At 36.5% G+C, this 71,745-nt stretch overlaps 5 protein-coding genes and 1 pseudogene across 7 annotated transcripts; 5 read left to right on the top strand and 1 right to left on the bottom strand.

The window, feature by feature from the left end:
* Window positions 1–30,799: 30,799 nt before the first annotated feature.
* LOC113347719 (probable protein phosphatase 2C 6) lies at window positions 30,800–34,606 on the top strand. Of its 2 annotated transcripts, none has more exons than XM_026591389.1 (5): window positions 30,800–31,040; window positions 31,484–32,434; window positions 32,765–33,100; window positions 33,370–33,475; window positions 34,047–34,606. In XM_026591389.1, exons 2-5 carry the CDS (start codon window positions 31,577–31,579, stop codon window positions 34,388–34,390), a joined length of 1,644 nt encoding a protein of 547 aa, XP_026447174.1. In that variant the 5' UTR covers window positions 30,800–31,040; window positions 31,484–31,576; the 3' UTR covers window positions 34,391–34,606. The 2 variants fall into 2 exon arrangements, with proteins under 2 accessions (XP_026447174.1, XP_026447175.1); XM_026591390.1 differs by lacking the exon at window positions 30,800–31,040 and having other exon boundaries at window positions 31,772–31,942; window positions 32,041–32,434.
* A 2,009-nt stretch (window positions 34,607–36,615) lies between these two features.
* On the top strand, window positions 36,616–40,841 carry LOC113347718. 2 transcript variants are annotated; one of them, XM_026591387.1, is made up of 6 exons: window positions 36,616–37,024; window positions 37,172–37,539; window positions 37,650–37,708; window positions 37,920–39,590; window positions 39,727–39,880; window positions 39,985–40,841. In XM_026591387.1, exons 2-6 carry the CDS (start codon window positions 37,422–37,424, stop codon window positions 40,650–40,652), a joined length of 2,670 nt encoding a protein of 889 aa, XP_026447172.1. In that variant the 5' UTR covers window positions 36,616–37,024; window positions 37,172–37,421; the 3' UTR covers window positions 40,653–40,841. The 2 variants fall into 2 exon arrangements, with proteins under 2 accessions (XP_026447172.1, XP_026447173.1); XM_026591388.1 differs by having other exon boundaries at window positions 36,616–37,539.
* Window positions 40,842–41,089: 248 nt separating this feature from the next.
* Window positions 41,090–42,063, top strand: LOC113347717 (annotated as a pseudogene).
* Window positions 41,937–44,577, bottom strand: LOC113347716 (mitogen-activated protein kinase kinase 2-like). Its single transcript, XM_026591386.1, has 9 exons — window positions 44,414–44,577; window positions 44,231–44,315; window positions 43,929–44,066; window positions 43,529–43,753; window positions 43,218–43,400; window positions 42,899–43,122; window positions 42,662–42,707; window positions 42,284–42,384; window positions 41,937–42,192 (listed from the first exon to the last, which is right to left on the bottom strand). Coding segments are annotated over exons 1-9 (1,101 nt in total). The 5' UTR covers window positions 44,512–44,577; the 3' UTR covers window positions 41,937–42,191.
* A 21,402-nt stretch (window positions 44,578–65,979) lies between these two features.
* LOC113347715 (pre-mRNA cleavage factor Im 25 kDa subunit 1-like) lies at window positions 65,980–67,841 on the top strand. Its single transcript, XM_026591385.1, has 7 exons — window positions 65,980–66,250; window positions 66,342–66,387; window positions 66,511–66,604; window positions 66,808–66,881; window positions 67,026–67,112; window positions 67,197–67,307; window positions 67,407–67,841. Exons 1-7 carry the CDS (start codon window positions 66,105–66,107, stop codon window positions 67,476–67,478), a joined length of 630 nt encoding a protein of 209 aa, XP_026447170.1. The 5' UTR covers window positions 65,980–66,104; the 3' UTR covers window positions 67,479–67,841.
* Window positions 67,842–68,597: 756 nt separating this feature from the next.
* On the top strand, window positions 68,598–71,171 carry LOC113347714 (cinnamoyl-CoA reductase 2-like). The gene is made up of 6 exons (XM_026591384.1): window positions 68,598–68,870; window positions 69,060–69,229; window positions 69,320–69,505; window positions 70,310–70,472; window positions 70,606–70,783; window positions 70,940–71,171. Exons 1-6 carry the CDS (start codon window positions 68,738–68,740, stop codon window positions 71,094–71,096), a joined length of 987 nt encoding a protein of 328 aa, XP_026447169.1. The 5' UTR covers window positions 68,598–68,737; the 3' UTR covers window positions 71,097–71,171.
* Window positions 71,172–71,745: the final 574 nt, after the last annotated feature.

The following is a 71,745-nucleotide window of genomic DNA, read 5'->3' as shown; positions in this document are numbered from 1 at the left end:
CATATCTAGATCATTGTGAAGATTAACAAATACTCTAGGAGAGGATGGAGATGAAGAATCAGATGAGCTATCATTACTTGAATACTCAAGCTTAGTGAATTGGAAAAAAAAATTATTTTCCATGTTTTTCTTCTTCATCTTCTCTAATTTTACTCTCTCAATAATTCTACTTCTTAAGCTTAATCATTTCATTAATGATTTCACTAATAATTACCCAAAATTAATTAGGAGGGTAGTTTAGGTATTAATGACAAGTAATGGGTTTGTGAGAATATATTTGTTAATGTTTTAAATTAAGCTATATATATAAAGGTGGTGGTGGTTGGTGGTGGTGGTGGTGATAATCGGCGGTGGTGCGCGGTGGTGGTGAGAGGAGGTGGTGGTGGTAATCGGTGGTTGTTGGTGGTGATAATCGGAGGTGGTGGTGGTGGTAATCAACGGTGGTGGGCGGTGGTGGTGGGAGGAGGTGGTGGTTATATATATATATATATATATATATATATATATATATATATGTGGTTATTAGGTTGGTTTTAAATTAAATTAGGTTAAGGGTAGGTTAGCCATTTCAACGCTTTAGGACACCCCTTATAACTATAGGGAGGGTGACCTAATAAAACCATGGTCCCCTCCAAAAAACCATGGTCCCTAAAAAATCATTCTTCCTAAAAGTCTAGGGTAAGCCCATTAAAGTGGGCCGTGTTCGTGCAGCCACCAAACTAGAGTACAAAAGTCCAGACGTTTGTAATAGAACAACTTTTCATCAACGAAAGAGAAATGATATACCAACATTATATTAAATGATGATTCACGATGATTGCTTCAATTTCTAGCAAGAGTCGAGGTAAGGATGGACAAACTTTTTATTTCCAACATTGTCTTACAAGGGTATTAGATTGGGATTTATTAAGATATTTAACAATTCAAAAAGCTCCTAGATATTCAATTAGGATATGTAAGGAATCATTAAATATTTATGATATTCAATCAGGATTGTTTTAGATTCCACAAATATTAAGATTTCTTAGGATAGTTAAGGAACAAGATATATATGGATTCTTATGGATATTTGTAGGCAAAATATGTATGTTATTATCTCATATCAATCTTAACCCAAACCACAAGAGTTTCATGGATTCTTATGGACAATATTTTTTTTTATCACAACATGCTATGTTTTTCCACCACCACCATTACAAACCACCACCACCACCACACACCACCAACCAACACCAGACAACCACACCACACACACCAACCACCACCGCCGACCACCACCTCCACCCACCACCTCAACTTTTGGATATTTTTTTTAAGGGAATCATGATGACCTTGGTTTTTTTAAATAAACTTACTAATTGATAATATACTTCAGTTTTTTAAAATCTAACTACTCCTAAGGCAATCCATTATAATCCAGAATCATATATCTATAAGAATCTTAAAGATTTTTTAAGAAACATAATAAATCTAGCTACTAGATTCTGGTAAAACTAATATCTAATTTTATCTAGATAAATCATGATCCAATATATCCCTGTTAGTCTCACAACTCAAGACGTTCTGCTCTGAATACGCAATCATCCTGGAAATGATGGAACTGCATTCTTTTAACTTCGGAACATGTTCCGGAAGATCTTTATTTATTTTTTAATTTACTTTGATTATTAAGGAGAAAATTTATTAGCTTAGAGATAGGATTTCAGACCATCCAACAAGAACAGGCAAGAGGAAGAGACGAACAGAAATGAAAAGAAACAAGAAGAGTAAAGAAGAACCACATAACCTGCCATCAACAAAACAAAGAAAACAAATAAGTTTGGTCGGTTGAATTTATTTGTATGTAATCATCAAAAAAAATTAAAAAATTATGGTACTCTTATTCCATCGCTTAATTACAGAACCTATTTTTATGATGAGTAAGGATCCATGGATACTCTTAAATGGATAAGGTCAGACATGATTTGTGTTATTTTCTCCGCAAGACCCAAACGACAATGAATTTCAGTATAATATTTTGATGATATGTTATGTTGGAGAAAATGAGTTATTTAATAAATGGATTTTTGGTCTTGGTGTGGTTTGATCTCATGACCTAAGGGTCTAAGGATACTCACTCATTTTTGAGTGAATGAAATGGAACCTTTAGTCCCACATTGTGGAAAACTAAAGAGGTGCTCCACTATATAACCATGTGTTCATGGATATGTTGTAAAACAATGTGGGTGGAGCGGGTGGGGCGAACAATACAAGTTTCGACCCATGCCCATATACGTATACCATGCACCAAGTTCCTCTTCTACTCGTATTTATTTTTGGCGAATTTTTCTTTAGGAAATCAATTCCAAAAATATTTTCTTAAGAGTTTTATTTGTGGGAAATTCCTTTTACGAGTTTTATTTGTTTTTGAAGAAAACCAAAACCTAACTTGATTTGCAAGTATCTCATCCTATAAATATGACTCGAAATTCTGTTTTCAAAACACACAAGCAGCGACTATCTCTAGGTCTACTTTTCTTCTTCTCTTCTTGTTTTTTGTGCGGCGTTGTACTTCCATCCCTGTTGCTGAGTTCAAGAGTGGGTAACTTGCGTTGTGCTAACTCAAGTTATATCGGGCAGTCTTATCCTGGACACATCTTCGCACGTTGGGGTTTAGCATTACTTCAGAGTATACCCGCGAATTAATGTGTTAAGAACAGCTTGTTGAACCTGTGATTCTTCCCTCTTCAATTTGTTTGTGGTAGAGTTTTTTGATACGGTTCTTTATATTTATTGTTTGGTACATCTGACGTTTCTTCTATTGTTGCAAGATTCCAACAATCTTAACACATTAGTATTCCTTGTAACAATGGGAAAGAACGATGTTGAAAGTCCACAGAAGTTTAACGGAAAAGATTTCAATAGATGGCAATTCAAGATGCTATTTTATCTAAGCCATCATGAACTGTATTATGTACTTGTTCCACATGATGAATCGATGAATGCTGAAGGTTTAACTGAGGAGGCGATCGAGTATAACAAGAGGTGTAATTTTCTGGCGAAAAATAATATCATGAATGGTTTGGAAGATGCGATGTGTGATTTTTACAATGCTAAAGAAAATTTCAGTGCTTATGATTTGTGGACTGTGTTAGAAGCAAAGTATCAAGCGGAGACTGCAGGGAGCAAGAAATTTCTGGTGGCGAAGTTTATGGACTTCAAGATGACGAATGATAAGCCTGTCGTTGATCAATTCCTCGAATTTCAACAGATCATTAATGAGATTCTTGCTGAAGGTATGGCCATTGATGAGACGTTTCAAGTATGTGCGGTAATTGAGAAGTTACCATCTTCTTGGTCTGAGTACAAGAAAAAGGTAAGACATGAAACTGGCGATATCAACATGGTTGAATTGGGAAAGAAAATTCAAGTGGAAGAGATGTTGTGCACCAAGGACAAGAATGTGCCTTCTGCAAAGGACATGAGTTAAAAATCTCATATGACTGAACACAGATCTTCCAAAGCTGGAAAAGGTGGGAGTAAAAATCGTAACTCTAAGTGTGGTCCTCCCAAGAAAGGTATGTTTCGAAAACTAGAGTCTAGCATTACTAAAATTAAGGGTGCTTGTTATGCGTGTGGAGTTACTAGCCATATGGCAGTTCTCTGTAGACATCGTAAGGACAAGAAGGATAATGCTAACTTGGTTGAAAAGAACAAGGACGAGTTTTCTGCAGTAGTGTCTGAAGTTAATTTGGTGACCAATGTGATGGACTGGTGGGTAGACTCTGGAGCTACCAAGCATGTTTGTGGGAACATAGACCTGTTCACCTCCTACCAGAGGGTAGGAGAAGGCGAGAAAACCTATATGAGTAACTCATCTGCATCAGAGGTTGCAGGAAAAAGAAAGGTCGGCCTGAAGCTCACATCTGGTAAGACTCTCACATTGAATGAAGTTCTTCATGTTCCAAACATCTGCAAAAATCTTGTTTCTTGTTCTGTTTTAGATGATAATGGCTTTAAAGTTTAAATTGAGTTTGGAAAACTTATAGTAACTAAGGGCAATGATTATGTGGGTAAGGGTTGTAAGACTGAAGGTCTTTATAAACTTAATGTAACCTGTCCTGAAGTGAAATTGAATGATTCTTCTGCTTACATGTATGTGTCATAAAATGTTTGGCATGGTACACTTGGTCATGTAAATTACAAATCAATGCATAAACTGGCTACCGTAGGCTGCGTACCCAAATTCACTTTACATAAAAGTCATAAGTGTGAGATTTGCGTAGAATCTAAGCATGCTAAGAAATAATTCAGTAAGAATGTACAGAGAAACACTAAACCCTTAGAGTTAATCCATTCAGACCTAGTTGACATGAAGTCAGTTCAAACTATAGGTGGTAAGAAATGGTTTGTCACTTTTATAGATGATTGTATGAGGTACTGTCATGTTTATTTTCTTAGAGGGAAGGACGATGCCTTAGAAGCCTTTAAGATATATAAACGTGAAGTTGAAAACCAATTGAATGCTACCATTAAAACTTTTAGGTCTGACCGTGGTGGTGAATATGAAATTCCTATTAGAAATTTCTGCGAAGAACATGGCATAATACATGAAACTACACCCCCTTATTCACCTCAATCCAATGGTGTAGCTGAACGTAAGAACCGTACCCTTAAGGATATGATGAATGCCATGTTGATTAGTTCAAGATTACCTTTGAACTTGTGTGGGGAGGCTATCCTCTCAGCCAATTACATCCTGAACAGAGTACCCTTTAAAGGATCAGATAAAACTCCATATCAGTTATGGAAAGGTAGACAACCATATTATGCTTACTTCAAAGTGTGGAGGTGCCAAGGTGGCCATCCCTCCTCATAAGACAACTAAGATAGGACCCAAAACCGTTGATTGTGTTTTTATAGGGTATCCTTAGCATCCTAGTGCTCATAAGTTTATGGTTGTGAGTTCTGAAATTTCTGACATAGGGTTGAATACTATCATGGAGTCTAGGGGTGCTGAGTTCTTTGAGAATGTATGTCCTATGAAACGTGATTCTCGAAAGAGATGTTTAGATGATCCCGTAGAATTTCCGTCAACCAGTCAGTCATTACCTTTAGAGGAATATGAACCAGAAATAGAACCTAGAAGAGGTAAAAGGGTTAAAACTAAGAAAACCTATCATTGTTGCATTGCATACCTAGCCGAGTCTGATCCTCAGACTTATAAAGAATCCATGACTTGTCCTGAAGCTCCGTGGTGGAAAGAAGTTTCAATTAGTGAAATGGATTCCATTCGAGAAAACATTACTTTTGAACTTATAGATTTACCTCCAGGGTCTAAGACCATAGGTTGTAAATGTATTTTCAAGAGAAAACGTAATATAAATGGAACTATTGAAAAATACAAGGCTAGGTTGGTAGCGAAAGGCTATAAACAGATAGAAGGTATAGATTTCTTTGATACATGTTCACCAGTGAGTAGAATTAGCTCCATTAGGATGTTAATTGCTATGACTTCTGTCCATAACCTAGAGATACATCATATGGATGTAAAGACAGCGTTTTTGAATGGTGAATTAGATGAAGAAATCTATATGGAACAACCCGAAGGATTTGTAGTTAAAGGTTGTGAAAAGAAAGTTTGTAAACTGAAGAAATCTTTGTATGGATTGACACAAGCACCTAAACAGTGGCATGAGAAATTTGATCATGTGATGATTTCTAGTGGTTTTAGAATTAATGAATCTGATAAGTGTGTTTATACTAAACTTGTCAAGGATACCCGTGTGATTGTATGCTTGTATGTTGATGATATGCTTATACTAGGTACAAACATGGATATTATTAATACCACTAAGAAACTGTTGAATGAGAACTTTGACATGAAAGACTTAGGCCCCACTGATGTCATATTAGGGATGAAGATTAGAAAAACTTCTAATGGATATAGTCTGAGTCAGTCTCATTATGTTGAATCCATACTTAAGAAATATAATCAGTTTGATTGTAAACCTGTTTGCACTCCATATGATTCTTCTTGCAAACTCATGAAGAATAAGGGTGTAGGTGTTAACCAACTTGAATACTCGAGACTCATAGGAAGTCTGATGTATTTGATGAATTGTATGAGACCAGACATTGCTTTTGTTATGAGTAGGTTAAGCAGGTATACTTGTAATCCATGGTGGAAACATTGGGATGCACTTATTAGAGTGCTAAAGTACTTGAAGTACACAATGACCTTTTGTTTGAATTACGAAGGGTATCCGGCCGTCCTTGAGGGATTTTGCGATGAAAACTGGATAGCAGACTTAGAGGAGTCTAAGTCTACGAGTGGATATGTATCCACTCTAGCAGGTGCTTCTGTATCTTAGAAGAGTTCCAAACAGACATGTATAGCTCGCTCAACTATGGAGTCGTAGTTTATTGCTTTAGATAAAGCAGGAGAGGAGGTCGAATGGCTAATAAACGTTTTAGAAGATATTCCTCTCTGGCATAGGCCTGTGCCAGCTATATTTATACATTGTGACAGCAAATCTGCAATAGGTAGAGCTAAGAATAGCTTCTACAATGGAAAGTCTATTCATATGCGTAGAAGACATGATTCTTTGAAATTACTAATCTCAACAGGCGTTATTTCCATAGATTGGAAAAGGTTCAAGGAGAATATCGCGGACCCTTTGGCGAAAGGTTTGTCCAAGGAGATAGTTAGTAAAGCATCGAAGGGGATGGGGCTTAGGCTCAATTAATTAAACTTTCCATGAAGGATACTCAACCTTGCTGACTGGAGATCCCAAGATCAAGGTTTCGAATGAGACAACTAATTTGTGGTGGGTAAAGGTAAACACTATCAGAGAATTTCATTCTCTGTCCCTTCCCTATGGTGTTGATGTGATAGTGTGACTGCATGTGGAGGATGACTTTTAATTAAGTCTTAATGAGTTTTATAGTTTCAATTTAAGATTGAAGTGGGGTGTAGCAGTAAACACTCTTGATGGAACTCACCTATCTGAATGAGGAAGTGGGTCGCTTCCTATGAGAATGGAGCCGATTCTCTAGAGCATTCTGAGAAACAGGATATGTCCAGGGCCAAAATGGAAAAAACGGCACGAACTTAGCAACACTTGGAGGATATCATGCATGGATGTTATTAGAATTACACCAAACGCTAGCAGTTCAAGACATCACGTTCACTGTCTAGCTAGTAGTTCCGGTAAATTCTCACTAAGCAAGGTTCAAGACCTCATGGACACCTTTGCCTAAATGGTATTTTCCGTACACTGATTTTTCGTTATTTACCGAGATTTCATTCATGTGGGGGATTGTTGGAGAAAATGAGTTATTTAATAAATGGATTTTTGGTCTTGGTGTGGTTTGATCTCATGACCTAAGGGTCTAATGATACTCACTCATTTTTGAGTGAATGAAATGGAACCTTTAGTCCCACATTGTGTAAAACTAAAGAGGTGCTCCACTATATAACCATGTGTTCATGGATATGTTGTAAAACAATGTGGGTGGAGCGGGTGGGGCGAAAAATACATGTTTCGACCCATGCCCATATGCGTATACCATGCACCAAGTTCCTCTTCTACTCGTATTTATTTTTGGCGAATTTTTCTTTAGGAAATTAATTCCAAAAATATTTCTTAAGAGTTTTATTTGTGGGAAATTCTCTTTACGAGTTTTACTTGTTTTTGAAGAAAACCAAAACCTAACTTGATTTGCAAGTATCTCATCCTATAAATATGACTCGAAATTCTGTTTTCAAAACACACAAGCAGCGACTATCTATAGGTCTACTTTTCTTCTTCTTCTTCTTGTTTTTTGTGCGGCGTTTTACTTCCATCCCTGTTGATGAGTTCAAGAGTGGGTAACTTGCGTTGTGCTAACTCAAGTTATATCGGGAAGTCTTATCCTGGACACATCTTCGCACGCTGGGGTTTAGAATTACTTCAGAGTATACCCGCGAACTAATGTGTTAAGGACAGCTTGTTGAACCTGTGATTCTGCCCTCTTCAATTTGTTCGTTGATGAGTGCCAAATATTGTATATATTTATCCCTTTTTGTTGGCAATTTAACTCATCTTTTATGCATTAATTCTACATTTTACCCCATATTCTGTATTTTCATTGTTTTCAAGAATAAATATTTTTATTAATTAATTTTGCATTTTTAGGTAATAAATAAAGTTCGGATGAGTCGCGGAGCGAAAAGAGCAGAAAAGTAGTGAAAAGCCGGGAGAAATTACGCAAGGAAGCCGCGAAGAATGGTGCGCACAACCTCATTTTCTACACACAAAAGCGCCTCCGTTCTCAGCCGTCAGATCAGTTCCCAGAAGCATCCGATGGTCGCTCCTTCATAGAGCATCAAAATCTGAAGTCTCTGCCAAGCACCACAGCGCTGAAATTCCAAGCCTTCAGATTAGATGGTTGTTGAATCCAACGGTCGCTCCCTTGCTGTTCATCAACGTTTGATATCTCCGCGTTACACTACAACACCTAACTCCATCTGGCGTCGTTGATTTTGTTGTATTATATAATCCAGCGGTCGCTACAAACTTCACTTCATCTCACCGTCCGATTGATCTTTCATCTCCCTATCCCACGGCTCAGCGTCGCAGATCATCAAACTCGATACACTCGCCTCACACCCTAGCGACCGAGCACCTACACCTCAAACAAACGCACCCTTCCCTTTCTCCTTCGAACCATCTCCTCCATCACCCCCTCTGCAGAACCGCCATGCCCCGTACCACCACCATGTCCGTCTCCATCACCACCACCTCACCCCAAATCACTCCACTATTTTCTCCCCAAATCACTCTACCTATACCCATCATCACTATCACGTTTTACATCAACTAATCTCCTCAATTTCTCATCTCTGCCGACTGAAACCCTAGGTGAGAAATTGAAGATATAAGTTGATGTTAGAGCAGCAATTGGAGCGGGAGATGACTCAGGAAGAGAAATAGAAGGATGGGTCGACGAGATGGAGCGAGTATCTCATCAACAGTAGGTAAATCAATTTTTTTTACCAAAACCTAATTTTACTGACTTTGGGAAAATTGGGGGAAAACCTAATTATGTGTAATGGGTATAAATTGATGTTTTGGGAAGTATTAGGGAGACACTATTTACCTCTCTGGACTAGCCAGTAGAGAATTGGAGAAAAATTTTTATGAACTGAAAATTTCAGTGCTTGTATGTTTACAGTTGCAATTTGCTTATGTGTTGTAGTTATTTGATATGCTGAAATTTATGTTTAACTTATCTCATATGATGTATGTTTGTTGCCAAAACATGGTTAGCATGAGCTAATCAGTTTCAGGCCAAGGCTCAGTGAAGCCTTGTGCACTGTCAAGTGTGATTGAGCTAGGATAGTTCTCCCCTGCTGTGTGTATATTGTGCAAATGATAGATGTCAATGTTCATAGAGCCTGTGATTGGCTGTACTGTCAAAAGACAGCCAATGCTAGGGGTAGACTAGTGAGCAAGTTGGTGCTCTTTCATTTCTAGTTGTATGCTTAGGAATGAACATAACCTAGACCATGTCACTTGATTAGGATACAAGGTGGATCATATGCCTTGGCATACCCACCACTTCTCTTTCAGTCAATCTTAATTTCAGTCACTTTTATTTTCAAGTCCTGTGTGTTTGCATTTCAGCTATATTTTCTTGCTTTTTATTTTCCTGCATCTTGTAGTCACTGTGCACTGAAGTCAGTGCACAATCCTGCCTCTTGCCCTTGGCTGCCAAGCCTTGGTTGTTTGTTGCTTTTCTTAACTGCCTCTTTATTGCTTTACCCTGCATTTTTGGTTCTTTGCTTATCTTTCCCTGCTGTGGTTCTTAGCCTGTTTCTCTATTGCTTTACCTTGTGTTCTTGTTTGTATGCCTGAAACATTGTTTGCCTTTAGCTCACTGCCATAGTGCATTGCCACTCTTGTTAGCCTAGGAAAACTTCTCATATGCTCCTCTCCCTGTGGACAAACCCTTACTCACCCTTTTATTACAAATCTTGACCTTGTATACTTGCAAGTGTATTGTGTGCATCTTAGAATCATCACAACAAGTTTTTGGCGCCGCTGCCGGGGAGCTGGCTGCCATCTTTTTGAAGTTTTCAATGTGCTGCTGCAAGTGTTGCTGAAGCTGCTGCTGCTGCTGGTGTGGAGCTGCTGCTGCCAAGCTGCTGTTGCTGCTGTTGTTGTTGCTTCTGCCAACTTGCTGCCAACTGCTGCCAACTGAAGCTGCTGTGAAGCTGCTGCTACTGGTGCTGTTGCTGTGCAGCTGCTGCTGTTGCTGCTGCTGCCAAAGCCAAAGCCAAAGCCTGCTTTCTCTGCTGCTGGGCTTGTGCACCCTCTGAACTGGGCTTGAACCAACTGAGCTGGGCTCAGTAACCTCAATTTCTCTGGGCTTGCAACTTCTTCTCTGGGCTTTCAACTTCTTCTGCTGGGCTTGCAACTCACTGCTCCTGGGCTTCGCTGCTGCTGCTGGGCTTAGACGTGAGCTGCTTAGGACGATCATAAAGCCCAACTGGGCTGTGCAACTAAAAGGGGACTAAAAGCCTATTTTTGGGCTTCCCTCCAAAAAACAAGTAAGCCTAACCCATGAGTTAACCCACTTGGGCCTCATTTAAATTCAAATTTGGGCTTGTAATAATTAATTTAATTATTTATTTGGGATTGTAATAATTTTTATTTTTATTTTCTTTTTCTTTTTTTTTTATTTGGGACTGTAATTATTTTTTTTGTTTTTTTTGTTTTTCTTTATTTTTCTTTTATTTTTCTTTTTTCTTTTATGGGTTTGTTTTAATTATTATTATTGTTTTTATTTTCTTTTATGAGTTGTGCTAATTTATGCTAGGTTTAGTTCAAAAACTTTTCCAAAGCCCAATTTTAAACCAAAAACAAAATCCCTTATTAAAACCAAAACTCATTCAAAACCAAATCTTCGTAACCCTTGTGGGCCAAATTGTTTCCGATTGCTCTGTCTGACCAACATGTTAGTTAAGGTACCTACTAGGACATGATTGTGACCTACAGAGACCAGACAAACAGACTTGTTAGAATTAACCCAGACGAACCTATCGAAATTCTAAGTTCTGAGGGAGACAGTCCAGATCAACCAGAAACAATGGGAGAACCACGTACCCTCAAGGATTATATGTACCCAACTAGAGCCAGTCAACCTTCTTGTATTTTGCTGCCCGAGGCTAATGGCCATTATGAGCTGAAATCTAGCGCAATACAGATGCTTCCTATTTTTAGAGGTGTTGAGAATGAAAACCCGTACCACCACGTGAGAGAATTCGAGGAAATTTGTGGAACTCTGCGTTTCACTCAAATGACCGACGAAACCCTGAAGTTAAGGCTTTTTCCTTTCTCCCTGAAAGATAAGGCAAAGGCCTGGCTCTATGCTTTACAGCCTCAATCCATCATGACATGGGATGACCTCACAAAGGAGTTTTTCAAAAAGTTTTTCCCGAACCACAAGACTGCGACAATTCGTCAAAGTCTGAATAGCTTTGTGCAATTAGAAGGTGAGACCTTAGCTAGATACCTGGAGAGATTCAATGAATTATTACTCCAATGTCCCCATCATGGTTTTGAAAAATGGAGACTTGTGCAAATTTTGTATGAAGGTCTAGATGTGTCCACCCGAACAACGGTTGAGTCAATGTGTAATGGTCTATTCGTAGATAAAACTGCTGACGCGTCTTGGGACTTCTTGATTGAAGTAGCTGAAAAGACGCAACAGTGGGAATCCATCCGTGAAACCAGAAAGACTACATCCGAAGCAAAGGCTTTTAGGATTGAAGCGGATTTCGAGGGAAGAGCAAACATGGCATCAATAGTTAGGAGATTAGAAGAGTTAGAACTACATAAAAATTCAAAACCTTCCACCACTACTCTCCGAGAACATGTCGCTTCGTCTGTTTGTGCTGCTTGTAACGACCCCAACCATCAATTCCAAAATTGTCCCGATTTGCTTGCAGTCCAGGAGTCTAGGCTTGAACAGGCACATGCCATGTTTCAAAAACCAGAGCATAACCCTTATTCACAGACCTACAATCCAGGATGGAGAAACCACCCTAACTTTTCATGGTCAAAAGGACCCACTCAAGGAGGACCATCTCAACCCAATCAGAGCTATCAACCCAATCAGAGCTATCAAAACAATCAGGGATATCAGAACAATCAAGGTTATCAACACCCGAGAAACCCTCAACAACAATCAAACTCTCAACAATAATCATATCCTCAACACAATACCGACAAGAGATTGTCCACCTTAGAGGAAATGTTCCAGAGTTTGATGCAAAGTCAGAAAAATCTAGATCAAAAGATGGATCAAATATGTGAGAGAGAAAAGGGTAAACTTCCGAGCCAACCCCAACAAAATCCAAAGAGGATATTTCAAACAGGCACAACATCCTGCACTGAAACCTCACCTGATCAAATCCATGCCATTACCACCCTCCGAAGTGGTAAAGTCATCGAGAACAACGTAGGCGAACCTAATGAGTCTGATACAAATTCCACGTTGTCTCCACAACCCCAGAAAACCAAAGAATCTGAGCAAGTTGGAAAATCTGACAATTCTACTGCTGTGAATGTCCCTTTGCCAACTCATCTTCCTGTTGCTCCATTTCCTCAAAGATTGATCTATCAACAGAAAAGTACCCATTACAATGAGATGTTAGATCTGTTCAAGAGAGTCAACATCAACATTCCTTTTCTTGAAGCAATCAAGCAAATCCCTGCTTATGCCAAATTCCTCAAAGACTTGTGTACTCAAAAGCGCAAGCTCAATGTGCAAAAACGTGCTTTCTTAGCTGAGCAGGTAAGTTCCATCATTCTGAACAGAACTCCACCCAAGTTTAGGGATCCAGGATGTCCAACAATTTCTTGCACTATAGGAGAACACACGGTCAATAAAGCGTTATTAGACCTAGGTGCAAGTGTGAACCTACTGCCATATTCTGTTTATGAGCAGTTAGGTCATGGGGAGTTGAAACCAACATCTATCACTCTACAGCTGGCAGACCGATCTGTCAAGATTCCTCGTGGGGTGGTGGAAGATGTTTTGATCAAGGTTGACAAATTCTATTTTCCCGTAGACTTCATTGTCTTAGACACTCAACCTGTACAAAACCCAGACTGTCACATTCCTGTCATCTTAGGACGTCCTTTCTTGGCTACGTCCAACGCGATCATCAACTGTCGGAATGGAGTGTTGAAATTGTCTTTTGGTAACATGACGGTAGAATTGAATGTGTTCGATATTAGTCAACAACCTGTGAATCTTGATGATGATGATGTGCATGAAGTTAATATGATTGAAGGATTAATGCAAGATTCATTGACTAACATTCTATCCGTTGACCCCTTTCAAGCATGTATGGAGAACTTTAACCCTGATTTCTATGATGATGCATACTGTAGTGACGTCCTATCTCTGCTCGAATCTGTACCTCAAATGGACGTCACTGAAAGGAAATATGAAGTGGAACAACCCCTATTCTCTGATTCCAAGCTTATTCCATCCATTGTTGAGCCACCCAAGCTTGAATTGAAACCATTGCCTAGTACGTTGAAGTACGCATTCCTAGGTTCTTCTGATACTTTACCTGTCATTATTTCATCATGTTTAGACACGGAACAGGAAAGTAAGCTTTTAGAAGTACTTAAGGAACACAAAGAGGCCTTAGGATGGACCATCTCAGATCTCAAAGGAATTAGTCCCACCATTTGCATGCACCACATTAACCTTGAAGAGAATGCCAAACCATCGAGGGAAATGCAAAGGAGACTTAATCCTAACATGAGAGATGTAGTCAAAGGAGAGATCCTGAAACTACTTGATGCGGGTATCATATACCCAATTCCCGATAGCAAATGGGTTAGTCCCATTCAAGTTGTGCCTAAGAAGTCAGGCATTACTGTTGTTCAGAACGACAAGAATGAATTAGTCCCTACTCGTACAATCACAGGATGGCGAGTATGCATCGACTACAGGAAGTTGAACACAGTAACAAGGAAGGATAACTTCCCGCTCCCTTTCATTGACCAAATGCTAGAACGTGTGTCTGGACACAGTCACTACTGTTTTCTAGATGGCTTTTCCGGTTATAACCCCATTTTGATTGTGGAGATTTTTGATGTTTGGGGGATAGACTTCATGGGTCCATTTCCCATGTCTGACAGCAAGTTGTACATCCTAATCGCAGTTGATTACGTTTCTAAGTGGGTAGAAGCCATAGCAACCAGAACAAATGACCACAAGGTGGTACTTTCATTTCTAAAGGAGAACATATTTGCACGTTTTGGTACCCCTAGAGCTATCATCAGTGACGGCGGTTCACATTTTCGTAACAAGTACTTTGAGTCTTTAGTACGCAAGTATGGCATAACTCACAAGGTTGCTACTCCGTACCACCCTCAGACTAGTGGACAAGTGGAAGTGTCTAATAGGGAAATTAAGCACATTCTGGAGAAGACGGTCAACCCGTCCAGGAAAGATTGGTCATTGAGATTGAATGATGCTTTGGGCCTATAGAACAGCTTATAAGACACCAATTGGCATGTCCCCCTATCGTCTAGTGTATGGAAAGCCGTGCCATCTACCTGTGGAATTAGAACATCGTGCCTACTGGGCAATCAAAGAGCTGAACTTTTCTCTGGACGAAGCTGGAATTCAAAGGAAACTTCAACTCAACGAGTTGGAAGAGTTGAGAAATGAGGCTTATGACAGTGCCAAGCTGTACAAGCAGAAGATGAAGATATTTCATGATAAGCGTATTCTGCGCAAATCCTTCACTCCTGGTCAGAAAGTCTTGCTGTATGACTCCCGATTACATCTTTTTCCAGGAAAACTGCGTTCCAGATGGAAGGGTCCGTACCTAGTACGCACAGTTTTTCCTCATGGAGCTGTAGAGCTAAGGATGTCTCCAACAAGAACGTTTTCAAAGTCAACGGGCAGAGATTAAAGCCATTCCTTGAGCCATTTCCACCCGACATTGAAACAACCGACCTGGAGGACCCAGTCTATGTGGACTAAACTGGTCCACTCTTTCCCTAAATAACCAAACAGTTTTCCAAATGTTTCCCTAAAAACCAAAATTTTTCGTTTTCCCATCAAAACCAAATGTATCCCAACAAAACCAAATTTTTTCCAAAAAGTCCAATCCCATTAAAAACCAAAATTTTCTTGTAGATAATGTGTTAGTTTTTCCTTTTGTGTATATTTTGTGCTCATCCATTGTGACTGCTAATATGATGGATTTTTGCCTTGAATAACGGAGTTTTAATCGAGCTGTCGCCGTACAATCGGGTATTCTCTCTCCTTTTACTCTACTCAGCATGTTCCTCTTCATATATTGTTTTATAATTCTTTCCATATTTTGAAACATTGAGGACAATGTTTAGTTTAGGTTTGGGGGTATAGAGTAGATACCATGATAATTGCTATAATTGAAAACGAACTCCTTCTTCTTTTGAAAAAAATTGAAAAAAAATTCAAAAAAAAAAAAAAAAAAAATTCATAAAAAATGGAGCTCATTTACCTTGAAATGTTGACTCTTGTGAAATATGTATTTTTATTAGGAGTCTTAGTCTAGATATTTAGGCACCCTGATTCTAGCACAATTCACATAGTGATAAGAAATTTGCACGCGCACGATCTACAATACATGTATGGCCTCGATCTTCAAGGTGTTTGATAGGAAGTTACGATTGCCAATCACTTTAGAATACTGAACGAAACTGGACTAGCTTGTTCTTTGGTTGGTTGGGATAGAAGATGGAGGTTACATTAAGAAAGACAACCATCGAATTTAACTGGGTGCATCAAAAAGGGCTACCTCTTGCAAAGTGTCATGTAATTTTTTTCCTTTTGTATATGTATCAAAAGTGTTTCCTTGAAAAAAAAAAAAAAAAAAAATGTATATTTCAGAAAAAAAAAAAAAAAAAAAAAAAAAAAAATAAAAAAATACAAAAAAATCAAGTATTGTTCAATTCCATCTCTTGTTCCAAAAATAAAAGAGAGTAGTCAATGTAAATAAGAGTCATGTAAAGAGTTATTTTGTTGTTTTTTGTAATAAGCAAGGAGGGTGTATGCCATTGATGTACAACGCGAGTAATTGTGAAATACCTCCAACTCATTCACAATTCTCGTAAAGTCCGGACAGCTAGCTAGATTTCGACCTCAGTTCTTAGCCTGAGAAACTATCTCTTGGTGATTAGTAGTCATGACTTCAGATCTTTCTTTACACATGTGTAGATACACTTTACACTCTTATCACATGTCTTTTTTTGTTATCAGTGCTAGGATTGTGCCTTCGATAGCTAGATTGACATCTCCATTTTGCTGTGAGCTTAAACTGTTTTGCACATGTCACGTTTGATGGAATCTGAGCTTATATTTTGACCTAGAACTTTGTAGGTACGTTCTAAGCAAACCTTCACGAGACTTCAACTCGTCCACTAGGGACACTTAGTGGTTTAAAAGGCTTAGTGCATACGCTAAATGCATTCGAGAGACCAGCGACAGTGGTATAGTTAGGATTTCCTTTTTTTGTTTTACTTGAGGACAAGTAAAATTCAGGTTTGGGGGTATTTGATGAGTGCCAAATATTGTATATATTTATCCCTTTTTGTTGGCAATTTAACTCATCTTTTATGCATTAATTCTACATTTTACCCCATATTCTGTATTTTCATTGTTTTCAAGAATAAATATTTTTATTAATTAATTTTGCATTTTTAGGTAATAAATAAAGTTCGGATGAGTCGCGGAGCGAAAAGAGCAGAAAAGTAGTGAAAAGCCGGGAGAAATTACGCAAGGAAGCCGCGAAGAATGGTGCGCACAACCTCATTTTCTACACACAAAAGCGCCTCCGTTCTCAGCCGTCAGATCAGTTCCCAGAAGCATCCGATGGTCGCTCCTTCATAGAGCATCAAAATCTGAAGTCTCTGCCAAGCACCACAGCGCTGAAATTCCAAGCCTTCAGATTAGATGGTTGTTGAATCCAACGGTCGCTCCCTTGCTGTTCATCAACGTTTGATATCTCCGCCTTACACTACAACACCTAACTCCATCTGGCGTCGTTGATTTTGTTGTATTATATAATCCAGCGGTCGCTACAAGCTTCACTTCATCTCACCGTCCGATTGATCTTTCATCTCCCTATCCCACGGCTCAGCGTCGCAGATCATCAAACTCGATACACTCGCCTCACACCCTAGCGACCGAGCACCTACACCTCAAACAAACGCACCCTTCCCTTTCTCCTTCGAACCATCTCCTCCATCACCCCCTCTGCAGAACCGCCATGCCCCGTACCACCACCATGTCCGTCTCTCACATCACCACCACCTCACCCCAAATCACTCCACTATTTTCTCCCCAAATCACTCTACCTATACCCATCATCACTATCACGTTTTACATCAACTAATCTCCTCAATTTCTCATCTCTGCCGACTGAAACCTAGGTGAGAAATTGAAGATATAAGTTGATGTTAGAGCAGCAATTGGAGCGGGAGATGACTCAGGAAGAGAAATAGAAGGATGGGTCGACGAGATGGAGCGAGTATCTCATCAACAGTAGGTAAATCAATTTTTTACCAAAACCTAATTTTACTGACTTTGGGAAAATTGGGGGAAAACCTAATTATGTGTAATGGGTATAAATTGATGTTTGGGAAGTATTAGGGAGACACTATTTACCTCTCTGGACTAGCCAGTAGAGAATTGGAGAAAAATTTTTATGAACTGAAAATTTCAGTGCTTGTATGTTTACAGTTGCAATTTGCTTATGTGTTGTAGTTATTTGATATGCTGAAATTTATGTTTAACTTATCTCATATGATGTATGTTTGTTGCCAAAACATGGTTAGCATGAGCTAATCAGTTTCAGGCCAAGGCTCAGTGAAGCCTTGTGCACTGTCAAGTGTGATTGAGCTAGGATAGTTCTCCCCTGCTGTGTGTAGATTGTGCAAATGAGAGATGTCAATGTTCATAGAGCCTGTGATTGGCTGTACTGTCAAAAGACAGCCAATGCTAGGGGTAGACTAGTGAGCAAGTTGGTGCTCTTTCATTTCTAGTTGTATGCTTAGGAATGAACATAACCTAGACCATGTCACTTGATTAGGATACAAGGTGGATCATATGCCTTGGCTTACCCACCACTTCTCTTTCAGTCAATCTTAATTTCAGTCACTTTTATTTTCAAGTCCTGTGTGTTTGCATTTCAGCTATATTTTCTTGCTTTTTATTTTCCTGCATCTTGTAGTCACTGTGCACTGAAGTCAGTGCACAATCCTGCCTCTTGCCCTTGGCTGCCAAGCCTTGGTTGTTTGTTGCTTTTCTTAACTGCCTCTTTATTGCTTTACCCTGCATTTTTGGTTCTTTGCTTATCTTTCCCTGCTGTGGTTCTTAGCCTGTTTCTCTATTGCTTTACCTTGTGTTCTTGTTTGTATGCCTGAAACATTGTTTGCCTTTAGCTCACTGCCATAGTGCATTGCCACTCTTGTTAGCCTAGGAAAACTTCTCATATGCTCCTCTCCCTGTGGACAAACCCTTACTCACCCTTTTATTACAAATCTTGACCTTGTATACTTGCAAGTGTATTGTGTGCATCTTAGAATCCACAACATTCGTGGTAGAGTTTTTTGATACGGTTATTTATATTTATTGTTTGGTACATCTGACGTTTCTTCTATTGTTGCAAGATTCCAACATGTTCCTCTTATAACAGTCTACATTCCTATAAACAATGAGCACAATTCGAGATGTATAAAACCACCATTTACCCGTTTGAATATCAGCCTTTCAAAATTAACGGTTGAAATTAAGATCGGTAGATGGTGAAGTTTGCTATCTAGAATTGCGTACATTTTTTGGTGTCGGAGCTAAGGGTGGGCTAGACCTGGCCTAGCCCCCTTAAAATCTAATTACCTGTCATTATCCCTTACTTCTCATTCTATATTACGTTTAGTCCTATTCAATATTTAGATTTTTAGTGCACCGATGTTTGGATATACATAGTTCAACCCACTGAACTGAATTATATGGTTTTACCCCAACCAATTTTTATTATTTGTATCTCACCTCTTACTCCTTGCATGATAGTGAAAAAGCGGGGGTATAACAACCACACCCAAAAACTCGTTCGTCATTGTGTATGGACTAGCTCTAATATAATTCCGAGAGCACCAGCTTATAAAGCGTGCTCAATCAAGAAATATATCAAATAGTTATATCTCAATTTATCAATATAATCTGCAATCGAACAGATTGAAATCTGTGAGCCCGATTGATATGAGAAATAACTTGGACGGTACCAAAGACCAGCGCCCAAGTGCCAATCAATTACTATACAACAATCAAGGTCGAATTTACCAAATTATTGAACTACGCACAACCTGTGATATTTCAATTATATAAACAAATATAATGCGAAAAAGAAATAACACACACACCGGAAGTTTTGTTAACGAGGAAACTGCAAATGCAGAAAAACCCCGGGACCTAGTCAAGATTTGAACACCACACTGTATTAAGCCGTTACATACACTAGCCTACTACAAGTTAACTTCGAACTGGAATGTAGTTGAGCCATAACCAAGTCTCACATCGATTAAGGTATAGTCGTGTTCCTTGCGCCTCAAGAACCACGCCGAATTCTGCGCACTTGATTCCCTTAGATGATCTCACCCAAAACCAAGAGTTGCGACGACCAAAAGTCGAAGACTTATAAATAAATCTGTCTCCCACAGATAAGTCTATTCTGATAGATCAATTTGTTTCCCACAGAAGTGCCTATGAAGTTTTTGTTCTGTCTTTTGATAAATCAACGCGAACAGGAACCAATTGATAATCCGGTCTTATACTCCAGAAGAGCAGCCTAGAAAAATCAATCACCTCACCATAACTTAACTATATGGTAGTAGAAGAAGTTATTGTGGAATCGCAAAGAATGAGACGAAGAAATTTGTGATTACTTTTTATATCTTACATATCCGAGATAAATATCGAGCAAATCTTAGAGAAGATAGTACTCAATACAATAGAACAAGTAAAATCAGAACACGCAACTGCAGAGAAAATAGTTGGGTTTGGCTTCACGAATCCAAAATGAAGTCTTCAAGTCGTTAGCCTATAACGGTTTTGGAAAAACTTAGGTTTAAGGAGAATCGACTCTAGTCGCAACTAGGACACATGAAAATGTCGATATTAGGTTTTCCAGTTGCTAGATTTCTCCCTTATATAGTCTTTCAAATCAGGATTTTCTTTCAACCAAAGCTAAGGTAGCTTAGTAACAAAGCATTCAATATTCACCGTTAGATGAAAACCTGATTTAGGATTCAAGCTAAGTCTTCTTAAAACCAAAGCAATATCTCTCCACCGTTAGATGGTATTAGCTTGTTACACACAAATGAAATATACCTTCATTTAGATATGGGTAACCGTACCTAAACGTGTATATTGAGTTGGCTCAATAACAGTTAACCGAAGTTAGCTATATGAACACTTTTGTCTTAACCACATTCATCCAACACTCTAGATCTACAATGATGAGCAATCAATCATGCAATATAATCAAATGAATATAATTGTGTTTCAAATTGAGTTGTTGGATTGTTCACTATTTCACAGAAATATATATAAACCAATTGAATCAAAATCGGATTAATTTGTAAGAATTAATTCATGAACATTAAGTCACTGTTTGCAAAGATTGCATTCCTTAATTCATAAATGTATATGTTCATGAGTATGAAAAACATATTTAACCGACTTTAGAACTTTAACCACTAGGTTTACAAACAGGTACGCAAACTATAGCTTCCGGACTTTGGTCTTTTCCAACAGTTTGCAAATGGGTATGCATATTGCTGCCCCGGACCTTAACTCAGGTAGAACCGTTCGCATACTGGTATGCGAACGTGGTTCCCGAACTTTAACAATTAAAACCGTTCGTATACTAGGTATGTAAACAATGTTCCCGGATCTAAATCATACCAAAACAGTTTGCATACTAGGTTCGCATACTGTGCTGAATCCAGACAAAGGTTTTTGTTCTAAACTCTCATTTCAATCATTGAAACATCCTTAGAAGACGAAAATAGCTGTCTCACACAAACTATTAGCTTATAAGTAATTTTCGAGTGATCGAATGATCAATACGAAACTTTCCGAGTCGACATCAAATGATTGTCTCTCACAAATCATGTAAGATGTTTCAGGGCAATTTCCACATGATCGTCTTTTGACTTATTATTTAGTTTCTAACAAATAAATTATTTCCAACTAAACTCGTCAAGAATATGATGAACGTAGATAAAGCAAAAATCTTTCAACACATATTGCGAGTAATAGATAAGCGAGATAACTCGGATCGAAATGTCAAATGTGTATAATATAAAAGTCTATATAGCTATACGACTTAGTCTCATTAGGAGATATAATATAATAGACTTCTGAGTGATAGATAAGTTTTAATCTCCACATACCTTTTGTTGATGAAGTTCCTCCAAGCTCTCCTCAGTAAATCTTCGTCTTCAATCGATGAATGCCGTGAAGTCTAAAGCTCAACTACACATTCCATCTTAATCCGAAACATAGCTATAAGTAGACTAGAAATCAAGACTTATAGTTTAGATCAACTAAACTTGACAAACAAGCTTGAGATAGCAACGCTTGCGAGTTCGACTGAGCAATGCTCTAACAATCTCCCCCTTTGTCAATTTTAGAGACAAAACTATCAATATATATGGATTACAAAATAAATAAACTTTGTAGCTTCTCATCCATCATGCTTGATTTCCTTGGTTATTCAACATTCCTTGAATTCTTCGTTACTCCAAGTTCTTCAGTGATTCCGAACGTGTTGAACTCATCATCATTGTTGTTGAAGTTCCGTAGCCATAACAATAAGAAAACATATGAAAATCATATGTTCTCAATCATTGTTATACAATGTCATAGTATTATTACACAACATCAAACTCCTACAATATTGCACTGCCGCACTCCCCATAAAGATTTTGCAATGAAGCAAATGTTCAATTAAGAACTCTCCCCCATAAAATGTCATTCCCGAAAGAACATTAAGAGTGACCTTACTTTTACAAGAAAGGAAGAATTTCTTTGGAAATTAACAAATTACATGAACCATGAATTTGTATCCAGAAAACTCGAATAAATTAATCACAAGAAGACCTTATAGATTAATTTAGTCGGAAATTGTCAACATAAGAAAACTTACGGAGCCATACAGTACTTTCACATAAAAGTGGATCATGGAAAGATCAATACTGCGGAATATTCAAAGGTTCATTCTATCTTTTATCAGTATTTGCATAAAGACATAATAGTCTTAACTTTTGAGCATATATGAGATAATCATAGTTCACAGACGTAAACACACATATCTCATAAAATATTTTTGCAATATATAAAACCAATAAAGATTAATACTGCAAAATCATCTTCCAAATAACTTAGAATTTAAATAAATAAATCTAAAACATTGAAAGATGACAATCGTTGGAAATAGCTATGTGTAATCACAATATTTGTTATTTCAAACCTTAGTTATCCTTCTTAAACAAAAGAATAAATTCTCATAAGAAGTTTCCTAAACAAAATAAAAAGTTCAGACTTTTTTGATAACTTCATACCTCTCCATGACTCCATCATAAAAAGGTATTGTCGATATCCTTGATCCTTTTGACCGTAGAAACTCCATGTTCATGAGTTAGAGCATTCACCTTTCGATCAACAAAGCGATCAAGTTGCCTGGCCTTGATGCAATCAGAGATGAGCTTCTTCTGGTTTCGTATCAGTACCTTTTGATTTTTAAAGATTTTGGTCTAACCATCAGTGAGATGATTTATTTGCAGTTGTAGGTTTGCAAATTCAACCTTAGAATCATTATGAAAATGAATTAAATCCTTGACTGATTCAGCAATCCACGAGTAGTACTCTTTCCTTTCAATCATATTTTTCAAGACAAGTTCTTGAACCGAACTGCATCCTTTGATGTCTTCTTCCATATCAAGATTTACTACTTCCTGAGATCTTGAAGAGTTCTCCATATATTTTATTTAATAGGAACGGAGAAAAATATAACAAGAGAAAGAAACCCTTGTTACGAAAATCCTAAAAACTCTTAAAGAAGAAGAAGAAGAAGAAGACATGGGCGTTCGTGGAACGGTTATTGTTAGAGCACTACTCGGTCGAACTCGCAAGCGTTTCTATCTCAAGATTGTTTTTCAAGTTTATTTGCCAAAACTATAAGTCTTGATTTCTAGTCTACTTATAGCTAAGTCTCGGACTAGGATAAAAAGTGTAGTTGAGCTCTAGACTCCACGACGTTCATCATACAAAGACGAAGAACTACTCAAGGAACTGGTGGAACTTCCTCGACTAAAAAGTATGTGGAGACTTGAACTTATCTATCACTCAAAGGTATATCTACACTATCCGCTATCTTGAGACAAAAGTCATATTGCTATATAGACTTGGGATTATACACATTTGCTATTTCGAGCCGAGTTTATCTCGCTTATCTATTTATCGAAATATGTGTTGGTAAGCTTCGCTTTGGTGAAGTTCATCTTTACAAGTGACGAAAGTGATGTTGATTATTTCAATATATTGAAAATCGCTTTGATGAAAAATGGTGTGTGAATAACCTCTATTTAGCATCCTTTAAGAATGTTTCAATGATTGAAATGAGAGTTTAGAATATATATAACCTTGAATGGATATAAACATTGTATGTGAACTCATACTTGTGTAAATCCAAAATTCTTGAACTAAAGTATGCGTACTTTACTGGTTCAGGAAGTCCGGAAGCTAAGTCCGCGTACCCGTACGTGTACTGCCGGAAGTTCACATCCCGTGAATTTCTGCTGGAGTTTGTGAACTGAAAGCAAACTCAAACCGGGTACTTAAGTATGCATACAGGTATGCATACTTTAGTGGGTTATTTTCTAAAAACGGTTTATTCGTGAACTAAGACATATATAAACTAAGGAATGCATATTTGCTAACCGTGGCTATAATGTTCATGAATTCATTCGAGTGAATCAAAATCGTTTTTGCTTCAATTGTGTCTTATATACTTTTATAAGATCTAAGCAATTAAACAACTCTCTAACTAGTTCTTTTGAGTCATTTGAACTAGTTATGGTGAAGATGAATAAGGTTAATATGAAAGTGCTCATATGGCTAACCATTTGGTTAACTACTATTAAAACAACTAGGTGTACACGTTTAGGTACTGTTACACAAATCTAAATGAACGTGCATTTCATTTGTGTATAACAAGCCAAGTTAAATCTAACGGTTGAAAGATATTAGCTTGAATCTAATCAAGTTTTCATCTAACGGTGAATATTGAATGCTTTGTTACCAAGGTAACTTTGATATTGCAAAGCTTGATTTGGAGGCTATATAAAAGAGAACTCTAGAAACTGGGAAACCTAATCCCCACACCTCTTGTGTGATACTGGTTGTATAAGATAGAGTCGATTCTCCTTTAACCTTAGGTTTCTACCGAGACCCCATAGGTTAACGACTTGAAGACTTCATTGGGATTGTGAAGCCAGACCCAACTATTTTCTCTGTAGTTGCGTGATCTGATCTTGATGTTTCTATCATGTTGAGTGCAATTGGAATAATTGGCTCGAGATTAATATCTCCGATAGGCAAGATAAATAGTAGTCACAAACATCTTCGTCCCATCGTTTGTGATTCCACAATATCTTGTTTCGCTAGTCGATTAAGATTATTGTGAGGTGATTGATATTTCTAGGATGTTCTTCAGGAATATAAGTCCGGTATATCAATTGATTCCTGTTCACCTTGATTTATCAAAAGACAGAACAAAAAACTCGTAGGTATTTCTGTGGGGGACAGATTTATCTATTCTTGTAGACTTTTCTGTGTGATACAAATTTGTTTATTATAATATTCGACTTTGGGTCGTAGAAACTCTTAGTTGTGGGTAAGATTAGCTAAGGGAATCAAGTGCGTAGTATCCTGCTGGGATCAGATATGTAAGGATCGCAACTGTACCTTGGATCAGTGTGAGATTGATTAGGGTTCAACTACGGTCCAGACCGAAGTTAGTTTGTAGTAGGCTAGTGTCTGTAGCGGCTTAATACAATGTGGTTCAATCTGGACTAGGTGCCGGGGTTTTTCTGCATTTGCGGTTTCCTCGTTAACAAAACTTCTGGTGTCTGTGTTATTTATTTTCCGCATTATATTTTGTTATATAATTGAAATATCACAGGTTGTGCGTTGAATCGATCAATTGGTAAATCCAACCTTTGGTTGTTGATTGAAATTGATTGATCCTTGAACATTGGTCTTTGGTACCGTTCAAGTTAATTTCTCTTGTATTCAATTAGATAGCAGATTGTTATTTGCTTGAGTAAGTATTGAATCGAGAAATTGAGATATAACTCTTTGATATACTTTTTATTGAGATTGAGTCTGACTGTCTAGTTGATTCTCTTAAAAGTATATTGCAGTTAGTCCATACATATTGCTAAGTGAAATATTGGGTGAGGTTGTTGTACCCCCACTTTTTCAGTTATATAAAGTTAATGGATCAGAAGAGATCCAAAATTAGGAAATACACTTTATTTTCAGTTATCTCGTATCTTTTTATAGCTCAATAATTTAGAGGATTCGCTTCAAATTAGAGCACATGAAAAGTAACAAGATGCATTGGTTACTAGGAGTCAAGATATGACTCAACATTCATAAATAAAAAAATAACTTTATTATAACATACAACGAACTTTAGCATCCCGCAAATATCATCCTTGCAACTCTCAAGCTAGATACAAGGATGAAATTACCTAAAACTAGGTACCATGGTGAGATGTAATCCCACCATGAATATTGAGAGAAGTGTTGTAAATACCATCTGACTGTTTGTGCCTCGTATTCCTTACCTTTCTTCGGTTATATCTTATTCCATAAGAATTAGACATAAACCTTTTAGAGTATCCAACAAAAGGGTTTTTCTGAGGATTAAGTCTAGGACCTCTTGAGATCCGTTCCAAAGGATAAAAATTATGAGAATTCCATCTCCTAGACTTATTCTCATAGACATTCCTGTAGAGATTTCTAAGTGACCTTGGAAACCTCTTTAATGAGAGTTATGATTTTCTGCAGGAATGAAATCCATTGTAGATGTCGTCAGACAATTTACTCTATCAACTGTAAAAAGAAGTAGAATTTGAAGATCCGAAATCTGATTCTTTCTAGTAAAACAATGTAGAGCATTGTGATTTATTATCCCGCAGAATGAACAGGTTCGTGGATAAGAAATATTGGAAGAAACCTGTTATAAACTCATAGCCTTTTAGGAAATCCGCAAGTAACGCAAACGTTTCTTAGCAGATAATTCCTTAGGAGTAATTTTATCTATGCTAGGTAATACCACATGAGTATTATATATATGCACTATCCCTGGGCTAGCTAGTAACAGAGATGCAACAAGTTTCTCTTTTTCAACACGAAAGTTGTTCAATTATGATGAATGTGTCTTTATTAAACGTTCTTCACTGATTGAGTCTTCTTTAACAGTATCTTCAATCATACTAATCTTTTCACGTTGTAGAGTAGTTTCTTGAACAAGATTTTCGATATTGTTAGAAAAAGACTCAACAATACTATAGAGTTCTCGTTCTCTATCAAGAGACTTCTCAAGTTCATCAATGAGCTGAGTATATTTTTCCTCAAGCGATCTAATTTTAGAAACTTGAATATCAATAATCTCAGCAGATTTTTTTAAAGTTCTGGTGAGCTCCATTTCAGATTCTGACGTAGTGTCAACTGTCACTTTAGAGGGAATGTTATCAGAATCTGATAGCAAAAGTTTTCTACCTTGGTATTCGGAAGAAGCATCTAAGGAGTTATCTTTTGAGGTAAGCCCAAGATGTTTGGCATAATCAAAAACTTTGGAGGACATCTCTATGCGCGTAAAAACGAGATACACTTCTATCCACATAAATCATATTGCTAGAAACACAGACTTATGAGGTCTTAACATGTTTGTCTTCTGTGATACCAATTGAAAAAGCGGGGGTATACCAACCACACCCAATAATTAGTTCGGCAATCTGTATGGACTAAATTCAATTTAATTCCGAGAGCACCAGCTTATAAAGCAAGCTCAATCAAGAAATATATCAAAGAGTTATATCTCAATTTTTCAATACAATCTACAATCGAACAGATAGAAATCTGTGAGCCTGATTGATATGAGAAATAACTTGGACGGTACCAAAGACCAATGCCCAAGTGCCAATAAATGACTATCCATCAATCAAGGTCGGATTTTCCATGATTGAACTACACACAACTTGTGATATTTCAATTATATAAACAAATATAATACGGAAAAGAAATAACACAGACACCAGAAGTTTTGTTAACGAGGAAACCGCAAATGCAGAAAAACCCTGGGATCTGGTCCAGATTTGAGCACCACACTGTATTAAGCCGCTACAGACAGTAACCTACTACAAGTTAACTTCAGACTGGAATGTAGTTGATCCCTAACCAAGTCTCATACCGATTAAGGTACGGTCGAGTTCCTTACGCCTCTAGAACCACGCTGAATTCTGTGTACTTGATTTCCTTAGCTGATCTCACCCACAACTAAGAGTTGATACGACCCAAAGTCGAAGACTTATAAAAAATCTGTCTCCATAGATAAGTCTATGAAGTTTTTGTTCCGTCTTTTGATAAATTAAGGTGAACAAGAACCAATTGATAATTCAGCCTTATACTTTCCAAGAGCAGCATGGAAATATCAATCACCTCATAATAACTTAACTATATGGTAGCAAAATAAGTTATTGTGGAATCACAAAGAATGAGACGAAAAGTTTTATGATTACTTTTTATATCTTACCTATCGGAGATGAATCTCGAGCAAATCTTAGAGAATCTAGTACACAATATGATAGAAAAAGTAAAATCTGAACACACAACTACAGAGAAAATAGTTGGGTCTGGCTTTACGAATCCCAAATGAAGTCTTCAAGTCGTTAACCTATAATGGTTTTGGAAAAAACTAGGTTAACGGAGAATCGACTCTAGTCACAACTAGGACACAGGAAAGTACCGGGATTGGGTTTTCCAGTTGCTAGAGTTCTCCCTTATATAGTCTTTCAAATCAGGGTTTGCTTTCAATCATAGCTAAGATAGCTTAGTAACAAAGCATTCAATATTCACCGTTAGATGAAAACCTGATTTAAGATTCAAGCTAAGTCTGCTTAAAACCAAAGTAATATCTCTCCGCTATTAGATAGTCTTAGCTTGTTACACACAAATGAAATATACCTTCATTTATATATGGGTAACCGTACCTAAACGTGTATATTGAGTTGGCTCAATAACAGTTAATCGAAGTTAGCCATATCAACACCTTTGTCTTAACCACATTCATCCAACACTTCTAGATCAACTATGATGATCAATCAATCATGAAAGATAACCAAATGAATCTCATTCGTAAGAATCAATTCATAAACACTAAGACACGGTTTGCAAAGATTGGATTCCTTAATTCATAAATGTATTTTTTTCATGAGTATGAAAAATATACTTATCCGATTTTAGAACTTTAACCACTGAGTTTGCAAACAAGTACGGAAACTATAGCTTCCGGACTTTGGTCTTGTCCAACAGTTTGCAAATGGATATGCATACTGCTGTCCCGGACATTAACTCAGGTAGAACTGTTCGCATACTGGTATGCAAACATGGTTCCGTGACTTTAACAGTTAAAACCGTTCGCATACTAGGTATGCAAACAACGTTCTCGGACCTGAATCATACCAAAAAAGTTTGCATACTAGGTATGCATACTGTGCTGAATCCAGACAAAGGTTTTTGTTTTAAACTCCCATTTCAATTATTGAAACATCCTTAATTAGAAGACGAAAATGGCTGTCTCACACAAACTATTAGCTTATACGTAATTTTCAAGTGATCGAATGATCAATACAAAACTTTCCAAGTCGACATCAAATGACTGTATCACACAAATCATGTAAGATGTTTCAAGGCAAATTCCACATGATCATCTTTTGACTTATTATTTAGTTTCCAACAAATAAATTGTTTCCAACTAAACTCGTCAAGAATATGATGAACGTAGCTAAAGAAGAAATCTTCCAACACATATTGCGACTAATAGATAAGCGAGATAAACTCGACTCGAAATATCAAATGTGTATAATATAAAAGTCTATATAGCTATATGACTTAGTCTCATTAGGAGATATAATAGAATAGACTTCTGAGTGATAGATAAGTTTTAATCTCCACATACCTTTTGTTGATGAAGTTCCTCCAAGCTCTCCTCAGTAAATCTTCGTCTTCAATCGATGAACTCCGTGAAGCCTACAACTCAACTACACATTTTATCCTAATCCGAGACATAACTATAAGTAGACTAGAAATCAAGACTTATAGTTTTGGTTAACTAAACTTGACAAACAAGCTTGAGAGAGCAACACTTGCGAGTTCGACCGAGCAATGCTCCAATAGATAGTAAATACAGTTCTTATATTAGAGTTTGTATTAGATAAATTTCTTCTTATTACTCGAGCATATTAAAGATCAATTCCCAAATTTACGAAATTTTGATATATGAACAAGAAAATTTTTAAACTCAATAATACTTTTTAGAAAAAATTTGATACATTTATTGGAATTTTTTATTATCCCCCCTAATATGAATTCCTTGTTCTTCCCACTAATTATGATCACTAACAACTTACCTATATACTATAGTTACATCCGCAATTGACTTTTTTTTTGTGTGTGTGTGTGAATAATGATTTCATTAAAAGGAAAGTAAGACTCATAGAGACCCTGAGATACAAAGATAGTAGAGTCATCTAATATAGAAGGTAAGTTCCTTCTCACATTAGATTTGTCTACTAATAGTTTTTGATTAATACAAGCTAGGGGATTGTTAGACCAGTCCATTCCATAATTTAAAGTTCTTGCCAATTTTGCTAAGGAAACTGCGACGGCATTCCTGTCCTAGGAACAAAAAAAATCAAAAAATTTTGTAAAAATGTTTGCCACTTTAGCAGCTTCCTCCAAAATATTTTTGTTGCCCCATGAGACCTCTGATGCTTTTCCTTTGAGATAGTCGAAAAGACGTTCGCAATCACTCTCAATGCTAAATTTTTTGATGTTCTTTTCCGTTGCCCAGTAAGATGCTTATAGGATACCTACATTTTCCGCTTCTTGTGGGTCTATGCTTGAATATGGCCCTGCTCTTCCTCCTTTAACTTCACCTGCATCATTCCTTAGAATTAAAGCAATGCTAATAAGCAAACTCCGAAATCTAGGCTGCATCTACATTGATTTTTAGGCAATAATAATCTTTAGGCAATAAGACTCTGGAGCTGATCATGGGATTTTGGATTTCTCAGTGTAGCTTTTATTATCCTTCTTATGTAAGGTTTTCCCATACCAATAAAGAATATGTTTATAGATTTCTAAGGACACCAGAAAAGCTGTTTTGTTTTTTTCTTCAAAAACTCTGTTACTCCTCTCCTTCTATATGAATCACAGTTTTGTAAGAAGTAATTCTATTATTATTACCTGAGTGATGAAAACAAAAAACACCATAAACACTTGCACTAATTGGATTGGTTCTTTTTGTTTGTCAAAGGAACATAAACAAGTAGGTGACATAAAAGGGGTAAAACTGTCATTAACACAATATAGTCTCCCTGTTGAATAACACCTGTCCATTAAAATACAGTTAAATGATTTGAAGCTTTGGAAGTAGCTCTGCTCTCATTGTTATTAGATCTGTTTCAGTGCTTTGATTTGTCCACCACCACCAGTCCACTCCCCCTTCCCCTCTTTTCCATTCATACCCCAAAACAACAAAAATAATATGATGAAGAAAAAGAAAAGAGACAAGATAATAATACATGGGATTCAGAATTTCTAACAAATCAATCAATCAACAAAGAAATTCCATCTAATTGGTAAGCCCCTTTGAATCAAAATCTCTCTATCTTTATCTATTTTAGAATTTGATTTTATGTCTTCCTGTCTGTGACCAACATAGAGGAGAATAGATAGAGACAGAAATGGGTTTACCTTAGATCCAGGGTATGTTAATAAAGAGGTTGAACTTTTCTTGTGATTCTTGAGATTTTCTTTGCTTTTTTGTTGAAGATTAGGTTCTTTTCTTATCATTATTATGTCATCATATCTTTCTAGCTTTAGATTTTGTGTTGACAAAAGTTTGGTTTAAGGCTTATTCTCACTAAAGTTGTTTGTAAAAAGTCTTAAGAGGCTGATAATGAAGTGTGTGTTCACATAGTTTAACAACCTTCACAATTTCAGCTGAATATTTGATTTTGGTGATTGAAATTGAGTTTTTGAGGTTGGTCTTAAAGAGGGTTTTGATTTGTTTTTGTAACAGATGTATGTAGAAAGGATTGGATTGAGATGAATTTAAGTTCTTTTGAAAAGGTTGGAAGCTAAGTACAGCTAAAAGTGGAAAAGGGAAAGTGTTATGGAAGAGATGTCGGCGGCAATGGCAGTGCCATTCAGGTTAGGTAATTTAATATGTGATAGCTCAGTGATAGCAACCCATGTAGGAATCACAAGTCTTAAGTTGATAACGGATACGGCTAATTTGATATCTGATACTTCTAGAGCAAATCAGCTGTTGCTAGAGTCCTTTGATGGCGGATACGAGAATTGCAGTAATCAAGTTGATTTAATGAGTTTGCGAGGACAAGGAGAGGATAATAGAGGAAGCGGACAGGAAGAATCTTTGCTTAAGATGGTTCCTGAAAGTGAAGGCAATATGGTCGTGGCTGATTCCGTAGTTCAGGAAAGTGAGGATGATAATTTGTCACTTGGTGGCGGTGATCTGGTACATGATAGTTCATGCTCTCTTTCAGTCACTAGTGATACAAGTAGCTTATGTGGGGATGAGTTTTTGACGCTGGAATCTGCTTCTGAGTTAAACAGGACAATTTCTATGGAGATTGACAATTTAGAGGAACCAAGTAGTCAGAGGGAAGCCCATAGCGATCTTGTTACAGAAGCCAAAGTTAAAAGACGGGTTGAAGATGATTCTAATTGTATAGGGTCGACATCTTCTCTCCAGGTGGGTCAGGATAGGAGGACTGATGGTGCAGTTAGCCGAAGTGTGCCTGCATTGGGTTCTTTACCTCGTTGGGGTTCCATCTCTATTTGTGGAAGAAGACCAGAAATGGAAGATGCTTTTTCTGTTGTACCTCAATTTTTCAGTGTTCCCCAAGAGATGTTATTCTGTGATGGTATGGTCAATGGAGCAAACCCCAATTTGAGTCACTCAACTGGTCATTTTTTTGGAGTTTACGATGGACATGGGGGTCCTCAGGTACTCTTGCTGCACCCTTCTTCTTCTTTTTTCTCGAAGTTACTGTTTTTTTAACTTTTTTTGAGGTAATTTCTGTTGGAATAAATAGTGTTACTATGTTAGGACTTGAGAGGAACAAGAAAGTAAAACCCCGATAAATCACAAATGGGTGACTCCCAAACATGAATTGAAGTTGCAGTATTTTAGAAATCATTAGACCAAACAGTATTTTAGTTTCTTCATATAGGTAAATTAAATTCTTTCCGTTCTCCTGTTGTTTAGTTTTCTCTATTTTCTTTTTCCTTTCGGCTTTGTCAGCTTAACAGAATCACTTGTTTTATCTTTCGGAAGGTTGCCGATTACTGCCGTGATCGTTTTCATTTAGCTTTAGTAGAGGAACTTGAAACCGTAAAACAAACATTTTGCAATGGAGTAGATATCAAGACTGATTGGAAGATGAAATGGGAGAAAGCTATCACCAATTGCTTTAGGAAAGTCGATGCTGAGATTGGGGCTACCCCAAGTAGTGGGGAAGGTAGTTCAGAACCCATTGCTCCAGATACTGTTGGTTCTACTGCTGTGGTTGCGATGGTTTTTTCATCTCATATTATAGTTTCAAACTGCGGTGATTCAAGAGCAGTGCTCTGTCGTGGCAAAGAAGCAATGGCGTTGTCAGATGATCACAAAGTAAGAATCTTCATCTTGTAGATTAATGATTAAATGTCAACTAGGTAGTCAACTTGCCAAGCCATGCCTGCTAGGTAGTCAACTGGCCAATGGCTTGGCCACATCATTAAAGTGCTAACCCAACACAACAGGGTTCTAATTATCTCTAGCACACAGGTGACAATAGCCTTTGGTTGGTCAGATTTGGGTCTTTGTGATCTTCTTAGGGAACTATGTTAAATGTAGCATGTAATTTGGGAAAATGATAGCATGGGTCTTAATCTTTTCAGCCGAATAGAGAGGACGAATATGCAAGAATTGAAGCAGCTGGAGGGAAGGTCATAAATTGGAATGGATCTAGAGTTTTTGGTGTTTTGGCAATGTCGAGATCAATTGGTATGCCTCATGTATTCTCTTTACTTTTTTGTTTTCATTTTCATCTTTTGAGCATTATATCCGTTACTACTACCTGAAACAAAAGAGACCGTTTTGAATGTCACATCTATTGAATAGATCATTCACGTGCGTTGTCTTTTAAATATATAGTCTTTTTTTTCTTTGATGTTAGCACTGAAATAAGCTGCGATCTGGGTACTAGATTAAGGGAATAGATCCTAACAATTTTAATCTCCTACTTATGTGACTTCGAGTTCAGTTGGCTTCCTTAGTGTGTATTGCTGAACTTGTGCTTGCAATAATTATAACTGACTTAATGAACTTTTGGTTCCTGGTAAGTTCGATAACCACAATCAACTTGTTGTAACCCTTATTTACCCCCCAATACCCTTAATTGAAAGATACACATGTCCAGCAATGCTTGTTCGAAGAACTTGGTTCAACTTTCCTGGTAGTTCATTAACCTAAACGAAACCTGCACACAGACACGTTTACACCTTATTTACTCCATTCGTAATTCTAGTTCAGCCTTTATGTTAGTGTTTATAATTTTTCCTGTTCTGTCTGTCAGGTGATAAGTATCTAAAGCCATCAGTCATTCCTGATCCAGAAGTCATGTTTGTTCCTCGAAAGAAAGAAGACGAGTGTCTTATTCTAGCAAGTGATGGGTTATGGGATGTCATGACAAATGAAGAAGCATGTGAAGCAGCAAGAAAACGAATATTTGCTTGGCACAAGAAGAATGGGACGAGTGATTCACCTTGCGAAGAAAGAGGTGAAGGGGGAATTGATCTTGCCGCTCAAGCAGCAGCAGAGTATCTGTCGAAGCTCGCTATCCAAAAGGGAAGTAAAGACAACATTACTGTGGTTGTCGTGGACCTGAAACCACATAGAAGGTACAAGAGTAAAACCTAACTGTAAGTTAACAGAAAATTTGTATTGACAGTAAGACACGTGTAGTCGATTTTCAAACTTACAATTATACAAACTTTTGAAAATTTAGTGTGCTGGTTATCATCATTGTCACTAATATATAGATAACCGATTTTTTTTTTCTACATTACATTATATTTTGTCTGCGCAATTCACTGTTTCTGTGTAAATATGGAATAGAATCAGCTTTTTGCGGAATCTCTCGATTTCTCTTGATAATTGTGATTGTTTCTGGTCTTCCGGCCTATTGAATGCTCTGAGATGCAGAAGTTGACTATTAGTATTAGGTTTCCGACTATTTGACTATACTTCTGGTTATCATTTGCCAAGTAGCACTCTGGAATTCTTCTAGATTACCTTGGTGTCCAGCATTTCGTATTCACAGCTTTATGATCTAAAATTAGCATGCTTGACACTGACACCCCTAGTGCCTCTACCCACATTGTGAAGAAATTTTCTGCCATCAATGATTGTAGATTGTTGGGTACAGTTGGTGAGGGACTGGCAAAGACAGCATTCATACGAGAACACTGCCTCCCTTTTCAGGAAAAGTGATATTTTTGCTTTTCTATTTCTGCCTAGAAATATGTCAACCTGTAAAAAAGCTGAAAGTATCACTTTTTCTGAAACGTGATAATTTAAAGTTTAGTGTAATGACATTTACACCCAAACTACTTGAGCTCACTCTCATATTTCTAATTTCCCAAAGAAGAATGAGCTAGGACCAAGGGCATATGCCGCATGGCGTTTGCATCACCACATTGACACCTAAACCAGGTAATGGAAGACAAATAATGCATTTGGGGACCATCCTAATGATTCATGACTACACCACCTCAAGGGACCCAATTTCCTATAGTGCCCTCTCTTTGTCCAGGCTTGCAACAGTACACTAAATAATACTCCATTTGACTTTTCCAGTTTTTATTTCAAATTATTTTGGAATTTTTTTCTTCTTCTTTTAATTTTGAATTTATCTCCCTCCATCATGGAAGAAGAAAAGACCGCTACTACTACATAATCATATCATACAAATATTTCCTAACCCAAGCAGCATATGCGACTCCTATACTACAAGTTCCAGGAATACACCAGCGTATTCTAGTATCGGTGATTCTTAACAGACCGAGATCCTGAACCAGATAAAAACCGCATCTCACAGTTTCTTTTTCTTTTTTTATTTGTGGACTCCGTCCCTCGGAGACGTGCAGGGGTGGGGCGTGAGGGGCGGTTTTTCTATATCGGTTTTTTTCGTTGTTTATAAAGAATTTTTGTTCTAATATTGGGATTGGTAATGGAGTAAAGATGAAAATGATTAAAGGTCTGGATTGATTTTCCCAGACCTGACCCATATTAGTTGTCCCTGTTCTAGAATTTTTCATATCGAACTATTTTGGTAGTAAAGCATACAGTAAAATTGAACATCTTTCCCACCACCAGGCATCCGAGGTGGTAGAGCCATCGGAATCTAGCACAGATATTTTATCTGTCCATGACAAGATCATCACTCTCCCACATACTCCTTTTTTGATCAGAGGGAAAGACGTTTTTAAAAATCGAACTCTTTTAGTCCTAATTTTATTTGTTAATCATAATTTAATCATTAAATTAATAGTTATTTAGTTTAATTCTATATATCAATCTTGTTATATTGATATAATTTTGTCGGTCAGGACACGAATATCACTGGAGTTCTATCGAGAGTGGTAAGATAAAACTAAATAAGTAACTTTTTTTTTTTAACTTCCACAAGCAGAATGTCATGTGGACACCAGAATTTGCAAATGACTTCTAGAATTAAAACATTAAACTTTTTAAATGGTATTGGATTATACTTCCAAAATAAACTTTTCGATATCTATATTAAAAAAAAAGTTATTTTTTGAAATTACACCATCATCCATTAGTTGCTTTCAGATTTCTGAAAGCAAACAAATCAGAAGTTAGTTTGGGTACCCTATTTTAAAATGATTTCTTAAAATAAAAAAAATATTAACTTTTCGTGATAGAATGTTTAGAAGTGGAAACGTCAGTAGTCAGTTTGATAATAATTTTTCAGAACGACATCTCGAAACAGAAAAGTTGGCTTTTGTTAACCAAAATAACCGTGCTTCTAACTTTTATTTCTGATATACAAACACACGCTATGAAACAAAAAATATTTTTAGTTCCGACTCCTTCTATCCAAACACAGTAATCTTTTAACTTCTGGAGAAGCAGAAACCACTTCTACTCGCATATCCATGATACACCTTTATTTTTGAATAATCTCCCTCTTCGTTTTGATTAAAGAGAAAGACGTTCTTAAAAAATCACTTTATAGTCCCTAATTTTCCTCTCGTTAATCAATCATTAAATTAATAATTCTTTAGTTTAAGTCTCGATCTTATCTGTCTCTCATTCCCTGTCTGCATTTAGTGAACCCTCGTTTCACACTCTACCTCACATTTCCTCTGTAAAATTCTTTTCTTGTCTCTTCAGTCTCACTTTCCCATCTCTTCATCAGAGACACAGAGACAGAAGAAAAAAAACAAAACCCTAACCCTAATTTATTCAAAAATAATTTCACAGTACTCGAAGAAAGGAGACAAATTGGAGATTTTTCTCACCCTTCGAGTTAAGTGGCTGGTTTTTTCCTAGATCTGTTTCAGTTTCAAATTCATTTTTGGTCAATTTTTTGTTGAATGCATGTCATTTTAGGAAATGGGGTCTTGACAAATTTTAAGATTAAGTTTGTTTTCATGGAAATTATTGTTGATGTAGGGATGTGTTGTTTGAGTAATGCTGAGAAGAAGATTGATATTTCCGAGGAGATTTGTGAACTTTCGCCGGTTCAGGGGAAGATTGAAGTGATTTTTGGCAGTTACAGTCGCCGGGGCACTCACCGGAGTTGAGTGAGTGATTATAGGTTGGTGAAGCAAAAGAATGGTGTGGAGGTATTGAGCATTGTGTGTTTGGTTGTTTGTCGCTTAAAGAGTAGTGGTGGTGGTGGTGGAAACTAAGTTTGTGAGAAATGGGGGTTGACAAAAACAGTTCAAAGAGTGGTGGTGGTGGAGGATATGTCGGTGGGTTTCTTCAGTTGTTTGATTGGAACGGTAAGTCGCGGAAGAAGCTACTTGCAAAGTCACAAGGTAAATGATCTTCTATTGATTTTGTTACTTGTAGTTTAAATGTACTAATTGTGGTTGGGTTTCAATTTGTGTTGCTTGGTTGATTTGTTTTCTCTCGTGTAATTTCGCAGAGGGTGCAAAACAAGGGAAGAGAAATGTTGCGAATTTGCCAACATCAAGGTTTCGCCTGGTAAGTTGTTGTATTAGTACTATTAGAATGCATTGCATTATACTGGATGACACACATGTGGTGCAATGTTAGGAATTTCAGCTTGTTAAAATCACTAGATTTCCCTGCGTTCCGATTTGGTGTCAAAATTGTTCCACCCGTTTCTTTAGTCATTGTACATTGCATTTTTTGGATTAGAATTTTGGGGTTTATCTGTCGTGTGTAATTTCAGATGGACGAGGACGAAAATGGGGCTTCGAGTATTAGAGGAAGTAGTGATTATAGCTGTGCCTCTTCAGTGACTGATGAGGATGGGAATGTGACCAAGGCACCTGGGGTGGTAGCGAGGCTTATGGGACTGGATTCTTTGCCAACTTCTAGTGCTGCAGAACCATATTCAACCCCTTTCTGTGATACTCGTTCTCTTGGAGAGTCTCCCAGCTACAGGGAAACTGAATATTACAGTGGAAGCCGGCAGACAATGAATTCTGAATATCAACCTACTATATCGGGTGATCCTGGTAGATATGCTGTAGAATCAAGGCTTCAGAGATTGCATCGACGGCCAATTGAGAGGTTCCAAACTGAAACGTTACCTCCAAAACTAGCCAAATCGATTCCGATTACCCATAATAAGCATTTATCTCCGATCAAAAACCCCGAGTTCATCTCGTCTAAGAATGTTGCCCACATAATGGAAGCAGCTGCCAAGATTATAGAACCAGCGCGTCAACCAAGTGTAAAAGGAAGAGGGGTTTCAGTTGGATCATCATCAGGTCCCTTGCAAGTCAGGGATTCGAAAGAGAAAATGGAAGCTGCACAGAGACCCCGCAGGTTGAATGGAGCATCTCACAAGTCGGTGGAGTCCAATGCCGCTAAGTTTCTTAAAGGACAGTCTATGAACAAGAGCTGGAATGGATCAGAAGAACCCAACAGGTTCAGGGCGTCATCGGAGTCAGACGGAAGTTATTCTGTTGGTTCAAGGAATAAAGGGAAATCTGTTTCTCTTGCAGTCCAAGCGAAAGTCAATATTCAGCAAAGAGAAAGTTTTGGTAGTGGGAATAGGAGTAAGAGTTTAAATGGCCCGAAGGAATCCCAGGACGTAAAGTCAAACCAGTTGCAGAGAAGCCGCTCGAGTGTTCAAAAGACAATGCAGAAGAAGCCCTCTCCTCAGAATTCATCTACTGTGCTTAGACAAAATAACCAGAAACAAAATTCCGCAGTGACTAGAGACAAATTACCTTCCAAACCTGCTTCTAATTTGCAAGGCAGAAGAATTGTTTCAGTAGATGGCCGCAATAGATCTATAACTAACGTAGCAGCACAGTCCAAAGTTGGTTCCAAGAAAAGTGGTGCTGAGTTGACAGAAATGGAAAAGGAAACCTCATCGTCGGAAACAATGAATTTACCGAGAAAGAAGCGGTATATGGATAGCCATTTTGAGAGACGTGCTGGTGTCGTCCGTAATGTTTTAGCCGCAAAAGATGAAAGGCCAGTTCAACGTGGTATGCCAGATAGCAGAACGAAGGGGATGGATGTTATATCCTTTACATTTACCTCCCCCATGATAAAGTCTACACCTGGATCTCAAACATCTAGTCCAATTGTGGATAAAGCAAAGAGCTATGCCCTAGACTCTTACGATGATAAATGTAACACCAGAAGTTCGAAATTATCGAATATGGGTTTAAATGTGATAGGTGGAGACTCTTTAAGTGTTCTTTTGGAAAGGAAGCTTATGGAGTTAACCTATGGAGTTGAATCTTCGTCAACTTCTACATCTATTCTCGAAGATTTGGTCTCTGCTCTTAGTGCAGCTGAAACAACACCAAGAGAATGTGATAAGAGGTCCCATCTTGGAATGCAAATGGGCACATTGCATATGAATGATTCACTCAACGAGGTATTTGCAAGTTTAATCGTTTTACTTTTTGTACAGTCTTGTTTTCTCTCAGTTTTTCAATTATGCAGTTACCAGCTTTTGCTAGGGAAAGATCTCAAACAAAGCAGTTTCTTAATGATCACAGTTTTCATTTCAGGGAGTGGAAGAGATGGACATGGTTAGCAGCCACAGTAGGAAAGGCAGAAAGGAACTTGAATGTCAACATCCCAGTCCAATGTCGATTCTTGATCCCACATTTTCTTATGATAGTTCCAACTCTTCAGGTGTCATGGAGAATAACAATGCTAGCGGTAAATCACAATCTCTAATCACTTGTTCTATTCTTATTCACGGTTCAGTATTGTCAGTGTAATATATGTTTCTCACGTTTTCAATGTCTACCACCTATTTTCAGGCTGCAAGCAATCCTCATTCATTCAAACCCAACAAGCAGTTGATTCTATGAGGTTCCCTTTGACAGATGACGACGCAGAATTGTCCGATTCTGCGTCTTCCACATTCATGATAGCAACTGGCAACAAAAAGGTTGCAAATCTAATCATCGGAGACCAACAAGAATCTAATAAACATGAAGAGCTGGGTTACATACAGGAGATTATATGCAACGCAGAACTGGTGTTTAAGGATTTCATGTCGGGTCAGACTAATGAGATTATAAAGCCTGGTCTCTTTGAGCAGTTAGAAATTCAGATCACATGTTCTATTACAGATACAAATGAAAAGAACTCTACACAAAGAAGGATGGTGTTGTTTGATTGTGTCAAGGAATCTCTGGATCTGAAATGCAAACGGTTAACAAGTGGGGGTTCGAAGATGTGGGGAAAAGGTGCGTTGATGTTTGTAAACAGAGAATGGTTGGTAGAGGATATTTATAAGGAAATATCAGGCTGGGAAAGTATGATAGACTGGATGATGGATGAGCTTGTTGATAAAGATATGAGTACTCAATACGGGAAATGGCTTAATTATGAAACCCAAGAATTTGAAGTTGGAGTAGAGGTTGAGAACTCCATTGTTAGTTCTTTGATCGACGAAATTGTAGCTGATATATTGTTGTTCTGAGGTAATTTTGTTTATTCTTCCACTGTAAGTCATTTTCAACATGGAATTGTCTTTTTCATGAGTAAGAAATTCTGGTGAATTCAAAAGCTTATCATAATTTTACGAAGCTAGGGGACAACTGATCTATTGAAACAACAGTTACGATTTTGGTTATCGACTTCAGGTAATTTATATCATCATTCAACGATTTTACCACTGTATATCGCATATTTTCTAAACGACTCTTTGAACTCAAGGTAGCCAGCCGTCTGTATCAAACCACATTTTAAAGTTTAAGGTTGGTTTCCTAAATTCAGTCAAATAATAATAAGAAAAGATGATTATTTATTTCTGGAGATTAAATTAATAAACGTGCGATGACTCGATCAATGACTATAATCTATAAAACTAAAACAATGTACCTAGTACCAAATATCTTCTTGACTTTGCAGCAACACAATGTGCAGTCTAGAAAAAAGTGGTAACATTTTCATTCTGACCTTAACCGGTGACGACGAACACCGGCTAAATCCGACGCTAATCGAATCAATCCGAACCACTCTTAAACAAGTTCGCAGAGAAGCAAAACCAGGTTCAGTTTTGATCACAACAGCACAAGGAAAATTCTTCTCAAACGGAGCTGATCTCAAGTACGCTGCAGCTGCCGGTTCTCCCGCTGGGACGTATGATCGGATTCGCCAGATGTCAGATAGTTTCAAATTTGTCGTTGCTGATCTTCTGTCGCTCCCGATGACTACCATAGCTGCTATTTCTGGTCACGCTGCTGCAGCTGGATTCATTCTTGCACTGAGCCATGACTATGTCTTGATGAGGAAAGATAAAGGGGGATAAGGCTGTGGAAATGGGGATTATTGATTTTGCTTATGATACCGCCGAGAAAACAAAAGAAGCTGCTTTGAAATTGGCAGTGAAGTTGGGTTCTAATAAATGGAATGGTTAAGTTTATGCTGATATTAGGATGAATTCATTTCCTGAAATTTGTGAATTGTTTGGTTTTGTTGCCAATTTCAAATCTGTTGTACCAGCTAAGTCTAAGCTTTGAAAACCAGATCTCTTCCCCTGCAACTACAGTCGTTAGCAAAACTCCGATACCATTCCGACCGGTTTAGAAGTGTGTTAGCAGCTTGGTTTTTTCTGTTCGGTCTATTCTTAGGCAAAAAAAAATGAAAAAGTTAAAGTATCACTTTTTCTGACTCGGAGATAGTATTTATGTATCTGGAACACTGGAACAACACCTATCTGTATTGTACGGCCGCAGAAATGTTATTCGAAACATCAACAGGCTTGGTTTTAATGGTAGACTTAAAATTTATATTCTTCAAGGTTGTATAAAAACATACATTTCTAAAAGAATTCAAATCGAAATACATCAATGATGAATGGATCTCTCTCTCTCTCTGGTTGCAAATTTCTTGCCCCCGAAAAAAGATCTGTACTTTAGTTTTTGCCTGGGAGTATCTTTTCTCTGATTTCTCTTGGTTATACTTATATATCAACCCTTCCTCCATAAATGCAAGATAGTACTCTCCTCTACCGACATCTAAATTAGAGTAAAAAGATGAGTATAGTACAACAAATCTGGTACATAAACTTGTTTAGAGGGGTCATTAAGAGTTAAGAAGTATTTATACCAGATTGGTGTGTCGAAAGTGGCTAATGGGGATCCGGCATCAGCAAAGTAAGATGCGAGATTGACATCCTTGTCTTCATACTTTTTAATGAAAGCATGTTCCTGTTGCGAAAATGAAAATTATCAGTGATATGGCAATTAGAGTGGAGAACATGCCCATTATAATTCATGACCGCTAACCAAAACAAGTAAAAAGAGAAAAGTAGTGCTGAATACAAAAGCCAATAATTGTCTGAAAGTGGTATTCCTTTATCAGCCAGGGTATTGCACTCATTTGACATAATTTTATAGTCAAAATTGTAGGTGCAAGAAAAGTTATTTAAAATTAACGGCAGAAACTCGGTTATTAAAGGGAAACTATACTGCATTGTAGGCTTACCATTAGTTCATCTGCTGCCAGTCTATCTTTTGGGTCTTTCTGCAGGCTGGAGGAAATTCATAGTTAGTACGGAGAATAATCAAATAATTTAGAAGACTTTGACAACTCCTGATGAGTTAACTTGTCAAGCCAGTCTCACATAGTTTTGAATGAGCAAGGAACGTTCTAGTAAAAGCATCAGATGGCTCAAAGGTAAGAATAAATTTAACTTCATAGCTTAAGGTTTTTAGTCCTTACCATGCAGAGATAAAGGAGCAGAATTCGGGGGAGAATTGTTCAGGAGGTGCATAAGGAAGTTCTCGATCAACAATTGCTTCCATCAGCTCATAACAATTGTCCCATCCTTCCTCTTGTGCAGATGGTGAATATGGAAACTGACCTGTCGCACACTCCAATATAACTAGCCCCAAGCTCCAGATATCGCTTTTGTATCCATATGCACCTCCAGTGATTCTCTCGGGCTATAAACGAAAGTTTATATGAATTACTCACATGCATATGAACATTGTACATGAGAATTGGGATCAGTTTATATAGTAAAAGTAAGATCACTCACAGACATATAGTTGTAAGTCCCAACAAAGGTATTCCTCTCAGCAGAGGTGGTTGCTAGTATAGCACTCACGCCAAAGTCTGTTATCTTGACTTCTCCTCTATGATTAATCAACAGATTAGACGGTTTCATGTCCCTGTGGATTATGTGTTTATCATGGTGGAGATACAACAATCCCTTGAGCACCTACACGAAGCAACAAAAATATCAGCCTTACTTAACATTCCCAAGGCAATAATCCTATAGCTAGATAGCGTAATATATATATATATATATATATATATTTTTTTTTTTTTTGTGGACATAATACTTGCCTGCTTACAAATGGCAGCAAGATACGGCTCTGGAATTGATGCGACTTTCTTCAAAAAATCAGATAAAGATCCACCGTCCATGTACTCCAAAACTATAGAAATACCACCATTTTCATAGAATGATTGGTAACATATAGCAACATTGGTGCATTGTGCTGACTGATTTATTTTCAATTCTTGCGCTATTTGTTTCACTAGTGTTTCTTGAAAATTCACTTGGATAGCCTGCAAAGACATGGCTATGTTAACAACCCAAAACTAAACACACTCAATCTTGAACCGACATGCGGATCCACTATCACAAGATTCATATATATGCCACAAGCAATTCTCAAATGCAAAATTAAGAACACCAAACAATGAGATCATGATTGGCAGTACTAATAGAACAGCATATTACCTTCAATGCGAAAAATTGACCAGTCCATTTATGGCGAATGAGCTGAACAATCCCACTACTTCCCTTTCCAATGACTTTAATCATGTCAATATCAGCTAAGCTCAACTGTTGATTGTCTGAAGGCTTTATTGGTGGTGCCTGAAAACAACAAAGTAGATCACTTCACTGAACATTTCCAATCATCAAATTTTCACAAATTACCTTCAAAACCATACATTCCCCCATTTGGGAGGTAGAGCCTAAAACCTAATTTTGATAAAATTTGAGCTAAATTAAAAGAGTAGTTGACTTGACTGACTTACAGCTTCATCTTCATTCTGCTGAACAATCCTTACTCCATCTTTATTAACAAGCAAATCACCTTCTTTAAATGTCCCACTCTGAGTCCTTTCAAATCCCACCACCACCAAAAAAAAAAAATTAAACAAAATTCACAAAAAAAATTGAAAAAACAAAAAAAAAACTGATCAGAAAGAAATTCTTACAAGAATTTGGCAAATGAAACATCATCGGACCGTGGAACAGAGAGTTGAAGCTTTGGAGCAGAATTTTTCCTCTTCGCCTTAACTTTTGATTCTTCCATTATTATTTTTTGGGTAGTAAATTTTTCTGAAGTTAGTAGTTTAATAGCTGTTGTTGTTGTGGTTCAAAGTTGTCAACAACGACCGAGAAGAAGAAGAAGTTCCACTTAAATTTCGCGTGTCGGTTAACTGGGTACAAAAGCAGCAACAAGTGCAGTTGTTGTTTAGGTTTAACGAGTGTGTACATTACTCTGTTTGTTTCATCCGTTTGATGTTTGCAGATTATTCTGTTAATCTATCATTTGAAAGGTGTGTTATGGGTGATGTACACCCGCTCAGGTAAATATAGTAATAATCTTTTTCCTTGGTTCCAGTTTTCTTTCTAGAGTTGGTTTCCTAGTCTGGATAAGTTTCTTTTCTCTAGTCTTACTACTAGGGGTGAGCTTGGGCCCATATGAAAGGTTTTCACTCCATCCTCAACTGACCTAACTCATTATGAATTTCAAATTTGGTATCCGTATTCAACCAAGCATCTAACTGAAAATTTTATTTTGGGGGATTAACGAATTGGATGCAGATACTCAAATATTTGTTTTATAATCATTTTGCAGGTTAAATTATAAAATAGTTACCGAATGAATAATAGGTTAACCCTTATGGACTAGATTGAGCTGCTAGATTGGCCAAAAAATGTTGCAAATTAAAAAATAAGTGTGGGAAAAAAAATTAACACCTGTACCTGCTACTTCTCTCTCCTACCATTTGCTCGTAGTTCAACTAGTAGCTAGTTTCAAAAACTGAACCGTTCAACGCTCAAAAAGTAACCAAAACGCTGAACCATTCAGCGCTGGGAGAAATTTTTCTGATCTAACGGCTGAGATTTAAAGCGCTGAACCAAACAGCGCTCAGCGCTGAACCGTTCAACGCTAGATGGTGGTCCCGCTGACGTGGTCTTCTAATCTAGCTGCTAGATTAGCCATCCCATAGGACTTAGGAGATTGCGCTAGCTGACGTGGATGGCTAATCTAACTGTTAGATTAGAAGACCATAGGGATTAGCCTTATATGAAAAATCATTGATCGCAACTTTATCCTCTTTTGGATATGTTACAAAAGGTAAATAAATGACGTTATTTGCTCATTTGGATATGTGCCTCAATAAGCTTCTTCGTCAACATTTTAATACAAAAGAGCAACACAACACAACATTTACCTCAGACCTCAATATTGTAAATTATATTTAGGACTCTAGATAATAATACTAATTTGGGCATTCAACTAACCTGATATAACTTGGTCCAGAATATTCTCATGTTTCGACCAAAAGACACCTTTGTTCTAAGCATAATACATAAGTCATAAAGTATCTACGGGTCAGTGTCACCATGGACGGTCGGACTGGATAACGTTTCTAATAGCTTTTTAAATACTTTTTTTGAATCATGGATGTCAATCTAACGGGTCCAGGTGTCGACCTTATTTTCATGGTTGCATCTGGAATCAATCTGTAATCTATTGAATCTCAAAAATCTCATTCACATCAGGCCCATTAGCGAACAGTTGAGACATTCATTCGCAAAAATATGATTGGGATGAGCCGCTGATTCCTGGAAAAATGCTCACCCCAACAGGCTAGTACTCTAGTAGTATGTTAGGAACTAGTGAAGAAAACTATTACCTGGACCGAAGAATTACACTAAAAAAAATCACCTCGAAAATCTCGGCTGATACATATAGTAGAATTTTTCGCAGCTACCAGGGGCGGGATAAAGCCCTGTTTAGCCCTCTCACCGATCCTTCACTGGCACGTATTGGCTCACGAAGCATAGAGAAGATAAAAAGATGATAATTAGTGACTACGAGGGTTTAACAAAATGTTTATACCAATATTCTCTAGTAATTACTTCGAGTGTTGATGTTGTCAGTTATGTAACTTTTTTTTTGAAGCATGACATTTTATTAAAAGTTAAATGGTAATCACACAAGGGTATATGGAACCCAAGGAATCATCTATTATGATTTGATTGATGTAAGGTGAGATTGTTTGGTCCAAGTTAAAGTGCGAAGGTTCTCCGAGTAACTGTTGTAAACTTGTACGCAACAAATTGGACAATCTGTCCACTTTTTGATTGCCTTCTCAGTGGTCGTGGTTGATGGTTGATGGTGCAATGAGGATTTTGATCATGATTAGCTTGGTTTTCGAGATCATTCCCGAAATATAGCATGACAGTTCGGCATCTCATGTTAGGAACCGAAGTAGGTTCTTCAAATAGATTTTGAATTGAACTTTTTGCCAGCCAGCTTCGTTCTTTTCCTATCCTGAATGATATGAGCATGGCCCAAGATTCGTTGTTAGGGTGGTGGTGATTTCCAGCGGCAGTGCTACTTTCACCTGGGTGTTCGAAGGCGCATATATCCCTGCAAATAAAGCCTGCTCCAGCTATTCTTGGGCATCTTCAAGCTACTCCGACCGTGTTGATCTTGATCCAATCTAAGTTAGGTTTGGTCTATTCCACCAAGATTGTTGTGGACGATCGTGTTCAATTTCCAGAGTTTATCGAATCAGGCATTCCAGGGAACACAAGAGGGAGGTTTTTCTGTGCCCGAGATAAATATTTTTAAAAACTAAAAGCCATTTATGCTATGTTACATGGATTTGGTTTCTTATGGCGATAGATGTACGTTCGTTCCCAACTATCCATAAGGACCAGAGCAGGAAACAAAATCCAGTTTTGATTGAATGGTGTGAATTTAACTGTAGATTTAATAGATTATCGTATGAGGATTCAGAAGGTCATGGAGGGATCTTGTGCGTACTTGAATCAGTAGGTAGTCTCGTTAGTAATGTGTTCCATGCACCCAAAACTACTTCAAAATAGATGAGGATGTGAACAACCGTTTCCGGGTCATAGTTGGATTGTGGGACGATGTTTGTGCCTTTGAGTTTGATATGGTATACAATAGCGAGGATCCAGAGGCCCTCGTTGATTTCTTTCCAGAAAACAAAAGCCATATTTTTTTGAGGATCGAAGAAAAATTATAAAAAGGTGATTTTTTGTGTGTTAGATATACTTCAAAAAACTCATGATTTGCTAAAATTTATATATTTGTTTTAACTTTCAGTTCCAATAGTTCATAAACATTTTATTTACTTTGTTCTTGATTTCCATGAATCTATTCTATAATCATGCAGTCCATTCAGTATAATAAAAATTTCATTTCACTTCATTCACCAAGCTAACATGAAGATTGTATAAGTTACCAAAGAAATCATTTAAGTGAAAATTTGGTCATTTTCTATTCATTTATGCCTATCGCTATATCTTTGTCCTATTGAGAGCATTCTATAAATTCCATAAAACAAACTTTTGGTGGAAGAGATACTCTTTAATATAACATCTATAATAACTTGATTAGAGATCAATTGATGGGTATGCATGTTTTGATTTCTCAACGTATACAAAGGAGAGATCAGTTGAGATTATATAGGGGTATACATGTTTTGATTTTTCAACATACACAAAGGAGATGTTGGTGGAAACTATTGGATAAAATTAAAAACTAGAAAAGTCCCCGAGAAATTAAGGTACAACAACTCCGAAGTTATCAATAAACCAGATTAATTATGTTTAAGTGAGAAATATCGAGAAGAAATAAGATAAGAGTAAAGAGTTACAATCACCAACTTATACATAGTGAGAAACATAAGGAAACCTATTAAAATGACCGAGTAGCTGTGATCATTGTTATAATTAAAAGGAGTGACCAAGTAGGTGATCATTGTTATATTATTGATCATTTTTTTTTAATTTGGTTCTACCAGATCGGAAAGACTATAAGCTTAATTATTGGTTTTCCTTATAGAATTTTGTTGTATGGGTAAATTTATTTTTATCATATCGGGGTATAATTTCCGTGACTTAGTATATTAACCATTAGTAGTTTAACATGGGAAAATATAAATTAATCATGATATAATATACGGTTACATTTACTTTAGTTATTAGATTTAATTAATGAGTTCACATACATATGTATAAAAAGTATTATTTGTTGTAGTAGAATCAAAGAAAAATACAAGACGCAAGGAGTTTCTTATTCATCATAGTATTATAGTTACATGGATACAAATATTCTATATATACATGGAAAGGTAAATCGAAGGTATATAGTTGGGCCGCACATATGTGGGTCGTAGGCCCTACAACACTTCCCCATTGTGTGGTCTCTTCACATATAGTGCTTCGAATATAGTTCTTCAAATTTCGTCCTCTTCTTGATAACTTGTGCCAAAATCAATTGCTTCATTAAAATTTAGACAAGAAAAAACCCAATGTGACAAAACCTTGGCACAACTCTTCACATGTAGTACTTCATATGTTGTCTCGTACTTTACATGTAGTTCAACACATGCAATATGATCTTCAAAGACCGACGAGTCTAAGTTAATTGCCTCGCTAAAACTTCGTTAAGAAAAACCCAGAGGGACAAAACCCGAACTAAAGAAAAAAAATACAATATTAAGAAAACTTAGAACATAATTGGACTCGAATATGTTGCCTCATTAAAAATTTGACAAGGAAAACCCAGTGGGACAAAACCTTGACGAAGGAAAAAGAGTACAATGTGACAGATGCAAGTAAAGGTGATTCATTGCAGATGATCACTTTTCTCCGATAAAGTTAACTTGTTGCTTCACAATTCCTAAGACAGAAAATCCTCGTGGGAAAGACAATAGCCTTAGTTGGAAAATCATTTCCCAGTGTTTGTTGTTGTCTCATTAAAAACCTTGTCGAGTAACAAATCACCGCGGGAAGAACTATTCTTGATCGAAGGGAAAAAGAGTACAACACAACTTCAGTTTCGAGGTTAAATATGTCGACGTCATATCCTTGGATCCTCCCTTTGATGTCAACATCCTGAATATCGAAACTGAATATCGGTAATGACATAAAATATAGTCTACCGTATCTTACCCTGATTACTTTCAACGGAGAAGAGATTATTGTTCCTTCATAATCAATAACCTTTGGATTGCAGTTCCTTTAGTATTCCTTTTTTATATCTTTGCAGGGATAAAACAAACTCATGTCAATGGTTACTTTTAAGTATATGATTACGTTCATTATTGAAAAAACGGGGGGTATAACAACCTCACCCAATATTTCGATTAGCAATCTGTATGGACAAACTCCAATATACTTTTATGAGAATCAACTAGACAGTTATACTCAATCAATAGAAAAGTATATCAAAGAGTTTTATATCTCTATCTCTTGATTTAATTCTTACTCAAGCAAATCTGTGAGTCTTGATTAAATACAAGAGATATAAACTTGGATGGTACCAAAGACCAATATCCAAGGATCAATCAATTTCTAATCAACAACCAAAGGTTGGATTTCACAATTGATCGATACAACACACACCCGTAATATTTCAATTATATAACAAAATATAATACGGAATAGAAATAACACAGACACCAAAAATTTTGTTAACGAGGAAACCACAAATGCAGAAAAACTCCGGGACCTAGTCCAGATTGAACACCAAACTGTATTAAGACGCTACAGACACTAGCCTACTGCAAACTAACTTCGGTCTGGACTGTAGTTGAACCCTAATCAATCTCACACTGATTCAAGGTACAGTTGTGCTCCTTACGTCTCTGATCCCAGCAGGATACTACGCGCTTGATTCCCTTAGCTGATCTCACCCACAACTAAGAGTTGCTACAACCCAAAGTCGAAGACTTGATAAACAAATCTGTCTCACACAGAAAAGTCTATAGAATTGAATAAATCTGTCTCCCACATAAATACCCAAGAGTTTTTTGTTCCGTATTTTGATAAATCAAGGTGAAGAAGAACTAATTGATAAACCAGACTTATATTCCCGAAGAACAACCTAGTATTATCAACCACCTCACAATAATCTAAATCGTATGGTAGTGAAACTAGATATTGTGGAATCACAAACGATGAGATGAAAATGTTTGTTATTTATCTTTCCCTATCAGAGATATAATCTCAAGCCAATTATTCAATTGAACTAGTACGATAGAAAATAGCAAGATCAAATCGCTCAACTACAAGAAAAGTAGTTTCGTCTGGCTTCACAATCCCAATGAAATCTTTCAGTCGTTAACCTATAGGGTCTCGAGAAGAAACCCAAGGTTAAAGGAGAATCGACTCTAGCAAACCAACTAGTATCACACAGGAGGTGTGGGGATTAGTTTTTCCAGATGCTAGATGTCTCCTCTATATATTCTTCAAATCAGGGTTTGCAATCTAAGTTACCTTGATAACAAAGCATTCAATATTCACCGTTATATGAAAAATATGATTCAACCAAGCTGAAAAAGAGGGGGTCTAACAACCACACCCAAAATTTCGTTTGGAAATATGAATAGACAAACTCCAATATACTTTCAAGAGAATCAACTAGACAGTTAAACTCAATCTATAAAAAAGTATATCAAAGAGTTTTATATCTCTATCTCTTGATTCAATCTGAAATAAGCAAATAGGGATTTGCGAGCCCGATTGAATACAAGAGGATTAACTTGAACAGTACCAAAGACCAGTGTTCAAGTGTCAATCAATTCACTCAACAACCCTAAGGCCGAATATATGAGAACTTATTGATCTTAACGTACAACCTGTGATATTTCTATTATATAAATAAAATATAATGCAGAAAGGAAATAACGCAGATACCAGAGTTTTGTTAACGAGGAAACCGCAAATGCAGAAAAACCCCGGGACCTAGTCCAGAATAAACACACACTGATTAAAAGCTGTTACACCAATTTCCAACTACCTATTTGGACTAGATGTAATACCTTCTTCAGCACTTGTAGAACTCCTAGCAGAATACCGATTCTCTTTAGAAATTCTTCACACAAATCTTCTAGCAGAACCCAAGGTTCTCTTTAAAAGATACACCAACACGATTGAAACGATTTGATATTTTGTTTGCACAAAACACCGGTTTGATTTTCCTTTAGATGTAAATCAAGGTTTTGGAAATCTTGTGTTTATTTTAATAAAGACAATTACTAGGTAAAAGTAATATCAAAACAAACTTGTAGATTATGGTTTTAACTTACAATCAATATGCGTACACACAAGGAGTCCGTGAACCTGATTTCCGTAAGTAAACTTGGGTGATTCCAAAGATCAATTTCCAAGTTGAGAAAACCCTAATAATTCTACAACAAGAACAACTAGAATAAATCTAGAGATATCTTTTTTAAAACTTCTTAAGGATTTTTACGAGATACCTTAATCAAAGTTTTCTTTCTAGCTTCCGATTTCGACTAAAAAGTGTTGGTATACAATCGGAAACTGAAATCTATCAAAACCTAGGATTTATGATCAACAACTCTTGAATGGTTTGATATCAGAAGAGAAAACCTTAGAATAGACAAGAGGTGAAAAACCTAGATTACAAGTTGTATGATCAATCACAAAGATTAAATCCAACTTGGCTTTGTGATCCCCAATACAAAGACTTTTATCTCACTATTTTTCACGAAGAACAGAAGACATGGAAACAACCTGCAAAGCTTAAGCTAATTTTCCAAAGGGGATGAAAAACTGTAAACTCACGAACCCTTTATAAATAATGAACAATAGCTTGGAAGCTAAGAAAAGATATTTTCTTTTTTCAAGAGTCTCCTAAATATGAGAGTCTTTCCTAAGTTATAAATGTTACGCATAAATAATTAATTAAATAATTAAATAGCAAATATTTATTTATGTGAATAAATCACATTTTAACTTAGGCAGGAATTAAAAGTTATCTCAAACACTTTAATATGGTAATCAAATATGTTTGGAATAATAGCCATCTTGATTAGAGAAGGAAACATCACCAACTTGACCAAAAATTACTTTTAGTCACGAATTGGGCCCAAGTACATGAACTACTACAAACAGCCCATGGATTGTTTCCTACTAACGAACTTTAATAAATCACTCATAACTTCATCGTTATAACTCGGAATTGAGTGATTCTTGGCTCGTTGGATTCATAAGCTCATTCACTATAACATGAGATTCTTTAAAAGAATAAAGTTTATTGTCTCCAAGGTCATGAATCAAATAACCTCAAGTATATATACATAAATGTACATTTACCGTCATCGGAATTGTTCCATAAAGTGAGCATATATCTTGATAGATTAGATAGGTAGAATTGAACAAGAATCCAAATGAAATCAATAAAATTCCTTTGTTGATGAAGTACTTGTTGATGTCTTCTTGTGGTCTTCAATCTTCATCCTTTAAGGATAGCTTCGATTCAACTTCTTAGACCTAATCTAGTCCGAAACTATCTTTAGTATGCTAAATCAAGAATGCATTTTATCAACTAAAATTGAAAACTAACTTGACATACCAACGCTAGTGGGTTTAACAGAGCAGTGCTCTAACAATCTCCTCTTTTGTCAATTTTAGTGACAAAACCATTTTACATATGGCTTGTACTTGTTAAAAGTAAAAACGACAAGCTTGATTTCCTTGGTTCTTCAACTCTTCATGTGTTCATCCTGTACTTGTTCAAGATCCATCATAATATTATTACACAACATCAAAGTTTCATTGTATCACAACTTTGATAATACTACTACAGTGATATCTATCACTACCCCTTAGTCAATACTCCATCTCAACATGAAAACCACTCCCCCTTACATAATGATCCGTAAACCATATGTATTTGTAGTGTGAACTACACATTAATTCTCCCCCTTTTTGTCAATAAAAATTGGCAAAGGCACGAAGACTAGTGAGATCCTTATGGAATTTTCACGAAGACACTTCATGACCAAAAGAAAGAAACATATCAACTTTGTTTAGACGATATCACAGAGTCGAAACTTAGTGACTTCATCAAGGAGTTTATTAAGATACAAGTTAACTCCTACATGTTCCAAACCCACTTCTCCCTACAAAGATATGACAATTAAGCACAAGTTCATTTAAGAATACTCTCCCCTATTAGATGTCATTCCCGAAAGAACAACAAGAGTGACCTTACTCCAGATATAAGGATTTATATATTGGATTTTAGAAAACCCACAAGGAGATACAAACTAAGAACCAATCATTGAAAGTCTCTCATGAAATCAAGTTACTGAACAATATAACTATCTCATGGTAATAATACACAATATATAATCATGAAGATCAAGTATTGCTTAGAAGGAAGAATAATCTTTTCCATAAGGATTTACACCAAGAATGGTTACTATAAGAGTATGAAAAAGATTCTTTGACAATAAAAACCAACATCCATGGCTCTGATAATTTCTTCTAACCTGTTATATTTAAGAATTCCAATCACAAATCAAGTTAGGTAATTAAGACTCATACATGTGGTATCTAACCATATTCATCTTAACCATAACTAGTTCAAATGACTTCACATGAACTAGTTAGAGAGTTGTTCAATTGCAAGGAAATATTATGTAACTACACAAGACACAATTGAAGCAAAGATGATTTGATTCACTTGAATCGGTTCATGAACTTTATAGCCACGGTTTGCAAACTGCATTCCTTAGAATTTATAAATAAGTTCAAAACAATCATCTTTGGATATAACCTCACTCAAGTTCGTGGAATGGGTTCGCGGACTTAATTTCATGGAAGGAGTTCACAAGCTCCAGCAGAAATTCTCGGGTGAGAACTTCCGCAAGTTCGCGGACTTGGCTCACGCTACATTCCGTTTTCTCTTGATCAACAAAGTTCGCAAACTTTGGTTCAAGGAATAGGACTTGTGCATAAATGTGTTTCCACAAAAATGTTTATGTCCACCATTGGTTATATAATCTAAACTCTCATTCCAATCATTGAAACATTCTTAGAGGACGTTATATAGTTGTTATTCATAAACCATTTCTCGTCAAATCCATTTTCAAAGTGATTGAAACATAACATGACTTTCGTCACTCGGTAAAGATGAACTTGGTTAAAGCGAATGCTTACCAACACATATTTCGAGGAATATGTAAGCGAGATAAACTCAGCTCGAATCAATAAATTGTTCCCCATATTCAGAAATTTCCCAACATAATATGTGCTCCCCAATTCTTTTGCAATCCTCACCGCATTTAATAGGGATTCATGGTGAGGATACACTTTCAACACAATCAGGTTATGTTGAGGTGAGCAATATCTTGCTCATGACAGGTATTCCAAACAAAATCAAACATGGAATCTAGGAATTTAACAATTTCCTTGAAACTTTCAATAACTGTTCCATACTTTTTAAGATGTTATCCCTTGTCAAACTCTTGTTTGGGAGATCCTTCTTAATAGTACTTGTTGCTTTATTGGTCTTCTTTGGTACCCATTTCTGAGCAGCTTTGGGAGCAACGTATTTCTTTTTCTCCCCAATATAATTGTGGAACTTCTTGGGGGGAATACTGAAAAAATTGATATTATGAGACTCAGTTTTTCTCCAGTTTGGAACATCAGATCTTGTCATCTTAACAGAATAAGATCTGGTTTTATCTCGTTTAAGAAATATGCAATTCCTTTGCAAGTGACCTGGTTTTCCACAATAAAAACAATGTTTAGTAGAATGGAAAAAGTTATGTTTAGTGTTACCTGAATGTTTATGTGCTTTCTTTGGAACTTGACAGGATTTCCTCTTTTCGTTATCAGCAGTTTATAGAGATACTTTATTTTTGTCAACCGTGGAAGGTTTTGGTTGAGAAGAAACTTTAGCTTTGACAAATTTTACCTCTTTGCAAATAATAGGAGCGTCTATTCCTTCATAGCCCAATCCTCGTGTATCACGATGAATTTTACATGCTCCCAATATCGAGGTTAATTTATCTGAGCTGCTATTTCTAGACAAACTCTCTTTTAAGCTCGAGTTTTCTTCTTCCAAACTTTTGGCCTTCTCAAGCGCAATAACTAGATCATTCTTGTATGATTCACATTGAACTTTGAGATCTTCTCGTTCTGAATCAAATAACAAGTTCATCTCAATGTTTTCCAAGTTATCTAGCTTTACTTGAAGAATAATTTCCCGATCATGACCTTCGGAAATTTCTTCTTTAAGCTTTCGTATTTCGTTGAGATAATCTCTTGCACCACTAGAATAAAGTTGGTCTTGCAAGTCTTTATTTCAACTACGAAGTCTGTCATATTTAACTTTCTCACTGAAAATGGTGTTTTCAGCTTCCGAGAGTTTTTTATGACTTTCTTTAAGAAGGTTATTAGCAACCGGATCCATATGAAACACTTCTTCGTCAGAATCAGAATCAGTATCCACAAGCATTTTTCCAGAACCTAACGCAACCTCGCCAGCCAACTCTTGGGGATTATAAAATTCAGGTCCATCATCAAGAGTAGGAAAATCTGCTGCATATGCCGATTGTCTACGGCTCCAGCTAGGACATACTGAAGACAAATGCCCGAAACCACGACAGTTATAGTATTATACATCATCCTTAGGAGATGTTACACTTTTATAAAAACTCTTTTTCCTGTATCTCAAGAATTTTCTAAATTGCCATGGAGTAACATCCTTAGTATCTGGCGAACCAGATTTATCCTTAGAGGATTCAGAATTGTTTGCAGCTTTAAGAGAAATCACCTCTTTTCTTGCATGTTCATTATCAAAGATCTTTAACTTTTCAGCAAGAGTATTTTTGGAGAGTGTAGAAAGATCGTTTCCTTCTTCAATGACATGTTTCTTAGACTCGTATCTTGATGTTAAAGACCTGAGAATTTTGCACACAATATCTTTCTCCGGAATAGTTCTTCCTAACGCAAATGAGGAGTTAACTATTTAAGAAAGTCTTTAGTTAAACTCATCAAAGGTTTCATCATCAGACATGCGAAGGCTTTCCCAGTCAGACGCTAGATTTTGAATCCTTGCTTCTTTCTCTGCGACATTCCCTTCGAATACGGTTTCTAAGATATCCCAAGCATCTTTAGAATTATTGCACGTAGTAACGTGGTGCTGAAGATCTGGGGTAATGGCGTGGATGATCGCATTTAATCCTTCAGAATTTTGCTTTGCAACAAGAATCTCAAGATCATTATAATCACCAATATTCTTTTCAACAGTTATACCGTCTACTGTAACTGATGGAGGATCATAGCCATTAACAATACGAACCCATGATTGAAAATATCGCTCTTGAATGAAAGAACGAATAGCAATTTTCCACCATAAATAGTTCGTGCCATCGAAGATTGGCGGTACATAGCACCTCTGTCCATAGAATCAAATTGCTACAAACACAAACTTATGAGGTCTTAGCGTGTTTGCCTGCTCTGATACCAATTGAAAAAGCGGGGGTCTAACAACCACACCCAAAATTTCGTTTGGCAATATGAATAGACAAACTCCAATATACTTTCAAGAGAATCAACTAGACAGTTAGACTCAATATATAAAAAAGTATATCAAAGATTTTTATATCTCTATCTCTTGATTCAATCCGCAATCAGCAAATAAGGATTTGCGAGCCCAATTGAATACAAGAGGATTAACTTGAACGGTACCAAAGACCAGTGTTCAAGTGTCAATCAATTCACTCAACAACCCTAAGGCCGAATATATGAGAACTTATTGATCTTAACGTACAACCTGTGATATTTCTATTATATAAATAAAATATAATGCAGAAAGGAAATAACGCAGATACCAGAATTTTGTTAACGAGGAAACTGCAAATGCAGAAAAACCTCGGGACCTAGTCCAGAATAAACACACACTAATTAAAATCTGTTACACCAATTTCTTACTACCTATTCAGACTAGATGTAATACCTTCTTCAACACTTGTATAACTTCTAGCAGAATACCGATTCTCTTTAGAAATTCTTCACACAAATCTTCTAGCAGAACCCAAGGTTCTCTTTAAAAGATACACCAACACGATTGAAACGATTTGATATTTTGTTTGCACAAAACACCGGTTTGATTTCCCTTTAGATGTAAATCAAGGTTTTGGAAATCTTGTGTTTATTTTAATAAAGACAATTACTAGGTAAAAGTAATATCAAAACAAACTTGTAGATTAGGGTTTTAACTTACAATCAGTATGCGTACACACAAGGAGTCCGTGAACCTGATTTCTGTAAGTAAACTTGGGTGATTAGATCAATTTCCAAGTTGATAAAACCCTAATAATTCTACAACAAGAACAACTAGAATAAATCTAGAGATATCTTTTTTAAAACTTCTTAAGGATTTTTATGAGATACCTTAATCGAAGTTTTCTTTCTAGCTTCCAATTTCGACTAAAAAGTATTGGTATACAATCGGAAACTGAAACCTATCAAAACCTAGGGTTTATGATCAACAACTCTTGAATTTTTTTATATCAGAAGAGAAAACCTTAGAATATACAAGAGGTGAAAAACCTAGATTATAAGTTGTATGATTAATCACGAAGATTAAATCCAACTTGGCTTTGTGATCCCCAATACAAAGACTTTTATCTCACCCTTGTTCACGAAGAACAGAAGACATGGAAACAACCTGCAAAGCTTACGCCAATTTTCCAAAGGGGATGAAAAACGTGTAATCTCACGAATCTTTTATTTATAATGAACAATAGCTTGGAAGCTAAGCAAAAATATTTTCTTTTTTCAAAACTCTCCTAAATATGAGAGTCTTTCCTAAGTTATAAATGTTACGCATAAATAATTAATTAAATAGCAAATATTTATTTATGTGAATAAATCACATTCTAACTTAGGCAGGAATTAAAAGTTATCTCAAACACTTTAATATGGTAATGAAATATGTTTGGAATAATAGCCATCTTACATATACAAGGAAATATCACCAACTTGACCAAAAATAACTTTTATTCACGAATTGGGCCCAAGTCCATGAACTACTACAAACATCCCATGGATTGTTTTCTCCTAACGAACTTTAATAAATCACTCATAACTTCATCGTTATAACTCGGAATTGAGTGATTCTTGGCTTGTTGGATTCATAAGCTCATTCACTATAACATGAGATTATTTACAAGAATAAAGGTTATTGTCTCCAAGGTCATGAATCAAATAACCTCAAGTATATATACATAAATGTACATTTACCGTTATCGGAATTGTTCCATAGAGTGAGCACATATCTTGATAGATTATAAAGGTATTATTGAACAAGAATCCAAATGAAATCAATCACATACCTTTGTTTATGAAGTACTTGTTGATGTCTACTTATGGTCTACAATCTTCAATCTTCATCCTTTAAGGATAGCTTCGATTCAACTTCATAAACCTAATCTAGTACGAAACTATCTTTAGTTTTGTAAATCAAGAATTCATTTTGGCAACTATAATTGACAACTAACTTGACATACCAACGCTAGTGGGTTCAACCAAGTAGTGCTCTAACACAAGCTAATATCTTTCAACCGTTAGATCGAAATTTAGCTTGTCACACACACAAATGAAATGTATTCATTTAGGTTTGAGTAGCCGTACCTAGACGTGTACACTTAGTTGGTTCACAAATAGTTAACCAATGGTTATCCATATGAGCACTTTCATATTAACCGTATTCATCTTTCTCATAACTAATTCAAATGACTCATAAGAACTAGTTGAAGAGTTGTTCAATTGCTTAGGTCTTTATTCGTAGACACAATTGAAACAAAATCAGTTTGATCCACTTGAATCAATTCATGAACAATATAGACACGGTTTGCAAAGATTGCATTCCTTATATTTTATTGTTTTAAGTTCATGAACTACCGATTTGAGATATCACCAGCTTGAGTACGCGTACGGGTATGCGTACCTTAGCTACCGGATTTGAGTTTACAAACTCAGCAGAAATTTTCAGTTCGAAAACTTCCGTGAGTATGCGTACGGGTACGCGTACCTAAGGTGACTGGTTTACTAGTTTTCAAACTTACAAACTCCAGCAGAAATTTTCGGTATGAAAACTTCCGTGGGTACGCATACTCAACCTGTCTCCTTCACCAATACCGCATGCACACATATGCACACACTTGGCTTCCAGCACATGGATTTATACACTAATGTGCGAACACACTATATATGTTTATATCCATAGATGGTAATCTCAATTCTACATTTCAATCATTGAAACATTCTTCTATAATGTTATAACAATCGTTATTCACGACTACCGTCATCAAAGATATTTTCAAGATTGAAACGTTATCATGACTTTGGTCACGGGTAAAGATGAAAATGGTTAAAGCGAAAGCTTACCAACACATATTTCGAGAAAAAGATAGGCGAGTAAACTCGGCTCAAAGCAAATGTGTATGTATGAAAACTATCATACTTATACGACTTTGTCTCAAGAGTAGGAGATAGAATAAACTTTTGAGTGATAGATAAGTTCAAGTCTCCACATACCTTTTAGTCGGATGAAGTTCCACCGGTTCCTCGAGTAGTTCTTAGTCTTCGTAAGATGATCGCCATGGAGTCTGGAGCTTCAACTACACTTGACTATCCTAGACCGAGACTTAGTCATAAGTAAACTAGAAATCAAGACATATAGTTTTTGTCACTAATATTGATAAACATGCTTGAGATAGCAACACATGTGAGTTCGACCGAGCAATGCTCTAACAATCTCCCCCTTTGTCAATTTTAGTGGCAAAACTATCAATGCATATGGATTACAAAAAAGATAAACTTTGTAGCTTCTCGTCCACATGCTTGATCTCGTTGGTTCTTTAACATTACTCGAAATCTTCGTCACTTCCAAGTACTCCAATAATTCTAAATTTTGCAAGTTTGGGATCATCGTTGTTGCAGTTCCATAGCCATAACAATGAGAAAAAAAAAGCTCTCGATCATTGTTATACAATGTCATAGTATTATTACATAGCATTAAAGTTCTCATATCACAACTTCGACAATAATACTATGGTGATATGTATTACTCCCCCTTAGTAAATAGTTCGTCTCAACACGAAAACTACTCCCCCTTACATAATGATCCAAAAACCATATGTATTTGTAGTGTGAACTACATATTAATTCTCCCCCTTTTTGTCAATAAAATTGGCAAAGGTACGAAAACGGGATCCTAATGAAATTCTCATGGAGACACTTCAAGACCAAATAAAAGTACATATCAACTTTGTTTTGAAGCAATCATAAAGCCGAAGCTAAATGCATTTATCACGGAGTTTATAAAGGTACAAGATAACTCCTCAAATATTCCACAGCCGCACTCCCCACAAAGATATGGAAATTAAGCGCAAGTTCAAAAGAATTCTCCCCCATTTGATGTCATTCCCGAAAGAACAACAAGAGCGACCTTACTTTTACAAGAAAAGAAGGATTTATTTGGACACTAACAACCAAAAAATGATTTTGTTATCCAAAAACTCTCAATCAAATTAACCGCAAGAGAACCCATGATTAATCTAATCGGAATACACAACCAAAATAATCACAGATGAATCTATGATTAGTTTAGTTGGAAATGATCACACAAGAAGACTTATGGAGCCACACAGTATATACATAAAATATGGACCAGGAAGATCAATACTGCGGAATATACAAGGATTCATTCTATTTTCCATCACTATTTACATAACGACATACAATAGACATAATCCTTGCAAACAAAATATTTTAACTTATCTTCCATCAAAGAATTGACATAATAGGCTTAACTTTTGTTTGTCAAAAGTTCATTCATTCTTTTATCAGTACATGCATATCGAAATATAAACGAGATAAATTTTGACATCGTATGGGACAATAATAGTTCACGGACGCAAACACACATATCCCGTAACATATTGCAATATATAAAACCATAAAGATTAATACTGCAATCATCATTTTCCAATTTTTTTTTAGAATTTAAACAAATAAACCTAAAAACATGAAGATGAAAATTCTCATAAGAAGGTTTACTAGACATTATAGAGCTTTCTCAGAGCATCCACAGAGAATTCCTTCTTATTATTGAAGAAGCTATTGATAATGAGATCATTTAATTCCTCTAGATCTTCAGAAATGTCAGTTAACTCACTAAGTTGTCTTTTCAGTTCACACAAGGTGTTCTTGGTTAGAGACAACATTTGTTCATAGTAAGTTATCTTTTCGAAAGAGGAAACGATTTGAGATTTTAAATCATTTCTCTTGTTGATAAAATCTTTCACCACGCCTCTAAAATAATTATCATAATGACAAGCAGACAAGAGACAGTTAGAGGAAGAACCTTCTTCGTTGATTGTCGACTTCACTTTCTTTACTCTTGAGGAAGAGATTCCTTCAAAAAGATACACATTAACTTCTTCGACTGCATCTCATCTTGTGATCCCTCTAGTTACAGGAGCCATGGGAATGTATCTTTTGAAAAGGAAGGAGAAAAGAAGGACACAGAATTAATATACGAATTTGTAAACTCAAAACCCTAAAAAGACATTGAATGAGTCTTTCAGAATTTGTTATCCGCCTTCCATCTTCTTAGGAGAATATTTTCTTAACAATTAAAAGAAAAAGATTTACAAACACAAGGACTTGAGCCAATTTTTAGCGCAACCCTCATTTTTCCCAAGCTAAAAATGAGGATGCGGATGTCACCAACATTAGTTGGTGACCGAGTGAGCCATATTCTCACACCTCTTATTTTTTCGTGGCTCTTCACTGTTTGTTGTGTAGATAGATTTTTTACCTCCTCTCGATCTGGATTTTTTTAAAAGAGCTTGGTTATCTGGACCCAAATTCATTTTCTACATGTTCTCTTGAAGTTTGGTGATTATATTATTGCTTTTTCTGAATCTCCAACAAGTGCTCTGTTCATGCTTCGAATGTCCACAAAAAGAACAAATCAATGAGGATTTTTCGTCTTTATGTGATTTTTCCTGTTTAACACAACAATCAACAAACGTTGTTCCTTGATTAGTAGGAACGCACAACTTTGAGCTTTGAGTTTTTCTTTTGAATCCTAAACCATTAATGTTTCCAAAGGATCTCTGACCAAATAACATTGCTGCAATTTTGTCAGAGCTTCCAGATAACCTTTAATTGCAGGTCATGCTTGAGAGTGTTAATCTCTTATTCCTTTAGGTTCTGACGAACTTGTCATTAACATGCTCTATCTCATGTTTTTCGTCTAGAGTGATGATTCAACTCTCTTCAAGGAGGCCTTTAAGTGAAGCTGTATCTCATGTATGTATGAAAACTATCTTACTTATACGAATTTGTCTCAAGAGTAGGAGATAGAATAGACTTTTGAGTGACAGATAAGTTCAAGTCTCCACATACCTTTTAGTCGGATGAAGTTCCACCGGTTCCTCGAGTAGTTTTTCATCTTCGTAAGATGATCTCCATGGAGTCTGGAGCTTCAACTACACTTGACTATCCTAGACCGAGACTTAGTCATAAGTAAACTAGAAATCAAGACATATAGTTTTGATCACTAATATTGACAAACATGCTTGAGATAGCAACGCATGCGAGTTCGACCAATCAATGCTCTAACAATTATACCATTCCAATGATGTTGCGTCGGCTCTAAGCTATATCTAGATAATAAGTTCATTGAGGATGAAATTTTTGGTCGAGTACATTGTGCTAAGTACAAAAATGCGTCTATTGCACTTAGATATGGGAATGTCATCTCCCAAAACATCATCGTCATCTTCCTTTAGACGAAATGATCATTTACTTACATTTGTACCTCAACTAATCATGGGAGTGCTAGCAGGATGCATGTCTTTGTTAATTTCCTGACAACTTTGGACATATGAAAACTGGTAGAATAATATACCACAAGCTCGGCATCCGACCGAGATTTTCCCATATTTTCATCTCAAATTAGAATTTCAAGTAGCTTGTATAATCCCTCATTGGATTAAGACTATGTATATACCATGTACATACCGACATAGATAGCTATAATTCCAATTTAGGAACTTTTCTTGTGAATATGCTGGGCACAATACCTTACATGCTTATCCCTTCCCAATCAAGTAGTCACTTAAACGGATACACCAAGTCCGCCTGATTATTTCAATTCATAAGTGAACGTTCCAATCTAATTGAAAATGTACTCCGTGGTCTAGAGTTATTTTATCTGGGAAACAAATGCTATTAAACACTTTGTAAATATGTGTATGTTTTAATCCTTACAGAGATAAGTAATAACCACATAAAAATGCTGCATTTCAAGTCATTTTGAAACTACCAAGCCAACTAAGTAACAGAGCGCTATAACGTTCCTTACAAGAGAGTAAAAAATTCCAGGCCGTTGTGAGAAAACTCGCGCCACAAGACGAGTCTTTATACTTTACGACTTCATTATTCTTACTGCGCTTTCTAACAAATAATCATGTATGTCCACAGGATTTACACTTGGTTGGTTAGCACTACCACACCAAATACTTATATATTTGTCAAAGAATCAAATTCTACCTAGATTTTGTAGGCCAAATATGCTCCTTGTTGATATTTAAACAATAAGAAGCATGATTCGATCTCATCATGATAAATTTCCTTGAGCAACTGTATATGAAAATAATAATCATTAATATGCCTGCACGATCTTTTCATTGACTTTCATTGTTCTCTGGAATCATTAAACGTTGGAGCGTCCTCCAGTTTGATTCATAAACATAATCAGACACAATATAATGAGGTGATTTAATTAATGATATATTAGGTTATTCCTTGTTCACCTACTTCCTTTCTAGATGAGTATTGATCGAACCTGGTGGTCTCTCCATCTTATTTTATGGAGCCACGGCCTCAACTACACTTCCACCAAGTGTAGATGCAACACCTTAGTTTATGGTGTACCCCATATTGAGGATTTCTAACCTTGCAGGCACATTTGCAGCTGGTATGTATGATCTTGTCACGTTACCGATATCAGTGTACTTTCTGAAAATCGATTATTCTTTTCACTTCACATTTACATTTGTGGAGTACAAAAATCAATATGAGACAGAGTGGGAATACACCACCACAGTTCCCGTCGTTCCTTTAGAAAATCATTTTTATTATCTTCCTAGCGACGGGAAGACTGTCTCATCAAAGTGATGATCCGTAAATATAGCGGATAAGAGATTGCCTGCTAAAGGTTTCAAATGCGGATAATTATCGGGAATTCATATCCAACATAACTACTTAATCGCTTTGATGACCAACTATAATACGATGTGGAGTCGTAGTGGAACATATATAGAAAAACCAAAAATACGTAAGAATACAAATGTCAGGCTTATGTCAAGTTACCAACTGGTACGCAGAAACAATTAACTAATTGTGGGTTCTAAAACAAAAAAGTGAATATGCATGTAATACTGCATATGCCCCGAGCATTTATAGGAAGGTTGTTACGCATAACCTATCCTTAGACACCATCTGTAACCTTTGATGGTAGCCTCTGCGAGACCATGGGGTGAGAATGTTCTACACTGATCCTATCATCCATGCAATATTCATCAAGTCCTTTTCATGTAAATATCTAGCATTGAAAAGGTTGGTGAGTCATTAATTTCACCATGTTCTCTCGGCAAAAAAAGATAATCATAAGAAAGAGAAGATGCAGGAAAAAATAAGTCACAAAAAAAGAAGATCGTGGAAAAAGAAGGGAAATAATAATTTCAGAAAATATGGGTGTGAGGAAAATTTTAACCCACAAAATGGGTGCACGCTTGAAGTTTTTCGCGCGTGGGTTTCACGGTGAAAAAAATTTGAGAAATGGGTTTAGTAGTAATTTTCACTATGTGAAATTGGTTTGCAGATAATATAGGATTTTATTGAATGTCCATTTAAAGGGCTTTATTCTTTTTGCTTGATAAAGACTAAATTGTATATGAAAATTCACAAATTTTCAACCCAAGACTCCAAGGACATAGGGAGACAAAGATACAAAATCAAACAAGAAGGATCTCCCAACAAATCAAAACAAGATAAAATTTGAACCCATGTAGGATCAAAAAGTCTATGTTTCCAATTGGTTTGCAAATATTTCACTTATTATCTTAGTCTCCACCACCATTTCATAAGCATAGCCTTGTTGAAGTATGCTAGACTTTTAATGCCCAAACCATCCCGCTACAACGGTTTACATACTGTTGACCACTTGATCCAATGATGTTTCCTCCCTCCATTACAATCATCCTTCCATTTCGAGGGTTGTGCGCAAAGTTTCCAGCAAGAAACCAAAATTACACTCATAATCCATACGACTCTTGATAACCATATTGATTATGTACTAGTCTAGGTGTAATATATACTTGGCTTATAGCAATATTAAGGAACAGATGTGTTCCACTTACTAGCCAAGCCAAATTATTTTACCAGGTTTGAGCCAAGCAAAGCTCCATAATAGTTGGGTTTCGCTATAATCTAGCTATAGCTAAGCCCAAGCCCCCGCCCAAAGAAAAGAGGGGAAAAAAGAAGTTAGATTAAGAACACGATTGTAAGGTATACCGGACAATTCACATTGTCGGTTTGATGTACTCGACTGTTAATGGATAGAAACTGAATGTTTGTTTTTCTTTTCAGGCCACGTATCTGTCAAACTAATCTATACATTTTTGAATGACACGTTTTCTTCTGTGTCAGCCATCAGTCCAGCACTAGCTAGTACCTAACCAGTTTTGCAACTTGCAGTCTCACTTGGAGATTTTGAGTAATTCAAAAATGGATGATCAAATAGTCGATGAGGATGACACTAATAGCTGTGTGGTGAACATTTATCCATTAAGGGGTAACTACTTTGGATCAAAAGATGCTATTCTTCCTAAACACCATATCTACTTTGATCAATTACAGAAATTGAAATCCATGTAATAATTATTTTGTTCATTTATTTATCAACATTTTGGATATTTTTTTTATCTTAATTTCTGAAGTTTTTCTGTTTGATTATTTTTCCAGTTATTCAACAAATGGGATGAGGGTTTGTGTGGAAGCAGTTATGTTGGTTAGTACTAAAATTTACTTCTTTCTGTTTCATAATTACTTTGCATTACAGAGTTTTTTGTCCCGATTTTTTTTCTCATTTTTCTCATTTTTTTTGAAATGGTAACGATTTTGGTAAGAACAGGTTGAATTGTTTAAACAACCTCATTTGCTAGTGTTGCAAATGAGAAATTCTTTCTTTAAGCTTCCTGGTGGTCGATTAAGACTCGGTGAATCAGGTGATTATGCGTTTGCTCAACTAGTTAACGGTTAACAGCCAAGTAGGAGGGGTTTTCTTGTGAAAGTATGTACAAACTAGCCTTTAGCCTCTGGAAGCCAGTGGGCAAGTTGTCCCAAATTGTCCACACCTGGCTCCATCGTATTTCATTATTTAGAAATTTTGGGAGGATCTTTTGATCTCACTAAATATTTCATTTTTCAGAGATCGAAGGACTAAAGCGCAAACTCTCAAACAAGCTATCAGTAAATGGAAACGGAGTTGATGACAATTGGGAGGTGAGTTTATTATATTTGCCGTGTTAATTTCGAAAGAGGTCCTATAAAAAAGAATTAAATCATCCAAAGATATAACGAAGTGTTGAATGCACACCATATAATTGTATGGCACATTGAAAATCACTTGGTCTTTTATGTTCTCAGGTAGGAGAGTGTCTTGGAACATGGTGGAGATCTGACTTTGAAACTTCCTTATGCCCATTTTTGCCTCCTCACATGAAGAGCCCCAAAGTAAACATTTTCTGGTTAACATTTAAGTTTCGAACCCTTCAAAGCCTGTATTCTTGATTGTTATAATGTCTTTTGTATTTGTAGGAATGCTTAAAGCTCTTTCTTGTGAGATTTCCAATGAACAAGAGTTTCGTTGTTCCAAAAAATCAAAAGCTTCTGGTATTGCCACTTTTCCAAGTTCATGACAATTTTAAGGTACAATTCTCTTGTAAGAAGGAATTCTAGTATGCGAATGTTGTTTTTCGTGATTATCTAATAGTCAAAAAAATAAATAAAAAATATTGTGTTTTGCAGACCTACGGCCAGATTGTTTCGGAAGTTCCAAGTTTCCTATCAAGATTTTCCTTCAACATGAATAATGTTTGAAATCCTTCTGCTCCCTCGCTACTATGGTGCGTTAAACGACATGAAATGTTTTCAGGAGTCAAAAATGGAACATGAGTTTGATTGGAAAAAAAATGAAGCAAAGAATGTACGAGCATGACCACTGAGTCAGTTGTTGAGGTTTGCCAAAAATATTTTTTTGTGAAAGAGCTGGACCAAGCTGATGAGCAACCCAAGTGCTCGGTGTTTCCATGATATGGTGTTGTCAAGGTGGGGTACAATATTGCTTGGTTGCCACTTTTTGGCCAATTTTAGAGTTGGTGGAACTTATTAGATATGCCTAGCCATATTAACTTTGAAAATTTGAATGTTCGGACTTGTACTTGGTTATCACCTTCGTATATACTTTACAGAGTTTGAAATATATGTGGTAGAACATCTTCGATTTTGTTGAATGTCCATCTCAAGGGGTATGTGCAAAAAGGTTCCCACAGGAAATCAAAATTCCATTCATAATCCATACGACTCTAATACTATATCATTTACGCAACTGCATTCTATTGATTAACAGTTTTATGGATGGTCAAGGTCAAGCTTACTAGTCCACAATTCTATATCATTCATGATCAGTAAAATATTCGGTGCTCACGAGTTTAGATGACTCATATTATCATCACCAAATAACTCTACTAATATACTATGGTAACATCGGCTAAGTCAATTATAAAAAACGAACCTACAATACTCCCCAGCTGTTTGATCAAAACAAAAACAAAAACAACATCGGCTAAGCGGATCCCTACTGGGAGTCTAAGATCTGTTGGCATAAACTCAATTAATTCCTGATCAAGTGATTCTGCCAATCATGCCGTTATAGGTGTAACATGTAACATGTTTTACTGCGGAAACGCATCAGACTAGAGTTGGTAATATAGTTGGCTTAGTCTAATTATTTCTCATCTCTTAATCCGGACATTTGTCTATTCTGTTAACACATGTTTTGTTTTGGCTTCTCTAAAACAAATGCAAATTGTGACCACATCAAAAAAGAATCTGGATCTGGATTAATGTAGTGCCGACACGAGTACGTGTTGATACATTAAGGGGACCTTAATTTTGTCTTTCTTGGTATGTTTTGTTTTGTTTTGTTTTGTTTTGGCATCTCTGAACAAATTAATCATGACTGCCTTGGTTGCAATATTTTATATCGTGCACCTCATCCTTCTGATCTGATCTTACATAAAATACCTTAAGTTTGAGCACAGAGAGAACCAGTACTGCAAAAGGGAGGAGCTGAACATATGATGCGCACTTCGATTGAGATGAACGAAGAAAGAATGTGTGTAACAGGTGCAGGAGGATTTCTTGCTTCATGGGTTGTCAAGTTTCTCCTCTCCAAGGGCTATGCCGTGCATGCAACAGTTAGAGATCCAAGTAACTTTCTTCTCTTTGTCTTTCTTACTACTCTAGCTAGCCGATCTCATCTGTAATGATTCACTTGTTAACTTAGATTGATTGTAGTCTCTTTTTCCATGTTTATCTTGTTAATTTCATACTAAACGTTTTGAATCAGGACTTGTTATGTTTTTTACTCCAAACTTTCACATTAATAATACTTTTCAGATGCTGAAAATTGTGCTCATCTGAAGAATTTGGAGAACGCCGCGGAAAATCTGCATCTCTTTAAAGCAGATTTGCTCGACTATAACAGCCTCTACGTTGCCATTACAGCATGCAGGGGTGTTTTTCATGTAGCCAGTCCAGTGCCTTCAGCTCCTGTGACCAATCCCAAGGTAAGAATTTCTGCGTTGATTTCCATATCCATTCAACATATTTTACTTAGATAATTTTTCTATGGTGGCATCTATCTTTGCCTGTTCCAGGTGGAATTGTTCGAACCCGCTTTGAATGGTACATGTAATGTACTAAAGGCATGTACTAAAGCGAAAGTTAAAAGGGTTGTGGTTGTATCATCTATTGGCGCAGTTATGTTGAACCCCAACTGGCCAACGGATCAACCGATGGACGAGCTGAGTTGGTCTGACGAGGAATATTGCAAAACAATTGAGGTAGGCTATAGGCATGCGCAAGGTAGTTAATATCGCGTATCTCAAATTTCCTATATTTCGCGTATCGGTATCGATCTGTCGGGTCCTATACACCTATACAAGTGATAATATCTGTTTTTACAGGCGATACCTCATTTAATATAGAATTTCAAATAATTATAAAACCATGGTAAAAAATAATAAGAATCATACACATATCTCAAATTTCCAAAATACAAGGTGGTTTATTAGCCAATGTTGTGATTGTTGTCCAATTATGCCGGTAAATCTTTTTTATTATCCTTCATATTTAGGTTTTATATTTTTCTTCCTTGCAATCGAAATATGGTTTCCATCTTATATTTTACCATATAGTCGTTGGTTTTATATTATAAATACATCAGTGCTTTTTACCTTCTCCAATTGACATTATACTTGTCTGTAAAGACTAGATGCATCTTGATGAAAAATTTATTCACGAAACCGATATTATCGGTGTACAAGTAAAACCGATATATCGGTCTGTACCGACCTGTACAACCGATAATATCATTTCGTCTTTGTATCGCCGATATTTTTGATATATCGTATAGGTATTTTCCGATATCCGATAAAAACATGTAATATCGATCTGTATAACCGATATTGACTACCTTGGGCATGCGGCATGCCATATTTATAGAGAGTAGTTGCACAGGTAACTCGTTTCTTTGACAAATACTATAAGTAATAAGTAAGGTTTACTTCATCAGGGATTTCAATCCCCTCTCCCTTTTATCCAGTAGAACTTCAGAACTTAAGCTCCTTACTTGCCGCTGGTGCCAGGACTGGTATTGTCTCTCCAAAACAGAAGCAGAAAGCAAGGCGTGGGAGTATGCAAAGAAGAATGGTCTTGACTTGGTAACCATTTGTCCGTCATTGATTATTGGGCCAATGTTGCAGTTTACAGTGAATGCCAGCAGCTTGTTTTTAATCAAGATTCTGAAAGGTATGGTCCTAGCTACATCTACACTACACTATATGATTCACTTTTACCTCTTATTCCATATACAAAAAGTTTTACCTAAAGTTATGAGATCATTTTTCTCTAAGTTATAATGTAAGTTGTATGACGAAATCAGATGGGATAAATAGTGACCAGAGGATGGTAGATGTGCGGGATGTGGCTAGAGCAATACTACTGTCATATGAGAAGCCGGAAGCAGAAGGGAGATATATATGCTCTGCGTATATGGCCAAAACACAAGGTTTGGTCGACAAGCTCAAGACCATGTATCCAAAGTACAAATGCCCAAAGAGGTAAGAAACATGTTGAAATCCTTAATTAAAATGTTCAACTTTTGTTGAAGTAATTTTGTAATTTTTAGCAGCCATATTGCTTTTTGAATCGAGTTCATCCTCTTTTTTTTTTTTTTTTTTTTTTTTTTTGTTTATCCTTTTCCTCTATCATCACAGAATTACTGAAGCTGAGGATCAACCGAAGATGAATTGTGAAAAGTTGCAGAAGTTGGGCTGGGAATACATAACACTTGAAGAAAGTCTTGCTGACTCCGTTAAATGCTATCAAGAGAAGAGCATCTTTGATTGTTTGGCTGGGGAAAAATTCTTCTAGGCCTTTATAACTTCTGAAATTACTGTATTATTTTCTTTTGTATTTCTCTATTAATAAAAAAAAAGTCTTTTATAATTAATGTTTTTATTTTCCGAAAACATGGAAAGTAGAATTTACAGTTAGCTATGTTACCATCTCTTTCAAGACAGCGTCCTGGTTTTGGATGGAAAATGTCCATTCCTCTATTACACATCTGATAAAGGTTTGCTCGTACATTTCGGAGAATCAGCGGGGATGAATGTAGTGGTGGAAACGAGAAAGCAGTTCGAGCTAGAGTCGAGTACTATAAGGATTACTGTACCCAACTCGGTGTGTCACCAGGGGAAAATCTTTCTTGCTATACATGATCCTAAACTCGATACTAGACAGTTCTAGTCATCTTTCTCGAAATTCTTTTTTCTTAAAATCTCAAGTAAAGAAAACAAAACAACTCATCTTCCATTCTAAGAAGACACTTATTAACCAAAACAAGAACTGCAACTTTCATGAGCCCAAGTATATGAGCACCATTAATGGCGCCTGTCTTGATTAATAGCAGCAGCAATATTTATTTCCGAAAAGATCCGATCTCAAAGGAGTACAGATAGCTTGATGGAAAGAATGCTGCTCACATTTAGAAGTACAGTCATTTCTTCTTGTGCATACATCC

This window comes from Papaver somniferum, chromosome 2 (assembly GCF_003573695.1).
Source record: "Papaver somniferum cultivar HN1 chromosome 2, ASM357369v1, whole genome shotgun sequence".
Classification (NCBI taxonomy): domain Eukaryota; kingdom Viridiplantae; phylum Streptophyta; class Magnoliopsida; order Ranunculales; family Papaveraceae; genus Papaver; species Papaver somniferum.
Note: the sequence above shows the minus strand (reverse complement) of the source record. Positions and strands in the feature narration are given on the sequence as shown.

Excerpts from the sequence above, each read along its gene's own strand:
- LOC113347715 (XM_026591385.1), top strand. The coding sequence starts at position 66,105 with ATGGATGATCAAATAGTCGATGAGGATGACACTAATAGCTGTGTGGTG. Across the intron at positions 66,388-66,510 it reads GTGTGGAAGCAGTTATGTTG|GTTGAATTGTTTAAACAACC; the intron begins GTTAGTACTAAA and ends TGGTAAGAACAG. Across the intron at positions 66,882-67,025 it reads GAGTTGATGACAATTGGGAG|GTAGGAGAGTGTCTTGGAAC; the intron begins GTGAGTTTATTA and ends TTATGTTCTCAG.
- LOC113347716 (XM_026591386.1), bottom strand. The coding sequence starts at position 44,511 with ATGGAAGAATCAAAAGTTAAGGCGAAGAGGAAAAATTCTGCTCCAAAG. Across the intron at positions 44,067-44,230 it reads AGCAGAATGAAGATGAAGCT|GCACCACCAATAAAGCCTTC; the intron begins GTAAGTCAGTCA and ends TGTTGTTTTCAG. Across the intron at positions 43,401-43,528 it reads TTGCTGCCATTTGTAAGCAG|GTGCTCAAGGGATTGTTGTA; the intron begins GCAAGTATTATG and ends TGCTTCGTGTAG.
- LOC113347714 (XM_026591384.1), top strand. The coding sequence starts at position 68,738 with ATGATGCGCACTTCGATTGAGATGAACGAAGAAAGAATGTGTGTAACA. Across the intron at positions 68,871-69,059 it reads TGCAACAGTTAGAGATCCAA|ATGCTGAAAATTGTGCTCAT; the intron begins GTAACTTTCTTC and ends AATACTTTTCAG. Across the intron at positions 70,473-70,605 it reads TTTAATCAAGATTCTGAAAG|ATGGGATAAATAGTGACCAG; the intron begins GTATGGTCCTAG and ends TGACGAAATCAG.
- LOC113347718 (XM_026591387.1), top strand. The coding sequence starts at position 37,422 with ATGGGGGTTGACAAAAACAGTTCAAAGAGTGGTGGTGGTGGAGGATAT. Across the intron at positions 37,540-37,649 it reads GCTACTTGCAAAGTCACAAG|AGGGTGCAAAACAAGGGAAG; the intron begins GTAAATGATCTT and ends GTAATTTCGCAG. Across the intron at positions 39,591-39,726 it reads TGAATGATTCACTCAACGAG|GGAGTGGAAGAGATGGACAT; the intron begins GTATTTGCAAGT and ends TTTTCATTTCAG.
- LOC113347719 (XM_026591389.1), top strand. The coding sequence starts at position 31,577 with ATGGAAGAGATGTCGGCGGCAATGGCAGTGCCATTCAGGTTAGGTAAT. Across the intron at positions 33,101-33,369 it reads CGTTGTCAGATGATCACAAA|CCGAATAGAGAGGACGAATA; the intron begins GTAAGAATCTTC and ends TAATCTTTTCAG. Across the intron at positions 33,476-34,046 it reads GGCAATGTCGAGATCAATTG|GTGATAAGTATCTAAAGCCA; the intron begins GTATGCCTCATG and ends TCTGTCTGTCAG.